General features: G+C 32.7%; 2 protein-coding genes across 3 annotated transcripts in view; both read right to left on the bottom strand.

The window, feature by feature from the left end:
• Positions 1-20,996: 20,996 nt before the first annotated feature.
• LOC108917112 (acyl-CoA Delta(11) desaturase) lies at positions 20,997-30,568 on the bottom strand. 2 transcript variants are annotated; one of them, XM_018723558.2, is made up of 5 exons: positions 30,299-30,568; positions 24,474-24,699; positions 22,418-22,548; positions 21,964-22,352; positions 20,997-21,910 (listed from the first exon to the last, which is right to left on the bottom strand). In XM_018723558.2, the coding sequence occupies exons 2-5, from the start codon at positions 24,685-24,687 to the stop codon at positions 21,595-21,597; spliced, it is 1,050 nt and encodes a 349-aa protein (XP_018579074.1). In that variant the 5' UTR covers positions 24,688-24,699; positions 30,299-30,568; the 3' UTR covers positions 20,997-21,594. The 2 variants fall into 2 exon arrangements, with proteins under 2 accessions (XP_018579074.1, XP_018579075.1); XM_018723559.2 differs by having other exon boundaries at positions 24,474-24,696; positions 30,299-30,567.
• A 30,170-nt stretch (positions 30,569-60,738) lies between these two features.
• The window catches only part of LOC108917094 (acyl-CoA Delta(11) desaturase-like), a 20,995-nt gene continuing 19,217 nt past the window's right edge, over positions 60,739-62,516 (bottom strand). Inside the window, exon 5 of the mRNA XM_018723532.1 lies at positions 60,739-61,208. Within this exon, the coding sequence (XP_018579048.1) occupies positions 60,914-61,208 (295 nt within the window). The 3' untranslated portion in view covers positions 60,739-60,913. The remainder of the gene's footprint in view (positions 61,209-62,516) is intronic.

Genomic DNA, 62,516 nt, shown 5'->3' with positions numbered 1-62,516 from the left:
CCACAAAACATATAATACAAGAAGGTCGTTTTCATAATACCAAAATCGAAACACCACTGACATTAAAAGACAACAACTGGCTCCCTCACTGTGTCTGGCCGCCCAAAAAAATGGAACTAAAGATAGCCGAGACGATAATGATGATTACTTTATTATCTACCGCCGGTAAAACAGATGCCAATTTGCGCGGGCTTCTGAAAATACATTCTAAGGGTCGTATATGACACTATACTAAAATTAGAACTAATTTCAGTAATTAATTAAGAACTTTTTAATCAGGCATAGTATCATCCACAAATTGCAACAAAAATGATGCAGTTTCTGTATGATACTATGCAAGATTAAAAAGTTCTTAGTTAATTACTGAAATTAGTTATAATTTTAGCATAGTGTCATACGACCCTAATACTACTTCCTTTTAATATTTAAAAATATATACAATATTACGATTTATAATGGTAAAATCGTATTTAACTCGTTTAAATAAACGTAAAAAAGATAGGTACTGCAAAATTTATAAAACAGTATTTATTAGCAATTCCAATGTGGTTATTAATCTTATAAAGAGGGATAACCCCCCTCGATCCCAAATCATTGACCATTGGCCAATTTCTAGTCATGGAATAATGGTGCGGTTATTAATGTTGCATACAAACAAACAATTCTATTCACATACTTTATATTTTCTGTTAAACCTGTTTTCTAAACACACAAACAAAATGGAAAGTTGACAGATAAAAAACAATCTTTTAACAATATGAATGTTTAGACATCATAAATAAATAATAAATATTTTTCTTTTGTGTGTAAACAAACATAACACATTTCTCTATATTTAATGGGAAAACTTGCTCAATTTAGTATTTACTTACCTTTTTGCCAAAACTTCCAATATGTTTCTCATACTTACTACAAATACATAATATAACCAAAAAAAACGTCATGCTAAACAAATGTGAGTCGTGAATTTCAGTGTGGAAAAGTTAGTAAAAAATTTATTTTTTTACAACCATAAACCATCATGCTTTTACTAACCGTGAATATGCCGATAGGCATTTTATTTATGGTTTCTGTAATGGAAATAGTCTAGCGGCTCAAAGAGAGTATCGACAACGTTTTCCTGATATAAGGCAACCCTCTGCAAGATTATTTCGGAAAATGCATGCAAGAGCTTTGGAATCAGGAGCCCTAACTCCAAGATATATGATTTAGACGAAGTAATTTTAAGATTTTTTGAACGTAATTCTACTGCGAGTGTAAGAGGAGCGTTTGCTCATGATGATTAATGGTTGTAAAAAAATCGAATGAAATGCAAAGTCAAGCACAAAGATCACAACTAAGAAGATAAAGAAACGTAAGAATTTAAACGATAGCACCCGAAAATATCATTACAACGAAACTGTCACCATGGAAGATGCCTACTATGTCAAAATGTTAAAAAAAGTTACTGTTCTGAGCCATACATTATTTAAAAAATAATTATTTCTGACTAAACTACGCAGAATTCGAAAAAAAATAGAGACAATATTTCTTCAAAAAAGTCTAATTTATTAAAAAATAAGTAGTTAGGTGCAAAACTATCTTTATTTATAACCGATTTTCATGAAACTTATTGTAGTTAAAGACCCTTATGGTATGATTATTACCTACAATTTTCATTCCGTTATCTTAATCAGAAAGAAAGTTATTTTAAAAAATATCCAAATGATAAGACCCCTTTGGTTGGAGGGCCATATCCCAGTAACGGCGCTCCGGAGGACCAATGTTTATAGGAATTCTTTTTACTATTTTAGGACCTACTTTCACCCCTTAAATTGTCTACCTACTAACTTTTCCAAACACCCTGTATACTATAAAAAAAATGTAGATTTGAGACATTATTTTTAGTTAGCAGTAACTCGGATTTGAGTAAAATTCAATCATTTCTGATGTAAGAGTTTCACTCAGTTGTACTCATACTAATATAGCGAAAATTTCACTCAATCGGGTGTGGACAGAAATTGATACAATGTTGAGTAAAATTCAGTGAAATTTGAATGAAATTTTTTGTACACAGACGATATCATTTCTTCGTTTATGGTGGCAACAGTTCCATGAAATTTTTGTTTAAATAAATTAATGTTATCGTCAAAATAGTTTGAATATACTTTTTGCTTTAGGTACCCTCATGAGAAATAATCTAATGGGGACAAGTCGGGTGCCCATGAAGACCAAGGTATTGGTCCATAACGTACGAGCCAGTTGTTCGGGAAGTGAACGTCAAGCCAGTGTCTTGTTGAAATATTAGTTTTCTTCTGAACTTTAAATTTTCGCTATGTAGTTCTGCCAAAACAATATTATTGATAATTTCCAAATATGAATTTTGATTAAGATTTTCTTAACAAAAGTACGGACTAATTATTTTATGATATAATATTATGCCACATCAGACACTTTTTAAAATTTTTCACTATGGGTTATCAATCGAATATTTGGATTATGTTTTCCAGTATCTACAATTTTGAGAGGACACCAACGCCATTAGTTGATTCGTCAGTAAATAAAATCTGGTGATGAAAGAATCTGTTTGCAATAAGTTTCTCGCCCATTGTTAAACAAAAGTCCAAACGACGATTAAACACTGGTTTAATTGGATAGATTTTGTTGTCTACTAAAATTCTTTAAATATGAGACCTGCTAATTTCTATATTTTCTGACCTTTGCCTGAGTGACAACTTTGGATTATCTTGTACAGAGTTCATAACCACAACAGTAGCAGCATCGTTATCATCTGTTCATTTTTATCTTTTTAATATTCTTTACATCATCAGTGGTGCCGAATTTTATAATTAGCTTGCTCTACGAGTTATGGATACTTTTCATAAAAAAATTATATTGCATATCGATATGAAATATTACCGATTCCATAACGTTTCACAAGATAAATTCGTTGCTCCAAGGTTAGCATTATTAATAAAAATTATTCGGCGGATAGTTAATAAAAATAGATATGTTGACTTTGACATTGATAAGGAAATATCCATGATGAGTTCATGTCAAGCTGCCTAGGTTTTTAAAGCCTTCTATCAAATTCGCACTATTTTTATAGTTTGGATTTCGATTTCCTAGAAAATTTTCAATTACTTCCTTAAAATATAACCATGCTGCTTTCTTGTTTCCATTTATTTTAGTAACAAAAATGTGATCCTTTAACATCTTACGGATCTGGGGTCCATCAAAAATCCCTTCTGCAACTTCGCATATATTTAAAACATTGACGCACATAATAATTGAAGTCGAGCTACTATAGTGGTGCAGGTATAAAAATGATACGTAAACAAAACACAACGCACACACGCGACTAGCTGGAAAGCCAGTGTCTTGTTCTCTAAAAACGTTGTAGTTCCACAAACAATTTTCATCTGTTTATGTCAAAATCAAAGTCTTCCTTACATTTTTAACTACTACTAACAAACAGATGATAATGGTGTCACAATTGGGAAATCAGGAGTACCTAAGATGGTCATAAGAAGTTTTAATTTTTTTTGATAGTGTTGCACCCATTTTATATTTATGCACTTTTTGGTAGTAATACTAGACATAGTAAGTTACATTATTTTTTCTGTGATTGTACCTCTGCGTGAACTAAGAATAAAATCTAGAAAAAANCGGCCTAGACCATCACGACAATGCGATTCCTCGATATACAGCATCGCCTTGGTATAGATCGCCTGAATCACGGGATATCTTCTACTGGCCGGCCTCGCTTTCATGGCGGCTTTTCACTCGGTGGCGTGAAAAATAAGATAAAAAGTTTTTATAACATGAGCCCGTCCGTATTTCGTTTTTTAGATATAAGTTAAAGATTTTAACATATTTTGTTTTTTTTCTTGGTGTTCAGATAAATTTACAAAATAATTTTGAAACAATATTGCCGCGAATGTGTTATTTTTTGGAAATTGAATTTTGCAAAATTTACTTCGGATCCGTGATCAGCGACCCGGAAAACCCCCGTATACCAAATTTGGCGCGAATTTGAAAATTCGTGATAACTGATCTTAATTGACTCGTTTTCTTGAGGTTAAAAAAAAACATCGTATCTGACCGCGAATTCACGTTCGGAGGGGCCGTAACCGTATAAATGAACATTTGAATATAGAGAATTTTTTTTGTATTTTTCCTAGCACTGTTTCGCACTTTTGCTATTTTTAACCTGTTTTTTGAGATTAGGAAATTCCTGTAATGTGATAGCTCAATTATGACACCGGATTCGTGATCAGGAGGCAAAAATACTACGGAAAACATATGTCGCATGAAAAGTACAGACATTTTTTTGTGTGGTCACAGCCATTTGTGTTTCTAACAATATACAGGGTGATTCACAAATTATCTAAAAAAAAATTTGGAAATAGGTGCGGCATGAGAAATGGAGTCAATATCGTAAAAAAAAATTGTAAAATCTTTATAGTTTCAGAGAAAAAAATTATTGAAGTCGTAGTACATTCAAACATTACATAGCTGGATAACTGTAGTCTCTAGCGTCATTCGCAAAACGCGGGGAGAGTCACGTGACTCAGCGACTCTGAATACTGAAATCCGATTTTACAATCGTCGTTGCGATAGTGTTTACCTGTTATCTGTGGTGTTTACAATAATTTTCTAGTAGTTAGTGTCAAAAATGGTTTGCGTGTATAGCCACTAGTTCATAGAAACTGAGTGAGACGGACCCAAATGTGTTTACACGTCGGTGAATAAAGTTTTGAACAGTTGTTGTAACATCGGGTATGTCAAATTATTTTATTATTTAAAAACACAAATTAATTTTATTAATTAATAATAACAGTAACGGCAAAAGCAGTTGAATTTGCTGATATAAAATAAGTGCTGTAAAATTCTATTTATTTCTTTCCTTGCAAAAGTGTTTGTCCGTTTTTATCGCACTCTGTCACCATGCCAGTCGCATTGTGCGAGGTCAGGTTTTACAATGGACCAGTTTCCAGTGCCATGCAGAAGTGTATTTTTAAATCATTTTCGAACTGCCATTTTTTATTTTCTCTTTACAAAATTGTATTTGTAAGAGTTCCCTGTACATCCAAAATTTTTTTTGGACAAATTCTGAATCACCCTGTATACAAACATAGGGCCACAAATGCTTCGTTTTCGTGACACAGGGTGTTCAAGATTGCAAAAAATATATTTTTTTATTATCTTGAAAGTGAGTAGAGATACTTACGTAAAACTCGGTGCGGCTTATGATTAAATAGTTTGTCGCAATATGTCTCCCTAATAAGTATTACTAGCCATTAGTGGTGGAGATATGGGTAAGCAGTTTAATTAATTCGACAAATAAAGCACGAAACTGACTGCAGTTTTGAAAGCAGCATGCTTATCTAGGTCTAAAACAGCTGGAAAATCAAAGTTAGCAGAAATTATATTGAAAATTGTTCCCCAGTGTTATTTAAGTTCACCTCATAAACTTAGATTCATTACACAGCCCCACAAAAAAAAGTAGGAGGGCCGAAAGACAAGTATCTATATATTTTTGCTCTCACTGAATCCGAATCTGGTGTCCGTTTGACCGTTACCACCGACCTATCTCGGTGGTAACGGTTTGACCCGATCAGATCTGGGTTAATGTTAGTTCAAGATCAAATGCAAATAATCAATTGCCAATAAAGTACATACCTATACGGTTTTGGGGTCGCTGAATCCGAATCCGGTGTCCGTATGTAACCTACGACTTTATTCTCTTATTCTGGTGCGTCTAGAATTATTTTGATTGTACGAAATTTTCGCGTGAATGTGGCTCAAATAAATATTTAGAAAAATATAAAATGTTATTCACATACAATGTTCTAGTGGCATAGTCTATAGGGTCTTGTAGATTAGCCAATCCCTTCCGTAGACACTAATCAAAATATATAGATCATCCGTTGGTTTTCTCAATTGTGCCATAGTAATTTTGAAACCGGTATAATATCTGGTGGTTCTGCTGAAGAATTATCTTGGCTGTTTACTGGAGATTGTGGTTGTAATTTAATCCTGATCGGATCCGTTGACTATTTATTCCTCACAATATCATTAATTATAATTTTTAATCATAACCGACCTTTAATATTGTTTTGGATTCTTGGACTAATTAGTTCCTCCATCAAAAATGTTACAAAGTACAAACCAATTGCATAAACAATATCAATTTTGTAACATCCTGTTTAAAATTTCTTCTCGATATAACAATAATCTAAATAGACAATAGAAAATAGAAAACAATAATATTTGTGGCAACTAAGAAAATATATTTCTGAAAGGCTTAGTATGAATATCACAGTATTTTTTTTAATTCAAATTATCTTTAAAAAAACTAACTGAAAATGTATACGAAGTGCTAATATATATTTCATCAAAACAATGTATGTGGTTTTTAAGTTTTTTTCCTCGAAATAAATAATATTTTTTTCTGGAAGTATTTTAGAGTATTATGGAATCACAGTCATTATGGAATTATTTGATATTTAGGGTATCAAATTGTGCAAATTTGAATATTGAAATATAATATGAAAAAATGATGGTGTTAAGTAGGTATGTTCTATTATTCTACGAACCTTTATTTTTACTTTCATAAAAACATGAAAGTGTGATATAACCAATGTAGTTTTTACTTTTTTTAAAATAATAACAATACATTTTTAGTTGTGGTTTACTTTTATAAACTACAGAACTCAAAATATTTTTAAAATCTGCACTTCTTTCTTATTTATTGACGAGATACAGAATGCAACTTATATACTGAAAACTATTGCAGAAATTATTATTTTATGCGAAAAGATCGCATTCACCTGTTTTATAAACGGCTTAGTTTTCGAGAAACAGGGTGTTAGTTTTTGAAGAATGTAATGTAACATCTCTTTTATACAATAATAATTATGGAAACCAGGGAAACTGGGACATGCTGCCACTAAGAAATCTAGAATGATGTCACGGGGTATTTTTGACACTCGACAGGTAAATTTGATCCTCCATTGTATTTCAATGAAAAGACGACCCTTCGAAATATCATTTTTTACCATAGAATGGAACAATTCCATAATAACTATAAAATTACTTGTTTTACAGGAAACATTTGTGGGAACTTTGTTTCATAAATTCGATTTTGAATACAATTTCGTTGTCAAAGAATTTGAAAAATCATTAACTTTGAATTTTTAAATTTTCAGCGGGATATTGCTTCAAAAAAGTTTTCTATTCCCATAATTGTTTTGAAAATTTGATGACATATTTAAAATCGTATTTATAACAAACATATTTTTTTTTTAAATTAGTAATATCTAATTGTCTGTAATTATTTACTTGTATATTTTTTATTTAATTAAGTGCCATTTCTTGCAGCAACACCCAATTAAATAAAAATTGTAATTTCAGAGCTACTCTCGATTTATTTAAATATGATAAGTTTATTTCAGGGTTAAAATTAGTAAGTTGAAAATACTTCGTTACCTATCTAAATCTATTGGAACAGATCTTTTTTCTACGAAATACAATTAGGAATTAAATGTTCTAATCGAATTATTAAAATTCTGTCGTCGAATTTTGAGATTTTTAGTGGATACATCCTCTAGTATTTGTGTTGCTATTTGACCTAAGGAAATATTTGCACAGGTAAATGTTATATTTTATTATATTTATTTTTAGTATTTAATTTTTAGTTATTTGTTAATTTGTACTCTCGTATTCGCGACTGGAAATAAGTTACTTATATCTACATATAAGTAATTATACTGGCACCAGTTTGTAGGCACGCCCCTGGCTAGGCTACTAAAATATACGCATATAAAATACATATTCACAACCCAAATTTCATTCAAATTACTAAAATTATTTTGGCTATATTTTGAAAAACGAGAAAATACAAAACTTTCAAACCCTGTATTTCATGAAAAAAAATTTCCATTCCTAGAAAAATTCATCATGAGCGGCGACACATTTTTTTTTAAACATCACGTTTAAATTCAAAATTAATAAAAAAAAATCAAATAAAAACGTAGCATTTGTGAAATCTCTGTGAAGTTGCGTTGTGACAAATTCCAAATGCAAATGTCATTGTGTTGAATCACAATTCATATGATTTAAATAAGTTTAATACAGCGTCATGTCCATAATGCCAAATTATAAATTCACCCGTTATTGTCTTTATTTAATAATACCTATTTATTATTCGAATACATACATATAAAATTTTATTATAGAGAATTACGGATTCTATTAAAAAAATTTAATGTATATGTACTTGGTAGAAAGGTGGATAGTTCCTGTTTTGAAGCCATTTTTTACATAACATAATTAACATAATATTCTTTGTTATTTTTTCATTTGCTAATAATAGTTTTATGAATATTTTATAACCAAAATGTAACTTTTAGAATAAACCAACTATACACAGTGTGGTCACTTTGAAGCTGTACACCATTAGTATCTTCCGAAGTAGGACATATTATAAAGAGTTGGTTCAATTACAAAAAAGTTACAAATTTTCATGCCCAACTTGACTTTCCTTATTTCTTCCATATCATTTTTATTATTGAATGTAGAGTAATGAAAATCGGTATGTATACATAAGTTGATATATTCCATAACATTTTATCAATACGTTTTGAAATAATATAAATGTATACAGGTCGGTATAGGTACTAAAATTGTGTCTATTTCCACTGATTAAATAAGCCACTTCGCTATTTTTCTCATATTTCTACCAAAACTTATATTGTCGTATTTCCAGTTCCTTCGCCTTCAAAATTCGCTTATCTTTCCAATCAGCTCTGCACACCTCAAGAGATGGGGCGGATAGCTCCATCCATGACGTTGTTGAGTACGGTATTCGCCTATGCTTCCAATTTTCTCGCCGCCGCCATCGATTTTACTCGAACCCTCCAACCACACCTCTGCACACAGCAGATGGATGCCCGCCAAGAGTGTATACTCGACATTATTACATCTATGTACGTATCGCATAAATAAATTATTATCTTGTATTGTATAATTCTAAATCTAATATACATGCTCATTATTATTTATCTGCCCAATAAATAATTTTTAAATAAATACATTTTTTTTTATAAAAGTTATTCCGATCCGAGTTAGTCGCATTTTAAAAGCGTCTTGCTCCAGCTTTTCGTCTAGTCTGTCCTACCTACGACGAAGATCAATACGGGTTAACTAGCTCTATAGTTATCACTCACTCGATCTCATACAGGGAACCTATCCTAAAAAACTAGCGCTAGCCATCTCTTAGATAATAGAGTCACAGAACTGCAGTGTTAGGAATAGTGCAAAACATTATACAGGGTAAGTAGAAACCCTCTGCTATAACTTTTAAGGGTCAGTTAAAACCCGGACTTGAACTCACTTCACTGCTTATCCCGATGACTTGGAATAAACTAGAGGGTGGACTATCTTCCAGAGTCCAAAGAAATCCAGTGATGGCAGAAGAACGCTGGCTCAGAGCTACTCTCCGGACTCCATCTTTCTACTGATGTCAACAAAAGGCGCATGAACCAACTGGATATCCCCTTATCAGCGAGTGGGTGCTCACTTTCCCGGCACAAATGATTAAGCGGGTCCTTGATCAATTAGTTTCGTCGCACATAATAGGCCCCATACACGATCAAACAATTTGCGCAAACTTTTGTTGTACAGCATAATGTTGTACAACTTGGTGATGGTACACGATACCACAGTTTGTGCAAATTTATTGGAAATAGGCAATTTTTTATATTTTTAAGCAGTTTGTTCGCGCCCGAATGGCATCGTTAATTTTGTTCTTAAATTAATTTTGTTCTTAAAAATGTCTACAGAAGCAAATAATTTGGACTAAAGACTGGTTGAAAAAGAGGGAATTGCAACATTCATCTCCCTTAGACTATAAAAATTATTTAAGGATGGATTACACTACTTTCTTCGAAATACTGAAACTGATTACACCTCTTATTATCTTATTATTACGTTGTACAACACCTTCAAACATCCATATACACGTTCAAACCTGTTTGAGCAAGTCACGCGTTGCACAAATAATTTCAAACAAGCTCGAATTTACTCAAACTGTTATGTACCTGAAGTTCCAAAATCGTATTTATAATGATTTTACAAACTAAATTATGACTTCTGTGAACGAAAACAATACTTCCCCATCATCGGATATTAACCACCCTTAAAACTTAGTTACATGTATTTTAGAAAATTAGCCCCGTATCACCCTATATTTGACAGGTTGTTAACATTACTTTTATACTGATTTTAAAGAAACATTCGGATCTTTTGTCACTATCGGAGGACACCCTGTCAACAACCCTTAAAACTGTCATTACTTATATTTCCAATCAAGCTTAAAAAGCCACATTAAATTTGATTTAAAAAGTTTAATTTTAATTTATATCCATTTACAAAAACTATTGCCGCCCTTTGTTGCCACCGGAAACTACCCTATCACTATGAACTACCCTGGGAAAGGTCAAGTATTCTATTACAAATATCAAGTCTGCTATCACATTAAACCTGTCTTAAAATTTTACGGTAACATTTATATTGACTTATAAATACTATTATTGCCCTTCGTTGCCATCAGAACCCACCTCGTCAACTACCCTTAAACAGATAATATCTTATATCCCCTGTATAAGGCTGAAAGCCATAATAAATTTTAAGTAAATTGTTAAAATTATATTTGCATTGACTTACAACAACTATCAATACCAATTGTTGCCACCGGAATCCACCCCATCAACAACCCTTAAATCAGTTGTTTATTACTTCCCCGTTATCAAGCTTAAAGCTATAATATATTTTAAGTAAATTGTTAAAATTATATTTATATTGTATTATGACAACTATTAATACCCTTTGTTGCCACCGGAATCCACCCCGTCAACAACCCTTAAATCAGTTGTTTATTACTTCCCCATTAAAAGCTTAAAGTCATAATAGAATATAAGTAAATTGTTAAAATTATATTTATATTGACTTATGACAACTATTAATACCCTTTGTTGCCACCGGAATCCACCCCATCAACAACCCTTAAATTTATCAAGTTTAAAGCCATAATAGATTTTAAGTAAATTGTTAAAATTATATTTATATTGACTTATGACAACTATTAATACCCTTTGTTGCCACCGGAATCCACCCCATCAACAACCCTTAAATCAGTTGTTTATTATTTCCCCGTTATCAAGTTTAAAGCCATAATAGATTTTAAGTAAATTGTTAAAATTATATTTATATTGACTTATGACAACTATTAATACCCTTTGTTACCACCGGAAACCACCCCATCAACAACACTTAAATCAGTTGTTTATTATTTCCCCGTTATCAATCTTAATTCCATAACAGATTTTAAGAAAATTGTTAAATTTATAATTATATTGACTTATAACAACTATTAATACAGTTTGTTGCCACCGGAATCCACCCCGTCAACTACCCCTAAATCAGTTGTGTATTACGCACACGATATCAAGCTTAAAGCCATAACAAATTTTAAGTGAATTGATACACTTGATTACACTTATATTGTCTTATAATAACTATTAATACCCTTTGTTGCCACCGGAATCCATCCCATCAACCACCCTTAAATCAGTTGTGCATTATATATGTTGTTTAGTTATTATAAGACAGTATAAGTTAACAATTCACTTAAAATCTGTTATGGTTTTAAGCTTGATATGGTGTACGTAATACACAACTGATTTAGGGATAGTTGACGGGGTGAATTCCGGTGGTAGCAAAGGGTATCAATAGTTGTTATAAGTCAATATAAATATAATTTTAACAATTTACTTAAAATCCATTATGGCTTTAAGCTTAATACCGGGGAAATAATCCACAACTGATTTAAGGGTCGTTGACGTGGTGGATTCCGGTGGCAACAAAGTGTATTAATAGTTGTTATAAGTCAATATAAATATAATTTTAACAATTTACTTAAAATCTATTATGGCTTTAAGCTTGATACCGGGGAAATAATCCACAACTGATTAAAGGGTCGTTGACGGGGTGGATTCCGGTGGCAACAAAGTGTATCAATAGTTGTTATTAAGTCAATATAAATATAATTTTAACAATTTACTTAAAATCCATTATGGCTTTAAGCTTGATACCGGGGAAATAATCCACAACTGATTTAAAGGTAGTTGACGGGGTGGATTCCGGTGGCAACAAAGTGTATCAATAGTTGTTATAAGTCAATATAAATATAATTTTAACAATTTACTTAAAATCCATTATGGCTTTAAGCTTGATACCGGGGAAATAATCCACAACTGATTTAAGTGTTGTTGACGGGGTGGATTCCGGTGGCAACAGAGTGTATCAATAGTTGTTATAAGTCAATATAAATATAATTTTAACAATTTACTTATAATCTGTTATGGCTTTAAGCTTTTAATGGGGAAGTAATAAACAACTGATTTAAGGGTTGTTGACGGGGTGGATTCCGGTGACAACAAAGGGTATTAATAGTGGTCATAAGTCAATATAAATATAATTTTAACAATTTACTTAAAATCTATTATGGCTTTAAGCTTGATAATGGGGAAGTAATAAACAACTGATTTAAGGGTTGTTGACGGGGTGGATTCCGGTGGCAACAAAGGGTATTAATAGTTGTCATAAGTCAATATAAATATAATTTTAACAATTTACTTAAAATCTATTATGGCTTTAAGCTTGATAATGGGGAAGTAATAAACAACTGATTTAAGGGTTGTTGACGGGGTGGATTCCGGTGACAACGAAGGGTATTAATAGTTGTCACAAGTCAATATAAATATAATTTTAACAATTTACTTAAAATCTATTATTGCTTTAAGCTTGATAACAGGGAAATAATAAACAACTGATTTAAGGGTTGTTGATGGGGTGGATTCCGATGGCAACAAAGGGTATTAATAGTTGTCATAAGTAAATATAAATATAATTTTAACAATTTACTTAAAATCTATTATGGCTTTAAGCTTTTAACGGGGAAGTAATAAACAACCAATTTAAGGGTTGTTGATGGGGTGGAATCCGGTGGCAACAAATGGTATTAATAGTTGTCATAAGTCAATATAAATATAATTTTAACAATTTACTTAAAATCTATTATGGCTTTCAGCTTGATAATGGGGAAGTAATAAACAACTGATTTAAGGGTTGTTGATGGAGTGGATTCCGGTGGCAACAAAGGGTATTAATAGTTGTCATAAGTCAATATAAATATAATTTTAACAATTTACTTAAAAGCTATTATGGCTTTAAGCTTGATAACGGGGAAATAATCCACAACTGTTTTAAGGGTTGTTGATGGGGTGGATTCCGGTGGCAACAATTGGTATTGATAGTTGTTGTAAGTCAATACAAATATAATTTTAACAATTTACTTAAAATTTATTATGGCTTTCAGCCTTATGCAGGGGATATAAGATATTACCTGTTTAAGGGTAGTTGACGAGGTGGGTTCTGATGGCAACGAAGGGCAGTAATAGTATTTATAAGTCAATATAAATGTTATCGCAAAATTTTAAGACATATTTAATGTGATAGCATTCTTGATATTTGGAATAAAATACTGGACCTTTCCGAGGGTAGTTCATAGTGATAGGGTAGTTTCCGGTGGCAACAAAGGACAGCAATAGTTTTTGTAAATGGATATAAATTAAAATTAAACTTTTTAAATCAAATTTAACGTGGCTTTTTAAGCTTGATTGGAGATATAAGTAATGACAGTTTTAAGGGTTGTTGACAGGGTGTCCTCCGATAGTGACAAAAGGTCCGAATGTTTCTTAAAAATCAGTATAAAAGTAATGTTAACAACCTATGTCAAATATAGGGTGATACGGGGCTAATTTTCTAAAATACATGTAACTAAGTTTTAAGGGTGGTTAATATGGGGGGTGGCTTCCGATGATGGGGAAGTAATGTTTTCGTTTACAGAGGTCATAATTTAGTTGGTAAAATCATTTTAAATACGATTAAACGTGATATTACGGTTTTTAATTTTCGTTCAAACGAACGTTCGGAACTTCAGGTACATAAACTATTGCGCAACAGCTCCAATCAAGACATACATGATCAAAATGTTTACACAACATCCTCTGTTGTGCAAATTGTTTGATCGTGTATGGGGCCTATTATAGGACTCGCATGAAGTGGCGCGGCTCAGTATGATGAGTTACTGAGCGTGAACGGAGCGGCAATTCAACCGATGGCGGCGGCCGATATAATTAACCTACGTGGCTTATGTAGTTAACCAGAATCTACATATATTTTATTTTTAAGTCTTAATTAGAATAATTTAATAAGTAATATATTATGTACTTCTTAAAACTCTTATCAAAGGGACCTTTGCACCCAAAATTATAAACATCCTATGTTTTGGAAACCCCTAACAATTATTCAAGAGAAACCTAGAAGGCGTACATAGTCTCCGGCGCAAAATAGGAATATACACCTACAGCGTAGTTCCCGTTAAAATAACAAAATTTCGCAAACTCAATCTTCACCAATCTTTCCCACGAGGCTCCAGCAAGGAAGAAGAGCGATCATCTCCGCGTCTTTCCCTGGCTAACGTTAAAGGGCGTTCATCGGCGAGCGGGCGACTAATGTTCCAGTACCGCATGTGAAAACGGACCCAAACAGAAACGCTCCTTCCATTATGAGGGTTTACGACTATCTAAACATGCTAAGGGGAGATGGTGGTATACAAAATCCGCGACATGGCACCCAACGTGGGGCTGTGTTGCCAAACGAACAGTTGACCTATACAAGCCCGCGACATGGCGCCCAACGTGGGGCTATGATGAGGATACACCGTCGACCTACCAAAATCCGCGATACTAACATAAATTTATGTGGAAGTTTTACCTACACAATGTCAGGTTATATGAATTAGGTTAAAAAAATGTATAATTAACACTCAGGAAAGTACAGGGTTCATTGGAGACATTTGCTGACTGAGAGACCGTAAACCATGAAATTTGAATACCTTGATTGCAAGAACTGAAACATAAACCGGGATGACGCAATCACGTGACGAAGTGGATTTTGTCGATTTAATGCCAAGAAGTATTATAAATATGATAGTAAAATAAATTCATTTTACCTGTCTCCTTGAATTATTAGAACTTTAATTACATATGTGTTAAAATACAGGGTGTTAGAAAAAGAGTGTAAAATAATTAAGGAGGTAATAGTATGAACCAAAATAAGCAGAAAAGTCTCAATAAACATGGGTCCGCAAAGTAACGGTTGCGGAGATATGGAATGTTTTATGTTTTTTAGCCCCTTTTTTTATTTTGCAAAAACGTTGTGTATTTTCTTATAATAGTTGGTTGATGTTTAGTGAAATAAACAGTACGTATTTGACAGTTGTTCTCAGTGCACAAGTTTTCTTTCGCTATGGCTGGTTACTCTAACGCAGAATTAACAGACATGCATTTCATGTATGGTCGTGCTAATGGGAACGGCACCGAAGCGCGACGTCTTTATGTTGACGCTTATCCAAATCGCCAGATTCCTTCACAACGCATGTTTGGAAGAATTCACCAAAGATTGCGTGATACCGGTTCCTTGAGCAAACAGTGCCATTTATCCGGAAGACCAAGGTCGGTATCCACTCCTAGAGCAGAAGAAGAAATTCTAGCACTGGTAGAGCAGAATTCAGGTACGAGTGTGCGGAGAATATCAGCCGAGGTAGGAATTAGTGGCCCTCTTGTTTGGAGAATCCTTCACGAGCAACTGCTTTATCCATACCATGTGCAACGAGTACAGGCCTTAAATCCAATAAATGATCATCAAGCACGTTTGTTTTTTTGCCGCTGGTTTCTACGTCATGATGCTGAAGACCCTCGTTTTCTTGCAAACATTCTTTTTACTGATGAAGCCGGGTTCACAAGAAACGAAGTGTTTAATTTTCACAATACGCATATTTGGGCCGACGAAAATTCTCATGCTCTAATAGAATCTGGCCATCAGGCACGTTTTTCATTAAACATTTGGATGGGTATTGTAGGTGACAGGTTTCTAGGTCCTGTTGTTTTACCAAACCGATTAACAGGCGCTGCTTCCCTCAACTTTCTGCAGAACACACTGTATGAGTTTTTGGAAGACATTCCTTTGAATCAGAGGCAACAAATGTGGTTCCAGCATGATGGTGCTCCAGCTCATTTTTCCATGGCCGTTAGAGAGCATTTACACCAAACTTTTCCACATAGATGGGTAGGAAGGGCCGGACTTATGTTATGGCCTCCAAGATCGCCTGATCTGAACCCTCTAGATTTCTTTATTTGGGGATATTTGAAGACATTAGTGTATGGTACTCCTGTAAATAGCCTGGAAGAGCTGCAGCTACGGATTAATCAAAAGTGTCAAGAAATCCAAACCAAGGAGGGTGTTTTCGAAAAAGTTCGAATATCGTTGAGACGAAGATGTCGTGCCTGCTTGGAAATGGACGGAAGGCACTTTGAACTTCTTCTGTAACTTTGTTTTTTGTTTGTTAAAAGGTTCCTTTGTCGGTTTATTACTAATAAAATAAAATGTTTGAAAAACGAATAGTGGTCCATATCTACGCAACCGTTACTTTGCGGACCCATGTTTATTAGGACTTTTCTGCTTATTTTGGTTCATACTATTACCTCCTGAAATATTTTACACTCTTTTTTTAACACCCTGTATGTATAGACAGTACAATATTGTAAACAGTCGGACTCAAGTCTTGTGTGAAGTGTTCAGGTTAAAATTATGACTTTTTTTCTCAAAATCTAGGTTCGACCGCACAAAAATTACTTCAGATTCAGCATCCTTGAAAATATCTTAACCTGAAACGAACATTCTTAATTTTTCTAAACCTGTGAGTATAAATGGTACATCTGAGTGTGCAACCAATATTTTTGAATAACATTAACTCAAATTCACAGGAAGCTGACCAGGAAACCTGAAAACCTAACCTCAAATCCAAAATAAATAAGTTAAAAATCCACAGAAACGATATATTTTCTTCAACAAAAGAAATTGAGTATGTTCGTTTTAGGTTAAGATTTATAAATTTGAGGTTATGTTTTGGGTCTAGATTCATGATTTAGGAATATGTTTAATCTTTATGATTTTTTTTTGTTTGGCAGCCTTTAGTACATAATTTTCCTTTTTTTTTCATTTTTAGATACCGAATATGTCAAACTTCGTATGATCGAGTTTGAGGCTAGAGATTACTCGGCCATTTTGAAAAAATTCTAGGCATATATTCCAATTACCTCACCGGAACTTTATAGTACAGGTAATTTCGGAAAGAATAAAAAAAAATCAGTACTATTTGATTAGTTTTGACGCGTGACTCCAATTTTTTCCAATATTTCCCACTGTGCGACGTATCCAATTCGCTCGCACGCGTTGTCACATTGCCACGTCCTCTCGAATAGTATTACAAGCTACGTCAATACGATGTCGCCGTTGGTCGATGTAACGAACTTCCATGGAATACACAACACTTTGCACATATCCCCACAAAAAGAAGTCTAAAGGGGTGAGATCCGAGGATCTAACTAGTCTGTCACGACTTATCCAACTATCGGGGAAAGTAATGTTTAGAAAGTCGCGCTCTCTCCAAAAAAAGTGAGCGGGGGCTCCGTCGTGCAGTAATCACATATTTTGCCGAACATTTAATAGCACGTCTTCTAATAACTCCGGCAAGCAATTTTGCTAAAAATCTAGATATGAAGCAGTGTCTAAGCGTCTAGGTAATTCAAAAGGTCCTATTAAAGTGTCATTAACGATACCGTCTCACATGTTTACTGAAAACTATTGCTGAAAGACACCGCGACGTATTTCGTGTGGATTATCGATAGTTCAGTGGTGACTGTTGTTTACGCTACGTACACCATTTCGACTGAAATATGCTTCATCTATAACAAGTATTTGCGCTGTAAATTGAGGATTAATTTGCAAAAAGCTCGACTTACGGAAACACGTTGAACACGTTGAATATGAAACGGGTACAACAGAGCTTCTCGTAATATCACACAACAAAATGTGAAATATTTACTTGCTGTGCGATATTTCTGGTGACAATGCAGATCTTCGAAGAAATCTGAAATCATCTCTTCGACATTTAAGATTCTTATTGGTCGCTCTGGGTCATTGTCGCGACTTCGATGCGGTTGTACTCCACCGGTGTCCAAAACTCTTTGCACTACAGCAACAAATGTTCGCGGTGTGGGGGTACATCGTTCAGGATATCTTGCACGGTACACTCGACAAGCTCTGTGGGCATTTTCGTTTGCTTCGTCATAAATTATAAACATATAATATTCGTGATTGCTAAATAAATGCGCCATTTTCAAAATAAAACTTGGAAATATGGCTATTAAATATACACTTGAAAAACAGCTCTGCAATCACTACAACAATGTATTACAAACTGACTTTCGAATACAGTCCGGCTTCACAAGAAACCTACAATTCGTAAAAAGTGTTACAGAATTGTTTGTAAGTACTCGCCGCGATAAAATACATGTATTTCAGCAGTTCCAAAACAGTTTTAAACACATTTTTAATTAGTTTTTTTTCTCTATGACCGGAGCAATGGGAGGTGGTGACAACTATTACTCCCGAGAGATATTACAGCTTCCTTCATAACAATGTAAAGAAATATGATCAGTTTTCTGACTCCAAAAACAAATTTAAAGTGAATTTTAACCTAATTTCAACATAAAAACAAATTGAAAAACTGAAATGAGTAGAAAATTATAATGCAAATAATTTGCCAAGCTTTGACTTTGAGCGATCTGAATATACAGCGTGGTAAAAAAGTTCTGCATAAAATTAATATTTTCATTAAACAATTTTTTTTCGAAAAACGGTGAGACCCGTCGATTTTTATTTGATCCAGGGCACCTTGTTATGTGGAAATTTTTTTTTTCGATAATCCACTTACGGCAGCGATGACATAATTTTTTTTTAAATGACAACGCATATTTTTTTCGTTCGAAATTGATGACAGTGATAATTATCTAAACAACGGTGTGAAAATTTCGATGTCTTACATAACAATTTTTTTTAGAAAAATGCACCTTAAGTTCTTATAAGTGATAATTGTCTACTTACACTATTAATGGCTCCGAAAAGGACAAAGTTGACAAAATTACATTTCAAACGAGTAAAATTACACTAATGTTTGTGTAAGTCTAGCGAAATTGTTCGAATTGCCCACCCTGTACCATTTGGCATTGTCCTAAGCGTGTGTAAACGCCGTCTACACTTCGTTCAAGCATTCCCGGGTCGATTTGATTTATTTCAAAACGAATACGGTTTTTAAGTTCTTCCAAATCACCTGGTCTGTTTGTGTACACACGCGATTTCAAATAGCCCCACAAAAAAAAGTCTAGAGGTGTTAAATCAGGCGAACGCGGAGGCCACTCGATTGTTCCGCGTCGCCCGATCCACCGGCCAGTAAACGTGTTATTCAAGTACTCCCGTACTTGCACTCCATAATGGGGCGGTGCACCATCCTGCTGAAACCAAATTCTTTCCTCAGGAATATCAGGATCCTCGTTGTTCGGGAATAACTCTGCTAAGCTTGGGACCAAATCGAACCGCAGGAAATCCAAATAGCGAGCAGCAGTTAAATTTTCCTCGAAAAAATACGGGCCTAAAATACGACGCCCTATTATTCCCGCCCAAACGTTCACCTTTCGGGGGTGCTGATGATCTACTTCTTGCACCCAGTGCGGGTTTTCCTGAGACCAATACCGGCAGTTATGTCGATGCACCGATCCATTAAGATAAAAAGTAGCCTCGTCAGAAAAAATTATGTTCTTGAGGAAGTCGGGGTCTCCGTTACATCGATGCATTAAATCTTCACAAAAGTGGAGACGGCGGTCTGGGTCGTCCTCAGTCAATGCATGTATCAAGTGACCCTTATAGGGGTGAAATTTCTCTTTTTTGAGAAAGTTCACCACAGTTACATGTGAAATATCATTGTTCAATGCAATCGACCTTGTACTAGAATGAGGGTTGTCCTGGAGCTCCACCAGGATATTCAATCTAGTTTCATCATCTACTCTAGGACGACCCGCACGAGGAGCATCTTTCACACTACCAGTTTCCTCAAACCTTGCCAGTACCCTACTAACCGTAGATTGCGTAATTGGTGGTCTGTCAGGGTACGTTGCATTAAATAATTGGCAAGCTTCTTGATGGGTTCGTAACTTATCGCCGAAACCAATCATCCTCAAAATATCAATTCTTTCGCGTTCACTAAGTTTTGCCATTTCGAATTAAACGATTTCACCAAAGAATGTTAAATCGGTACTGATTTTTAGTCTTCAATATTTCAGGTAATCTACTCCTTTCAAGTAAACATTTCTTTGGATCTTTTTTTTTTGGGGAATTTATCGGCAAACTCGAAGACAAAAAGTCGACCTTAATTTGCTACATACTATTTGGATTTTGTGCGGTTGAACTTGGTTCTAAATTTTGCAGTTTAATCAGGATCCTGACAATATCTGATGAATAATTCCGCAAATATTACATAACACCAGTTGCAACTTAAGTTATCTGAAATGCTTTCTGCCGAATAAATTTTTTTCTAAGGCATTTGATCCGTAAACAGCAAATTATTGCATTCAAGAACTTAAGGTGCATTTTTCTAAAAAAAATTGTTATGTAAGACATCGAAATTTTCACACCGTTGTTTAGATAATTATCACTGTCATCAATTTCGAACGAAAAAAATATGCGTTGTCATTTAAAAAAAAATTATGTCATCGCTGCCGTAAGTGGATTATCTAAAAAAAAATTATTTTCCACATAACAAGGTGCCCTGGATCAAATAAAAGTCGACGGGTCTCACCATTTTTCGAAAAAAAAATTGTTTAACGAAAATATGAATTTTATGCAGAACTTTTTTACCACGCTGTATATTTGAACACATTATAACATTTAAATCGAGATTGTCATAGCACAGTTGTAAATAAAGCGATCCATTATCAGAATATTTTTATTATAAATTATTATTTAATAGATTTTGGTTGACCTAAATATGTAATTGAGAATAACTTAGCCACCATAGTCGTTATAAGAAATAACTACAATAGTAATTCTAACTAAATTCGTACTATTTCGCACAAAAGTAATGAAACAAGGAGAATTTTCTAAACGATCCACTCTTACATTTCATCAGTTTGAAACACATCATTGCCAAATTAAATTTGATTTTATCAAACTAAATCAAAAGATTTGTTTCATTACAAATGTGTTCATTGCACATTTACAAACTAAATATCACTGATCATAAAAATATATGTTTTCGAAGTGATGCAGACTTTTATAAACCAAATAATAACAGACTTATTAATAAAAAATAAGTTTTAGTGAGATTGATATATTAAAATAAATAGAGGCATAATCTCAATCTATATTTTCAATAAAACATATATTTTCAGTTATTTTATCAAAGTTAGGTAGTTTCGTTTTACAGCCAAAATATTAAGTAAAAAAAAGTCCAATTCTGTATTCAGTCTCTCAAGTAGCACTTATCAACTATATGTACATAATGAAGCTACACTTTCCTGGAACCACTGTTTAATATTTTTTGTGAGTTATAAGCGCATCGTTGTAATCTTCCTTGGGTTGGTCTTTGTCACCCCATCCCCAAATTTCATGGGTGCCATCTCCTGTCCTTAGAACACGCTTCTTAACCATATCCTCTGAGACCGTTTTAAGGTCATAGGCCCAACCTATTTTAGCAAAGAAGTCAATGAAGGCAGCAGAGAAGTTTACACTGTATTTTCCCAACTCAGAAGTTTTATAGTCCCATGGGAAGGTGTGATGGTAATTGTGCCATCCTTCACCCAGAGCAAGGAGAGAAACTGTCAGGTTTTCAGCTGGGTTAATATACCTATAATTGAGTTCAATTAATTTAAAGAATTCATTAATTTCGGATTATCTTACCTATCATAGGGTTTATGTCCATAAAGATGAGCAGCTGAGTTGACTAACCAGGTGGCGTTTAAAGTAAGAATGTATCTGAAGATATTGATACAGAAGGCATTGACAAAAGTTTCGTTCCAGAGATACATTGGAACCATTGTTGGAAGAATGAAGCATGCAAAGGGCATCAGAATCAAGTAGTAGCGGTCTTGGAAAGCAAGAATAGGGTCTTCATACAAATCAGACATATCAATACCCTTTCCTTTGTTCTTGACATCGGGATGTTTGCGACAAAGGAGCCATCCGACATGAGAAAAGAAGAATCCGCGTTTGGCATTGTGAGGATCAGCATCGGTTTCGCTGAATTTGTGGTGGACTCTGTGATCCCTTGACCATTCTATTACAGAATTCTGTAACAATAAATAATTATAATTGGAGATTTAAAGATAAATTACGCAGCAGTGACTTAACGTACCTCAAAAGCCATTGTGTTAAATACAGTCAAAATAATTCTTAGAGGCACATTCGCTTTGTAAGAACGATGGGCCCAGAGTCTGTGAGCCCCAGCAGTGACACCCAATCCACCAAGTTGGTATAGAATAATAGCTAAAAACAAAAAAAGAAAAAACAAACATTTAAAAAATGTATAAAACGAGAAGCATCTGTTTCGAAAATTTCCAGATCTGTTCTTAATAGCAAAAAATAGAATTTGTAAAAAATTAAATTGATCACAATTATGGTATTACGTTATATGTCAAGTTGAGTTAGGTTAGGATTAATGATATAGAAATTAAGAAAAAAAGTACATAATAAGCTTTGTTCCCAGTGAATTAAAAAGTGTTTCCAAAAGTCAATCGCATTTAATTCGAATCAATGAATTTCAAACCTTCTCTATTACATCCGAATATTTTGCATTACTCTAGAAATAAAGCTGTATAAACATGGGTCGTAAAACGCTTCAGTTTTAAGATACAAATCGTTCACAATTATTTTGTTTTTTGTAGCGATGTAAATATTCTTTAATTATCTACTTTTGACATTTTCCAATTTTGACTTTTGACCACGTTATTTTAGTCAAGAACGATGTGTTCCTTGATGAAACTTTTTTATACGAATTATTGAAGTTTCAAATTGCAAATCTTATCTGCAAAAGTAGAACATTATACGTTTATTTGTAACTAAAATACAAAACAAAAATGGTAAAAATCTATTTTAAAAACCTATGTCTACTTGAACTTTTTTTAGAATGAGTGCTAATGTTGCTAAAGCTCAAAAACCCAGTTCATTCTGTATATGTACATCTTGATGAAAGTGAATGCACTCTTTAAAATTACCCATAACCTAACAATTTAAAGCGTTTATCTACCACCCTCCATATCTCCCGCATTTTTCCCGCAAAGGAGTTAACATAACACATTTTCAAAAAGTTCAAGCTTTAGAAGCAGCTGATTTCCCCAATCATCTTGAATTTTGCAATTGGTTTCTAAGTGCAGCAGAACTTTATTAACAAAGTGCTCTGGACGGATGAATGCTATTTTACTCGAGCTAGCATTTTAAACAGGTAAAAAACATAAGTATTGCTTTCTCAAAAACAATAAGTGCCTACCTAGGTTACACCAAAGTTTAGATTTATACTAAAGTTTACATTTATTATGTAAACTTTGGATATACGCAACTGCATATAGATTAAGAATTTAAATTCTAATAAATACTGCGTCCAATTTATAAGTAAAATATTAGTGTCCAGTTTATCTCAATTTCATTAAAATATTGCGGTATTTTGCCAAGGAGTATATTAACTATTAACGGTAATTTTTTTCCATTCGCTTCTACTCAAAATTATTGTCATGTTTTCAAGAAATACCAACATTTTATTTAAATAATTTGTTCCAAAGGTAAAGCATAAATGTCCGCGTGATACGGATTGATCCAATTTCAGTCAACTTATCTGCTTTAGGTAATTAAAAATTATAAACAAACACTAAATAATCACTAGACTAACCGGCGCTGTATGACCTCGCATGAATCTCTCATGTTCATGAACTTGGCTCGACCCAAACGACTTGCACGTAGTATCTCAATGAAGTAATCAATGGAATTTAAAATTATGCAATATTGACAGATACACCATCAGTACTGGAAATTGGGACCTTCCCGCGATATTTTGATGTACGTAACTATTTATATTACAAATAAAATACATTTTAAAACAGAGAACTACCGATTTATCAAATGAAGCTTAAGTACTATTTAACTAAATTTAACCTGATATGTCACTAATTCTTTATTTTTATTGGCAATATTGGAAAATACATAAGTATTCTAACTTTTGGTAAATGGTCTATTGGAACAAATGCTGAAAGACGATTAGTTGTTTCATATATTTGAATAAAATGTTAAACGGATATATTCCTTAAACTTGACTTTCAAAATGGTGAATTTGATTTGTAAAAGATTGAATTTATTGTATTAACTATAATACAAAGTTTATTTATTTGAATTATATTCCATAGTATGAATTATCAACTTACCATATATGGATGTAGCTATCTTGGCAGAAGTAAACATTAAATAAAGCCCGTATACAGCCACAGCATGAAGATAGGCAAAAAGGATGATATTCCTCCAAACCAGTTTAAGTTTGCGGTCACTTGGTTTGACCACCTCTGGTGGAATAACTTTTGCAACTACCTCCTCGTCGTGCTCGTGGAGAACGCCAGTAGGCATAGAAATATTTGGCGCCATTTTGATAATCTGCTAAACAAAAAGAAAAAATGTTTACACAAAAAATATTCCAAAACATTTTCGGAGAAATTTTTTATAACAAAATATAAATTTGCAAAATTATAATACCAAAATCCAAGAAACCCAGGAATACTTCAGATTAGAGCTAATTTATTTTTATATGCAAATTCATGCGAATTCGTAGAATAATACCAATGGGTTGTCAAATCACCATGTCATATGCTACTGTATTACATAAATATCATCGCCACATTTGAAAAACAAGTCGGGAAAATATTTTAGATTTTCAAAATCACAACAAGTTTCATAAGAATCTTCCAGTTAACAAAATAACATCACAGTTCATTATCTCTATATTTTAAGAATACAAGTATGAGCAATGTAGGTATTGCAAAAGCATTTCAAATTTAAATAATTTATTACAAAAATTAAACAGTGACATTTTAAGTACCTACTGCGTTTTATTGCGGTTCTATATCTTAAAAACAAAGTTTATTAACCTAAACCTAAGCAAAAGCAACGCCGTCAATATATATGTTTATATAAAATTCTAAATAAAGTTTTTCCTTGTGTAGTTCGCTTTAAATCTTCCGAGATATAAAATGTGTAGATATAATTTGCACTACCTATTTTTAATATATGGGGCATTCCATGCCAAATCACAGGTCGTGAACGGACCATTTTTAATTTTCCTGATTTTTTGGTATTGTTTGGCACCCATTTAGAGTTGATTTCATGAATTTTTTTAAATTTTTATTTTAACCCTTCAAGAAGTTATGGCCATTTGAATATTTTGGGTAAAGAATTGTCAAATAGTGGGATCTTTCTTATTCTATTATTTTCGCATCATAACTTTTTTTTAATTCTGTTTGAGATGCAGTTTTATAAAAAAAAATATAAAAATACATAATACATTTTTAGTTTTCTCAGGCGCTTTTTTTCTTCAAAAAATCGTCTTTCAGTATACAAATTTATGGGACAGGTTCTAGTGGGATCTTTCTTATTCTATTATTTTCGCATTAAAAAAAATTATTTTGGTACCTACCTACTTTAATTTTTTACAGATAATGTACGCCATTAAAACAAATTTTATTATAGAAGTAAATCGCGATGACTATTAAAAATTCCATATTTTTAGAACCACCTCTACTAATATTGTCATTATTAAATATCTAAATTTGTATGGACACATTTTTTTACAAATAAGTGAATTAACAACTAGAGGAGTCAAATCCTTCGAAGTAGCGTTTGAAACACGCACTAACAATGACACATTCATTTTAATTTTACTTTTATAATATAGGAGTAGGTACTAGTTCTCAGTTATAAAATATCTTTCAAGATTTAATCAATCAAAGCCCAACGAATTCTGTCCAAGAGCAATTCCTACAGAAACCTTCAGCATTTATTTATCGCTAATTAATTAGTCAGGTTTCCCAATCATTTCTACTAATTACAAAATGGAACACAATCGCGCTTCTGCTTTCTGGTACTTTTATCGACTGTTATAAAATATTGCTGGAGAATTTCACAAAGGTCACGTCACGGGTCATTGTGTTATAGAATCATCCGATTTGCGAATGTCGTTGATCAGCAAACGTGTGTTCAAAACGTGAATGCCCGAAAGTTGCACACGCAGTGACCCAAAATTAATATTCGATTAACCTTCACAGGCTGATATAAGCCGTCTAAAAATAATCTCCTTTAAATGAACGACATATAAGTATTTATAACACATTAAAACGTGGTATTTGTAACTGGAAATTAACTTTTATTCTCCAAATTTTACCGATTTTTAAGTAAGAATAAAGCTAACCACACACCGAAAGTGTTACGTTTTTATGGTAGACCAGTCACCATCAGCAGACCGGTGCAAATTTGGAAAACTATATTTTGCCGACATTTTATTCGTGATAACAATAAAAAAATATAACTTATAAAGACTTTATAAATAAATATACAATATACCTAAGCTATAAATTGCATCCACAACAATCAGATAACTCACAAGATGAACAACGGCTTATTAATGATTTGTTTTCCCTATGAATTATTTATTTTTTCCACAGATTTAAAAGTTATCTAAATGAAAGAATTGAAGTTAATCGTTTTTATACGTGTCCATTGAAAACAAACGAAATAGGATAGAAACATCATTCATTTTACACAAATATTTGGAAAAAATTACAAATGCAACATGAAAGATGACTATTTTTTCCTTGCAAGGCACAGTGTCGGGTCAAACAAGTTTTCATAAACTTAGCATAGCACAAGTACGGTTGGCTGAACAATTAGAATAATAAATAAGATATTACGATATTTTTGCGTAGAAAAACTAGGTATATGCAGTCCTGATCGAGTCAAACGGACATCGGATTGAGCAACTCCAAAAACGTATAACCATGTAGATTTACTTTGTTGGCAATTGATTCTCTACATTTGACTTTGAACTGACCTTAACCCAGACCTGCGCGGGTCAAACAGACACAGCATTCGGAATCACCGACCCCAAAAAGATATAGATACCATGGTCTTGTCTTTCGGACCTCCCACTCTTTTGTGGGGTTGTAGATATAAACTAATTCAGAAAAATTCTATTTTATTTCTAAAAATTCTATCAAATTGAGTCACACAATACTTCAATGCCAAAAATCTAGGTACGAAAAAGGTAGCCTAAGCTCAGGAAATAGCCCTAACTGCTGATATTGCGGGAAACAACTAATCTATGCTCCAACTAGCACTGAATTAGATTAGCATTATTTAATAAACAGTTATTTATTAGTTAATAATTATCTAAAATAAAAAGTGAAACGAATAGCCTAAATACTATTAATACAAAAAGACATAGCTGACATACTGAAATTGTGAAATAGTGTAAGTAAGCTCTTAAATGAAATAGCTTGTTTTCCTGTTTTAATATCACTCTTGACAAACATCAACTCGTAAAAATAGCCATGACAGAAAGATACTACCATTTCTACATTTTACTTAGGATTGCGTTTTCAAGTGGCCTCTTTGTAAATGGATTAATGAACACCAATAGAACAAAGTAAAAAAAATTGAAACATCAGTGTCGAAAGTGTTGACAATATGATCGTTAAATTTGGATACATTACTGAAGGCACGTACTAAGGACAATTATTGTTTTAAATAATATCTATTTATAAATATAACAACATCGCTTAAGGCAGAGTGTGAAATATATCTATCAGATAGGTACTTATAGATAATATTACTGTAACTGAAGAGGAATATTCAGGATGCAAAACAAAAACATTAGTACAAAGATGTTATTGATTTGTCCGATGAAAATTGATGACGTCGAAACTGAAATGAGTCTGTACATCGAAATAAAGTACTACGTAATTGATTTCCTTTATCTTTATTCAATTATCATTGAGGGAGTTTTATGAAAATATATTACTCGTAAAATGAATACAATAACAAATTAGGATATTTAAAAGATGTCAGCATATATCATTTAAAATTGAAATAGGCTGAATAATTAATAACTTAATTTATTACAAACGAATAAACTAAAAAACAAATACCACTTAATAATTTAACAATTTTCTTATTGTTCTGAAGAATTGTATTTAAATCGTTAGCTTTGCACACAATGAAAGTACCTGGTATAAAATGTTACAATTACTTTTAAAAATATTTTTAAAAATACAGTAGCGAAAAATGGTCAATAATATTCGTTTTATAAATCAACAATTATAATTATTCGTACATATTAAAGAACAGTGTATACACAAACGTATTTCAAAAAGTGAAGGATTTTTCTAATTAATATATTTATCAGGAAGAACTAAAAAAAATCCTATCAAATTTTGACATGTCTTTTTTTTCTCACAATGTTCATCGATCTTTTAATATTATATTCTTGAAGTAGAATTTCCTGTAAATTTCATAGAGAATCCTGTCAGTAAAATCTTTATATGACAGCAAATGTTAAAGAGAAATTTGTTATACATTCAATTTAGATAATACGTATCCATAAATTGAATAGAAATAAATTGCGTCTATAGATCCTACGTTTTTCGAAATTTGATGTAAACTGAACATAATAAGCATTTAGGGTTCGTTGAAACTATACAGTACATCTACGTAAAAAGAATTTGAGGGTGCTAAATATGTCAGTGTTGTTACTTTTTGACCATCTTCTAGAGGTGGCACAAAAAATAAACTAAAAAAGAATATTTGATTTCTACTCATTTCATATGATTGGTGAATGTCGGGTGCGTAGTGACAAAGAGGAAGAAGAATCCGCAGCGCTCATTTTATTTTGGCACTAAAAGTTAAGTTAGTGCCAAAAACTTATTCTTACAAAAAGTAGAGAAGTTAAAAACTTGGACAAAGCTGAAAAGTAGTAGTTAATAAAATAATGAATAAATAAATTTATCTTTATGTAAAATTGTGTTTTTTTTTCTTTTTCTCCCGATTATACGTACTTTATATTATACCTACTTTAGATTTATTTTCATCCAAGGCCCATTCGCTACTGGACACATTGTATAATAAGGCATCAAGAGCTACATGACTTTGGGGCAATCAATTGCGCTTTTTCTCACAAAAAAACGGTACATTTTCGATTTTAACAAGAGTAGGTACATTTTGTGTAAAATGAAAAATTATATAGGTACAATATACATATATTTTAACTTTTAACTAACCTAACATAAAACAAGGTTTGTTATAAAATGCCATTGGGAGATATTGTAGATAGCGACCTCTAACAGACGGTCAAAAACTAACAAGTGACTTGTTTGGAACTCACAAAAAAATACCAAATTTCAATGTCATAGTGTTTTCTGGAAAATATAAGGTTAAAATTTAACGCCCAATACCTCCAAAAAAGACAACAGACCTATGATTTATACAGAAAAATTGTCTTACTTTTTTATACTTTACCAAACCCTAAATTTATGTGTTATTCTGAAACACCCTGTACATGTTCTTAATTAAATTTTGATAATAAAACTAGAAATCGGTTTTCCATTTATGAATATATGTATAATTCTATACAGGTATGTTTTGTCGCTTTTGTAACTCGATCGATACAGGTCTGTATTCACATACTTCCACCTATTTAATTACTAAAAATACTGTACAGAGAATTTAGGTACCTACCTTAATGCGTTTTAAAACTAATTTACACTATTTACATGATACCCATTAAGTAACTATTTCATATGTGAATGCACATCTAAAAATTGTTAATTAATTAATGTGAAAATATGTATAGCAAAACATAACAATTAATTTAAGTTTAAAAATACAATGAATACATAGGTATATTGTATATTACAAATTGGCCTCGTATATGAAAGCAACTGTGTACCAATCAATCTTTTCCTTACATAATACTCTGTTTTACTTGGTAATTACTGTTTCGCTTGAAATATTAAACTAGTAGAAAAATTATATTACGAGTACCTACTAGGACCTACACATATTTTGATAGGTGTAAACCTACCTATGTAAAAACTATAAGTTAACATTACAACAAAAGTTATCTGGAATATCTATGTATGAAGGTTGAAATGTCCCTGTTATGTGCAAAAAAATGCAATTTCAAAAAGAAAAATTATAACCAGAAACTTACCCTTTTGATGTGAAGTAAAAATAATCCAAAAGCAGAAATCCTCCTTACACGTCAAATAAAAAATGAACCGGCCTAATGTTCAAAGTAGAACTAGACCATAAATTACAAACGAAAGATGTAAATAAACTAACAACAAATTTGAGAAAATTTCTTTTATATAGTACGAAGACGTAGGTATCCTCTGCGCATGAAAAGTGAGTAATTGCGATAAGATTACGTTTCAGCGGACAACACGACGCGAAATGCACTAGGTCCACGTGGGGAGTCCTAAAGTCTACTCCGTTTGGCCTAGACCATCACGACAACGCGATTCCTCGACATACAGCATCGCCTTGGTATAGATCGCCTGAATCACGCGATATCTTCCACTAGCGGGCCTCGCTTTCATTTGGCAACTCGGTGGCGTGATGTCGGTCGCACCCCCTCTCTACGCTATTCGTTCTGAGTTCTGGCGTGGTGTTCTCAGCTCAGGTTAGGTAATTGTCTGCGGTATTGTTACCTATTTGAATACCTATATTGGCGGAGAAATGTCTATATGATAAAAAGTGTAGAGGAAGGTTAGTTACGCATACGTTGCTGAAAATTTAAACGTAAAATAGCCCGTGCTCAAATGTGATTGTCACATTATTATTTCTTAAACTTAACAATACATGGGCGTTCACAGAAAAAATTGCAAGGGGCGAGGGAAAATTCGTTGTTTGAAATACCGTGTGCCATCGCACGAAGTGAGATTTTTCATCGAAAATAAGATAAAAAGTTCCTATCAACAGTATCAACGTTGAGACTGTCCGTATTTTGTTTCTTATTATTGAAACTTATGTCGCCTATATCGTCTTCCTGCAACGGCATCGTTGCGTTGCGTACCGTTACATTCAAGTTTTGGCAGCATAAGTACACTCATTTTTAAAACTGAAAGACACAAAAGTGGGGGTTGACCTTTATTTGATCAAAATTTAAGTTTGTCAACCAAATAAAAACATACTCTTTCACAAATATTTAATTAGTGGTATTTTTAAAATGTCTCCCTTTTTAAAAACAAGCTTGTGCTCGTATAATAATAGATGAAGTGAAAATTTTTATTTCACAGCAGTAGCGGCTCGTGGTGGGTTTATATTTGAAGGTGAAATGTAGATTGATACCATATTGAATTTTTGCCTCATTAGAAGAAAAGGGAAATTCTCTTCATAAGTATTTATAATTCATGGGATTTTCATAAATAAATACCCAATACCGAAGATATTGAACATAATTATAATTTTGTTAAAAAAATCAAGTAGCCATGTGAAACAATTTTTCTATAAATTAATTTAGTATTTCTTATTTTTAATACCTACTTTTTAACACAGCAAACTTTTACATAACAATAGCAAGAGCAATGGACGAAACAATATAGATAAATCAAAACGAAAGTAAATAGTAAATTTAAATTTTATCACAAATGTTCGAAGTGCATACCATTACTATTTATACACATCTGCACTCGTTCATAAATGCTCTGAGTAGCAGATTGGATCATGTCATGAGCTATTGAGTTTCTCTTCAAATATTTATTCTCAATTCTTCCTCATTGTCATATCGCCTTGTGTATCGTTAACATAACCATAAAAGAAAAGTTGATGCTGGTCACATCACGACTTTTCGGCGGCCAAGTAACTGGACCACCAAGTAATGGTATGACAATTTTGGGAGGAAACTACACCATTGGTGGTAAATGTAGCCTCGTCAGTAAACATAATGTTATTGAAAAAACTGCGATCACTCAGTATTTCTTCTTGAATCTAGAAACAATATTCTAACCGCCTTATGTTGTCGCCCTCTTCCAGAGTGTGAAGAAATCTGGGCTTAAAAGGGATTCTTTTATTTCTACAAAGACATCTTCAAATTTTAATACGAGATAAATTTAAATTGAGATACATTTCTCTTACACTTGCCCTGGGATTCCTGGACTAAAGCTAAAATAAAGGAAACAAAAGGAATTATTTGGAAAAAGTGAATAATTGCTAACTAATTAGAATATATAATTATCACTTAAATATGTTAATAAGGGTATTTATTTCTACACAAACACTTTAAGTACACACTAGTCTCTAGATGTAGACGCCAGTTTATGTTATCGAAAATATTTAAACAGTGTACATTAGTGATATCAAACAATTGTAATTTATTGTCAATTGCATGTCACCGATTTTTGGTACTAACCTGAGATAATATTTTACTTGGCAAAAGCATAATATATTTTTTGTTATATCGATTTAAAGACTAGTTAATTCTTTCAAGAATCATTTAGACTAAGGTTTCGAATGTGTTTAACAAATAAAATCAGCTGATTTTATCATACAAAAATAGATCAACTAAACAAATTCAAGGCTACAAAATAAGCAACAGTTTTACTTATTGATCAATTATCAAGTCGTTTTCGAGAATCAAAAATCCCTTTTACCTTAAGAATTGTTATTTTTTAATATTAAGTAGTATACAGTAGTTAGGTTAGGTTAGTATACTCAAATTTAATTAATTTTCATTGTTTTTTAAACAAAAAACGATCAAATTTTGATCATAAAAATAAGGTGTATCATTCCAGTTTAATCATCAAACGGTTTTTAAAGTAATCAGAAATGTAATATTATTTTTGTTAACACCTTGTAGATGAAAAACAGAAACATTTACTTAAGGTACATTTGGTTCAATTAGTCTATTTTGATCTCGGCAATCTTAAGCTAAGGTATAATCCATTCCTCATGAAAATCTTCCTCAGTGTACTCCTGAAAGGAATAAGATTTAAATCAACTTTTACCTATGTATGAAATAAAGTCATTGAACCACCAAACAACATTTGTTAACATTATTCTAAAATTGTTTTATTTAGTTAGACACTTCTTATTTGGTGCTTGTATTTGTTTATTTGAGTGTAACGTGTTTCTAGAATGTTATAAAATAATATACGTGGAGTTATTTTTTTGTGATCGTCATCCCCTTGAATATGCCATAACTTTTTGTTTGTACGCACAAGTATCTAATTTTCGAATATAAAGTTGTTTTTTTGAATATTTCTCATATTTGGAGGAACTATCTATTATACACATTTAAATAAGAAAATGGATGTATGGATGTACTTCCTAAAACTCGTTCTAAGGGTAGTAAGGTCGTATAAAAAGAAAACATCTTTGGGAACATTGGTTTAAATAGATATACTCTTAAGAAATATTTTACAAACTATGTTTGTTCTACGCAACTTTTATGCAATTTTGGAATATTTTACACAAGTATCTTCTAATATTGCATAATATATTCGAAGTGATTAACATATTGTTTTCGTCATCCTAATGTTCTGTTTTACAATTAGTAATAGTAGGTATAATTTTTTTCAAATCGGACGATTCTTATTATTCTGACTAACTGTCCATAGTCCTCCACGTACGTACAATGTTTGTAAACCTTCGTGGTTCATCCGTTCACTATAATTTAATGAAATACAGCGGCGGCTCGCCAAAAATTGAAGTGATAATATTTTTACAATGAAGCCTGGAACCCATATCGTTTTAGTAATTGTTATTATTTACAAAACATGTTTTATCAGAATCAATAAAATAAACAAAAACAGGTCATTTTTTCACATCGTTATGAAGTTGAAAAATGGAATGTTAATATCAAATTGCAAAAAAGCACTTGAATGTATCTATTATTATACATATTTTGCAAATATATCTAGGGATCGGCCACCCCTAATTGTATTTTGCAAACTTCATTCGAAATTATTTCATCACTATAGTACTCGTAGTAGCGTAGAAATAATCTCCTAAAAAAAGATAAGTGTCCCATTCTTCATTATCAAAACACGACTGCTTTAATTTTTGCGAGCTGTCACTGGTGAAATACTTAACCTTTAGTATGGGAAAATTTGACATGCAACGATCTTGTGGCAGACACTTCAAATATTTATTAATAAGTAGGCTTGACCTTTGGAAGCTGACCATACGAAACGTGAGCGGTTCTGTTATCTTAAAATTAACGAGCACTTTTTAATCTGAATACCTACCTAACGAACTTGAAAGTGATAAATTTGATGCAAAATTTCTTTGATACAGTAAATAAATGGCATACATTTATTTGTTTGAACGTTTGAGTTAAAAGATAAATGTATTCCAATAGTAGAAATATTTATAGAACTTGGCTACTTTTCAGATTTACTTGATAAATGTTATCTCTGTAAAAAATTTTATTATTTATTTTGAACAATATTCTAAGTACGAATTCTTGTTGACATCTGCAGTATTGTAGTAAATTAAATTTTAAGATCCTCTTAAAATTCTCGGAAATATTAAAGCAAGAAATCTTTTTTACTATAAGCAAATTTTGATTTAAAATTAAGTAAAATTTTCAGTTTCAAAAAAGCTCATTAACACATAATACAATATGAATGTCAAGAATTACAGAAATATGAATTCCCAGTACTATTTTGTCTACAGTTTTTCCTTATTTCGAAGGCCAAGATCTACAGGAAAAGTAAGCTTTCAAAGTCAGCTACAGTTAGACTTCTTGACGTTTGATAGACATATTATAGTGTTGTAATGGTATCAACAGACGACCCTTTCGCTCAATTGGAAAAAATGCACTGACTTTGTAGAATTATTTATTTGACTTAAGTTACATAAATGTTACACTTAAGACGACTGCGACGTTGATTAACTGGTGGTTGTAATGTTAATTTTTCTCTGTTGGTCCAGATTAGGGTTTTATATATTTACATCTATTAGTGAAATAATTACTTAAACAGTCTAATGTTCGAACAAACAGATAAGGTACAAAAATAATTCTATTAGACGTGAATGACCATCCTTTGTGCTGGGGTAGTCACGGAAGTTTACTAATAATATCATGTGAATACAAATTAATTGCTTATTTACTAAATCTTTGAACTATCAGTATAGTTAAGAGGAAACAACTTATAATTAGGTAAATATGTAATGAGATAACTGTCTTAGAAATGGAATATGGGAAAATACGAGTACTTCATATGACTTGATTGATTAATAATTAATATATATAGATTTTATATCTTATAACCTAGGTAATGGTTAGGTAGGCTGGTACATTACACCTCCCTCCTTAAGAAAAAGTTAGGGTAACTTTTTGTGCCACCTTACATAATCAGGACCTTTTATAGTAAATACAATATACATAGATGGTACAATACAATAATACGATAATTATACTACAATTTATCTTTAAGTTTGGCTATTCGCATACTTCGCCTTAATGAAGTTGATTCTCCTGCATTATCATGGCTTTCATCAGGTTCTAATTCAATTCCTACATTTAGATCTCTAGAAGATTGTTTCTTACAAATATTTAAAGTAAGACAATTGGATTCTGGGTTACATCTTAAATTTGGAAGGGATTTTCTTAGGCGTACACAAGTTTTATAAATTACATAACAAAATATTAATTTAACAATTGTCAAGAATATGTAAACAAAATAAGTATTGTTGGTTAATTTAGAGGTAAATGGTTCGTGAACCAATTGTTCAGCTGCAGTTTCTAAATGTTCCAGTTTGCTGCTAGCTATAATTTTAAAGATTCTGTATCTAAATTTTTAATTATATGCGATAAATCCAAATTATCGAGAGTATTGTTCTTGGGCTTTACATAACAATCGTCATCAAAAAATTAAACTCAGGTGTGATTGATTGTCGAATGCTTTGATTTATAAATGGTTCTGATGTGAGGATTGTTGAACTTGTATAAAGGTTACAATTTTCAGTGATAGTGAGAACACAAAAGAAAATTTTTATTTTCACAGTTTAATGTTACGTCGATTGGTCTCGGTAGGATATAAATCCATGAGTTTGGGGATATAAGTTTATGCCAAATTTCTAGGTTACTTTTAAGAATTCGAGTATCGCAATTCCTTGGAATATCGGTGAGTGTCGAAAGAAGTTCTGTTTCGCAAATAGGACGAGACGTTGTAAAATAAAATGGTTCGTTATATTCGCATATTATATTAGTTTCGTCCAGACTTGTACAATGGTCTAAGGAATCAAAAAAGGTATAAACATTACGCGTTTCGGATAATACTAAGAACTTTATTGTAGGTAATATAAATACTAATGCATTTAAGTTTGGTTGAAATACTGGCAGTGAAATTAGATTATATAATGTGTATCGCATTTGACTTACTAGGGGTAGTTTTATAATGAAAATTACTCTGGCTTCTGAGAGATAATATCTTATACTAGCGATTTGAAGAATCATGTGACTATTTTTAAATCTAACGGTAAAGGATATGTGCAAGAATTTGGTAAAGAGGGTAACGTTTTGATTAATTCCCTAATTAATTGCTCGGGGGAGATTATACTAGGATGAATGGAATTCCCTTTTGCGAAAAGTACTGCTTTAATTATTGTGGATATTTCGGTTTGTAGTTCATTTATCAAAATTGCAAAATGTTCTTCGACGTTTTGATTTGACTCTAAGTCAAAGATTTTGTTATTCGTACTTCGAGAAAAGTTCATTATTTTTTCAGTTTTCATTAAAAATTTTCCTATTTTGATCTAAATTAGTTATAGTGTTATTAAAGTTACAAATAGCGCTTTTTACGACTTGAATTTGTTGTTTTAGTAATTCTGAAATATGTTTTTCGTTTGTTTCAATGTTATTTATAGCCGCGTTGTAGTATTTACCGTCATTATGATCTAAAGTGCCAAATACAGTTTTGAATGCATCTCCTACTAAATTTAACCATGCTCTTTTCTGACGTGAGATTTTTTAATGATTCCTGTTTTTGGAAAAGTTGTGATATGCTTTGCTGTAAAGTATTTAAGGGGGTTTTACATAACTTTAAATCCTTGAGCATAGGAGTAGTTAAACATAGATTTTCTGTTTCATGGTATACGGATTCTGCTAAACGCATCTTATCAGTGAAAAGGTTTAAATTAACGTACGTAACTAAGTTTCAGTGTCGTTCGTGATCTTGACATTTTTGACTTGTTCGTAGTAAATTCCAGATGGTTTAATAATTGGTTTATTTACATATTGTGATGAGGAAGTATACACAAACCAAAGGATTATGTACCTGAACATGAACCTTGCAATTTTTGTTTTTAACTTTTATGGTACAATTAACCGGTGAGTGTATTTCGATAATTTCGTATGGTCCTACGTAATGTTGTGTGAGTTTCTTTGATTTTCTGGGCTTGGTTTTTTCATTTAATAAATAAACAAAATCGCCAATATTGAATTTTACGTCTTTAATTTTCCTATTATAGTATTTTTTATTTACTACCTTGCTTTGGTTCGCGTTGTTCTTTGCGTATTGGTGGGTTTCCTGTAATCGTAGTTTTAACTCATCTAAGTAATCGTTATAAGTATATTTAAATTCAGGAGCTCTGGTGATTGAGCTAGGTAAATTTGGTTTAGTGCCGAAAATTAGTTCGTGTAGAGAAAATTTCGTTGTGGTATGAGGGGTTGTGTTATATGAGAACATTGCACAGTCTAACCATTGGTCCCAATCAGATTGTTCTTTATTGATATAATGTTTGAGGTAATCGGCTAAAGTAGCATGACTACGTTCTAATGCTCCGTTGCTTTGCGGATGATACGCTGTACAATTTATTTGCTTAATTTTGAAACATTACTTGACCAAATAATTTAGATGTGAAATCTTTCCTTGATCTGTCAAAATACTTTTAGGTATTCCGAATTTGCAAATAAAATTTGGAATAAAATAGGCCATTTATAATAGATCTGTTATATATTAACGTTATGTTATATATCTTATAACCTAGGTAATAGTTACGTAGGCTGGTACATTACAGTGTTTTCAGTTCCGAATTTCACCTATCTTTCGAATCGGGACTGGAAAACAGGAGAAACCCATTTTTCTGATTCCACCACACAGAGGGTCCATGGTGAGAACATCTGGACCAGGAGTGTATGTAGGACCAAGCTCACTCACCTCACTTTTGAAAATCTTTTAAAATACATTTTTTTAATTTATTCGAGCGAAATCGCTCCAAAAGCTTGCGAGCTGATCCATCTAGGTAACCACTCTTACGACGTTGAAATATTGTCGGGGTAACCACTCCTGCGACGAAGGTGTCCGTCTAGGTAACTACTCCTAGGACGTAGAGATTCCGTCAAGGTAACCATTCCGAAGACGAAGATCCCAAGGGATAGAATTAGCTTGAGAGCTAGCTATATACCCGCTACACTTGATATCCCATGAGACGTAGTACCCGAACAACAGTTTGCAGGTCCTAACCAGTGACCCTAGACTAATATAAAAAACTAGTGCTAGCCACACTTGGAGACATTTGAGAATCGCAGAACTCAGAATCAGTGAAAAGACTGTATACAGGATAAGTTTAAACCCTTTGAAGTCTAGGATCTATTAAAATCTTAATAGAACTAACCAGTGCTCGTCTTGTTGACTTGGATAGAAGAAATTAGATCGTGCGATACCTTTCTGAAGCAGTGGAACTTAGCGATGGAAGACAAACGAAGGTCTCAGAGCCATTCATCTCGATCTACCATTTTGGGGATAGTGAAGATGGAGGCGCACGAGCCTATTGGTTATCATTTGGTCAGCGAGGGAGAGAGCTCCCTTTCCCTACGCCTAGTATCAAGCTGAACCCAGATCATGTCGTGATGTCAACCCCCAACCTTATGCTAAAGAAAGAGACTGAGAAGCTACTGCTGTGCTCCAGAGTCAAGCGAAGTAACGCGGTAACCTCAAATGCGCTACCGAGCGTAGATAACGCGGCAGCCAATCAAGTCGTTCCGCGACAATATACACTAAAACCGTTTGCTTGCCGTTAAGATTACCATTACGTCACGAGTGCCTCCTAATATCAAAGATGCGGACATAAATTCATTATTTATTAAACGCGTCAAAAAGAGATACAATGTTGGTATACATCTTCACAGTCTCAATCTGTCACAGACAATCGTTCCAATATTTTATATGTATTAGAGTGAAAGAAAATGGGTGATACATTTGTTGGGTATTAGTTTAGACTGTAGTTTGACTACTGCCAGTTAAAACAAAACAGAGCTGACATTCAGATTAAAAATTTGACAGTTCTGATCGCGTCTAAATACTAACTGTTGTGTATATTTTCTGAGCTTAGAAATATCGATTTTTTGGGATATTTTCATAATCAGTAATGTCAGTATTAAAATTTGACTAGGATTTTTCGTTTTAGTTCATACGAATATCGCTTGTGATGCAATGGAAAAGATACAACGGTTTTAGTGTAGCTCTCTTCTAACTTCTTTAGTAGAAGAAATCAACTGCCGGCCGGCGTGTCAACAAGTCCGGAAATTGTTCAGCCAAACTCAATGGTTATAGTGTAGTGTAATAGTGAAATGTAATAGTGTAATAGTGAATCTACTTTATCTGTGATTTTTTTAACGCAAAAGTTTATTTATTTATTTTTTTCACTATAACAGAAACGCCTAATTAAATTTAAAAAATCATTATTACGTCGTAACGTAGATAAGTTAATAATCTGTATCGATTTTTTCCTTTTGTTTACTGTACAGCAACTTCTCTAAATAGCATCAATTGTCAACAAAATTGTTTATCAGAAAGCACTTTAATTATTATAAGAGATGGCAAATATCAATTATAAATAGCTGTACGTCATAACCTGTGGTAATACCGTACCTATATTCGAGAGTTTTTTATTGCAACCAAATGATTGATGACGTTAGAGCTAGTTCTGTTTAGTAACAGAAAAAGAGGATTGATTGTTAATGTTGAGACCAGCAAATAATATAATTAAATACATTGAAATGTCAGTAGACGAGCGTGCATGCATAATACATTCTGAATTTAATGACAAAATTTTTACGCAATACCAAACTGAAAGTAAGTATATCAACTATGTAGAAACAGTGGACAATAATTACAAAAATAATAAACAGTGGACAATAATTACAAAAATAATATTAGAAAAATGAGCCAAATATCATCAAGATTAACGTTCAGCAAGCAATAATTTCTGTAATTTCTTTTTAAAGTTAATTAAAGAAAAATTATTAAACTCGACCAGCAAATTGTGGTATTCCTTAGGTGCAATATAAGAGAAACTCCTAGTGTACAGATCAGTGGCGTGGCGAGGAATTTCGAGCAAATGGGCATAACGGGAATCAAAATTCGAAGCATTTTTGTGAAGTTTGTGTAGTTTATTAAATAAATATGGCGGGTACTGAGTACTTAAGACTTTATGAATATTACACAATAAGTGTAATTTACGAAGTTTATCAAGCTTCAAATGATTAGAGTTGTGAATCAAGTTAGTGATACCACTATCAAATTTTTTTATGCCAAAAGCGAATCTGAAGCAACAATTCTGAATTCTCTGTAAACGTAAATCAGTCTTTAAAAGTGCGGGTCCATAGACAGTATCGCAGTTTGAGATTTTTGATATTATTAGGTTTCGATTTGGGTACAGCTGTTTTAAAATACTATAAGATACTTGACATAAATAATTTATATGCCTGGAAAACATCAAACTTTCATCAAACCACAGACCTAAGTTTTTACATTCATTAGCAATTTTTATAGACTCATTTGCTCTTTTAATGTCTAGAGATTATTTTATTAAATTTCTTTTAATTTTGGGGCCAAAAAAGATGATATTAGATTTCTTAGGATTTAATTTAATTATAGAGAATTTAAATCGTTGTTGATTGCTTCGTTAGCGAACTGTAAGTCTTCAATAAAAAAGTTGAAGTATACTTGAGAATCATCAGCGTGATGATGAATATTACATATATTTAAAACCTGATTGAAGTCCGAGATGTATATAGAAAATAATAAGGGGCTAAGTATGGAACCTTGGTTCTGTGGCACATCTCCCAGTGTGGTCAGGCGGGCTCTGGGCAAATGGACTGAGACAGAACACAGGAAATACTGGACTTCAAGGCCAGGACATAGCCATTCTAAGGAGCTCATGGAGTACCCTTCGAAGGAAAAAGCAAACGATTTACTGAGCTTGAACAAAATCCGACTCAGGAGAGTGACAGGACTCATAACGGGATACTGTCACTTTAGGAAACATCTACATAAGCTAAAGCTTGGAGACAATCCGGTCGGTCGAGGATGTGAATCGGCGGATGAAACTTCTCTGCATATCCTGGGCGAGTGCCCGGGATTTGCACGTAGTAGAATGGCGCTCCTGGGGAGACCTTATTTTTAACTGAGAGAAGTGTCAGCAAGGAAGCTTTTGGACTTTATCAAAAGAACAAATCTACTTGCTGAATAGGACTAGTAGTGGGACGTACAATAGGCATAATTAGGCCGCGGTGCTATGGGACTTATTATTAGGACTCACCACTAGGAAGAAGAAGAAGAAGATGGAACCTTGAGGTACGCCAAAATGTATTGGCGTCAGACACCTTTGAGTCAGAAATTACATACTTTTTGATTACGATCATGCAAGAAACTGTTCATTAAAGACGCGAATGAATCATCAAATCCATAAAATTGTTTAACTTACTGATGAGAATATCGTGATCCAAGGTATCAAACGTCTTACTATAATCCAACAAAACAAGACAAGCCACTCTTCCCTCATCAGTAGCCTTCACAATATCGTTTGTTATAAATGTAATAATGCAGTAGTAGTAATACTATATTGTGACCTAAAGCCAGGCTGTCAACCTGGAATAATCTGATTTTTCAAAACTAACTCAAATTTTATGGTAATAGGGTGAAGATGATCTAACTCATTCGGATTACTATTTTTTGGTAATGGAATGATGTTAGCAGGCTTCCAAGCAATAGGAAAAGTAGACGTATGTATAGATGTGTTAATTATATGCGTAATATGTTTTAATAAAAAATCACTAATCAACTTTATCATAGTAATTGATATCATATCAGAACCGATTGAGTGACTTTTAATCGATTTTATGTATTTCGAGACATGTTGCGAGGAAACTGAAGTGAAGGAAAAAGTTAAAGGTGGACTCTGTGCATTTATTAAGTAATGAAGTTTGTTCTGTAGTGGGAGTTGGTGGTGAAATATCATTAAAATAGATATTTATAGCATTTGCATCTTTCAAGTTTTCCGGTAGATCCTGTGCTTGAGAATTACAAATTACATCTGAGGATCTTAGCGAATTCCATAAGGATTTGCTGTTCTTATTTTATAAAGTATAATTAAGAAATGCTTTTTTTTCATTACGCACTGCAATAGTGATATAATTTCTCAAATCTTTATAGTAAGTACTCCCAATCTGTGTTCGAGCGAGTACTTTTATATTTCAGAAACGCTTTTATCACGTATCTTCATCATTTCTTTTAGGGTATCTGTGGTGAGCCACGGGGCACGTTTTTTTTTGTACTTTTAACTGTGCGCAAAGTGGCATGAGTATTAAATAGCTGCCGTAAATTCAAATTAAAAAAATTAATCATGTCATCCACATTTTGCAAAGTAAAGATATAATCCCAATTGATAAAATATAAATCATTATAAAGTAAATATTCCTCGAAATTTCTAAAGTCACGAAATGTTAACAATTTTTCGCGAGTTTTAAGTTTTATAGAAGTTACAACACATGAAACAGGAAAATGGTCTGAAACACCAAAAACATCCCTAACATTCAAGGAACCTATGATATCTAAATGTGAAGTAACCAATATGTCTAATAAGGAAGATGAGTAGGGAGTAACTCTTGTAGGTTCATTAACAAGCTGTTCCAAATTGTAAGATTCTAAAAGATTATGAAAATAATTGATACCAGAGCTATTCGGTACTAAAAGATTAAGTTTAAAATCTCCCGCGAAAATTATGTTTTTAGCTTGAGGTAACAAAAAGGATAAAGAATTATCTAATGAATCTAAACTAAGTAGTAATTTAGCTTTAGGTGATCTATAGATAACATTTTATGATTTTAAGTTAGGGAAATAGGAGAAAGTCACAGGGGTCATGTCGCGGGAATAGGGTGGTTGCGGCATCACAACGGTGTTGTGTTTCGTCAAGAACTGTTGGACAAGCAAAGCGGTATGTGCTGGTGCGTTGTCGTGGTGCAAAATCAACGATTTGTGTCTCGTTTTCTTGTCGTGTTCTCATGATGACGCAAATTGGGCAAAAGTTGTTAACTGTAAAACCGGCCAGTAAAAATTCATGATGAATTATTCCATTGTAGAACGAAATAAACGGTTAGAAAGATCTTCATATTTGACCAGATCTCGCCTCATCTTCGATGTCTTCTTGGTCTTCCTGAAAACATTTGTACCATTGGCCACTCGTGACTGTGACATTCGAACGCAGCGGGTCAAAATATGATATGATATGAGAATGAGAGTAATAAATGTCTTTATTTAAAAGTATTTGATTGCAAGGCAAAGTCTAGCCTATGGCTACTCTACTTAACCTTGATGAGATTAAAACAAAATTTGTATATATAAGCTAACCTTTGAATAAAATATGTTAAAAAATATATAGATACATTTTAAAATAAAAAATAAAATAAAATTTTGATTTTCCGAAAACTATTTACAGGTATGGATTTAAAGTCATTTAAGTTGTAATATATGATTACAGCATTGAATGAGTAAGACCTCTGAAATCTTGGCAATTGAAGAAAATGATCATGTCTTAGATTAAGATTATGCCTGTCACCACGATAAGAAAGTTTATTTCGTAAATACGGTGGCAAATTATTCTTGAGTATTTTTTTCACAAAAATATCCAAATGAAATTTTTACAAATTGCTAATCTTAAGCCAACCGAGTTCTTTGTATTTTTGAGTAACCTGATCAAATTTTTTCATACCGTAAACAAATCTGCAGCAGACATTTAAATATTTTAGTAACCGATTTTGGATAAATACATACTGTCAAAAAAGTATTCGGAATTTCTTTTTTGATGGAAAGTTGGTAGCACTGTCCTCCACTCTGACTCGAAGTTAGAGCGCAATCTGTTATAGTCTTTAGAAATGAAAGAGAGTAATAAAAGCTTATTATGTATGCAAATCGTAAATATAAATGTAGTACTTCAATATTTTTATATTATGTATTATCGGTGTAGATGAGGTGTACTTTTAAAAAAACTTTGTGTGACCGGATTATACTAAATTGTAGCAGGTAGCTAAAATTTAATCCCCGACAATCCGTCTTTGTCTATGCCGCTTCAATTTCTCGGTCCATTTCTCTTATAAGTAAACAATATAAAAACAGCATTTCAAAACATGAGGCTACTTTAAGCATCATAACCGGGTTAAGAGGGTTTTTAGTAATTCAAATAAAATTATTCAATATTATTATCAAAATATTTATTTAAATTTAATGAATAGACTTTTATTCCACACAAAAATATATGTATTTTGAAAATTCAAATTATGGTGAGTAAATGTAGTGTTGTATAAATGTACAATAAAGAAAATAAAAAAGTAGGTATATTAAAATTCATCCTCTGAATATTCTGATGAATTATCTTCGTCTCCTAGATTGATAACGATAGGTTCCACAGTAACGTCAATTAAATTATCGAGTTCCCACATTTTCTCCTCTTCTTTTTGTACATGATGTATACATCTTTGCCAGTTATCTGCAGTTACTCGTTCCAAGGAATTTTTTAACAAAATTTTCACGTCACTTAATTTAAACGTCGTATTATTTCGCGCTACATCTCCTTTTACCTGCGCCCAGACTAATTCGATTGGGTTAAGTTCACAGTGATAAGGTGGTAACCGTAGTACCGTTATTTGGCGATTTGTTGCCATTTCATCGATAACATATTTTTTCTGATCTTTATTAAGATTGACAAGTGTCAAAAGTTCCTTTTTCACCATATTTGTTTCAAAAGAAATGTTTTTTCCGGATAACCATTGAATTATATCGGCTTTCCTCCAAGCAGTCGTAGGCGTCCGCTCGGTCTGCCGTGAATGGTAACTGGCATTATCCATGACAATTACAGACCCCGGAGGAATAAGATCCAACATCTGTGTAAAATACTCTTCGAAAACATCTGCGTTCATGTCTTCGTGATAGTCACCTGTATTTTTAGATTCAAATAAAAGTAAACCGCCATCTACAAAACCACTGGCACTACCTATATGTGTCACTATTAATCTTCGCCCTTTACCTGAAGGTGCCTTGAACCCTGTTGAAAGTCCATCCAAAAATGCTTGTCGAAAACTTTTTACATTTTTATCTTGCCATACTTTTGTTACAGTATATCCCTCGTTGACCCAAGTTTCGTCTAGATAATAAATATTCCTCCCTTCGTCACGGAATTTTCTAATTGATCTTAAGTAGGATCTTCGCCAACAAATAATTTCATCTTTATCGATAAGAACTGACTTCCTGTTCTGCTTTTCCCAGCAAAAATTCAACTCTCGTAAGACGGCCCATAATTTGCTTCTACTGATTTTTGGCAAATCGTTGTCCTCTGAAAGTTCACTTAAAATTTTGTTTAGCGTTGGTATTTCTTTTTTAAAATAAAATGAGTGTACTTTTCTGCGAATGACATTTTTGAAGAAATCATCTATAACGACTTTTGACCTCCCTGTAGATGATTTTGGGGGATTTACAGTATCTTGTTCATTTTTTGTTTCCTTTAAAAGTCTGTAGATAGTCGATTTTCCAATCCCTGTCATTTTGGAACACTTTTCCACGATGTCGTCAACACTGTTGGTAGGATTTTGGTGTTTCAATGCATTAAATACATTTAATATAATAATCTTCTCATTCTGAGACAGCGCACATCTTTTCACGCGTTTAGCAGGTACGTAATCTGATAAGCTCGACATTTTACCCAAACAATATTATATCCACTGGCACAATAGTCACTAAACACAAGTCGAATTTTACTCTACTGCACTAGCACGTCTTCGTATATTCAGCTCTAAGACTGGATTGATCTGTCACAATACACTGGCTCCTGCCCTATGATGTATCCAGTAAAATATACTAATGTACACCCATTACCTGTTAGCATTAGTGTTACCCGATAATTACCTGAAACGAAATATTACCACGCCCATGGCCGGTTCTTATCTCGGGGTTTTATTACTCTCTTTCATTTCCAAACAGACTATAAGTGGTTTATTTACAGCCGTTAACATTGTTAGTCTACCTGAAGTGTATTCCGCGATTTTTACTATGGATAATGTTATTGAACAAAGAGTTTGTCTAAAATTTTGTACAACCAACGGAATTTCTTGTGCTGAATCATTGAAAATGTTCGGAAAGACGTATGGTAATTCAGTTCCATCGAAAACTCAAGCATATGTATGGTACAAAACATTCAAACATGATCGAAAAGTGGTTGATGATTTGTCACGTTCTGATCGTCCTTCAACGTCTTCAACTGAAGAAAACATCGATAAAGTGAATTATAGTTTGAGAGTTTGCACCATTTTAGTTGATGTTTTGGGTAAGAAATACGTCGCAACACGGCTGGTTTAAAAAGAGCATCGCGAATAAGTTGCTGAGGACATGCTTGAACGAGATAATTCTATTCATGCAACGCATCATAACGGGTGACAAGACATGGGTTTACGAGTTTGACATGCAAACGAGCCAACAAGCTTCGGAACGGCGCTATTCTAATGAATTCAAACCAAAAAAAAACACAAACACATCAAAGTTAATCAAAAATCAAAGCCATGTTGACTGTTTTATTTGACTATAGTGGTGTTGTCCATACAGAATTCTTTCCGGATGGAGAAACAGTCAACAAAGAATATTATTTGGGCGTTATGAAGCGTTTGAGAAAGATTATCTGCAGTAAAAGACCAGATTTATGGAAGGATAATTCTTGGATTTTGCATCACAATATTGCACCATCACACAAAGCGATAATTGCGAATGAATTGTGTACCAAAAATTCAACGAATGTTCGTGGAACAAGTTTAGAGTCGATAAAACAAAAATCGTTGAAGGAGTTGTAGTCCATACCGGAATAGAATATATTATGTTTTATTGATAAATTCTGAATACTTTTTTCACAGAATGTATATCTAAACAGGAAAAATAAACTATAAATCATAATTATGAAATAAAAGAAGGATAAGATACATTCGTCTGGTCCACAGTTCCATTTTTTTAATGATTGATTTTTTCGGTGGAACAGTATTTTTTCAGTGCAGATACAAAAAGAAAAAAGTCCGGGTGCCTTTGTAAGACAAAGCTGTTTGCCTCTGATCATGGGTTTACGAGAGCTTGCATGCTACAACAGAACTACGGACTCAATTAGTGTTTAAACATCCTAACACACCCAGTGTCATAGGGTTACAGGACTATTGGGTTAAGGAGTATAGAGCTTCAAGGTTCAACACTCTGATCCAAGAATTCTGACTTTAAATTCGGACACAGTGGGTCAAAGTTCTATAAGAAACACTGATCTGGTCCACAGAACAACTTTTTTTTATTTTGTATTACTATTATCCAATAATATTGTCAAATATTAGCATTGTAGCATTGTTAGTATATATCTAAGTGGAAAATTTTGCAAGGCTATAAATAATGTATTAATTTTTAAATGAATATATGCTATATTAATACTAATCCTACAAAGAGTAATTGTAAGCTGTCTGTCCGTTAGATAATAAGAACATAATCTGGGAAGTTTTTTCTTATCTAGTTTCCCAAGGTGTACCAAATCAATTAACACTGACTGTCTAAAAAACGTGCCTAAATTAACAAAAAGTATTAGATACTGTTAAGATACGATTACAACTATGTCATTACGTTTCCGTACCTTTTGTTTTGATTTAAATGAAATTTTAATGACGTTTTTTTCATTTGGTTAGTGGAATTAATAAAAGCAGCTACTAATATCTGCTTTTAAAAGCAATGTTTTAAAACATCACTTTCTATTTCCTCTCAAATTGATAATGGTGAAAATAAAATATTGTAAACGTTGTAGGTAGTTGTATGTTGAAATGTGACAACATTTTTTCAAGATTTTCCAAACACTAAACAATGATTATTTATATCTACCGCTTTTTTGTTTTATTTATTTTTTTAATTTGAACAATTCGTTTCATTTTAGGCGTGATAAAATTATATAAGATTATATAGACAGACGTAGATAAATACGATCAGACATTGAAACTAGACAAGGTTAAATGTATTACGTCCCTTTCATTTTGCTCTTTTTTATGTATCAGTTAATATAAGCATAATAAATAATTCATGATAATGATGGTTTAATCCAATTATGCTTAATGATGTAAATCATAAATTGTAGCGTATTTCTAAAGCTTATGTGATACGATTAAAAAACTTATTTGAATTCGATACAACAAATTTTCTATGAAAATGCTATTTATGTCACAATTTTACAAAAACTTCTGTAATTTGATTTGATAATTGAACGTTTCACGTTCTTTAACTCAACTGCGCATGCTAGATCTATCGGTAGCTTTACAGCTTTCTAATAATAGTCAAATTATAGATAAATATATTGTTAACAAACAATACATAACATTAAATCTCATCTTAATGCTCGATACTTTTGGTGATAGTTATTAAAGGGCAGCATACACGTTCCGGAGAGTATGTGGTAGACAACTGCGCAGATTTGGAGGACTGTTCAGACAGCCTGATAATAAAGGAAAAACAATTCTCAATAACTGTACAGTTGTGTACTATACAGGACGAACGAGGTGCAGTTGAGGTCATTCATTTCAGTGAACATGAGTCGGAAAGATATTTTGAAAATTTACTGTAATTATGCCAATCTCTAGACACAGCCTTCAACCCTGAAAGCAAGTTTACGTGGGAAAACTTTTTCTTTTTTTTTGCAGCCACTCTTTTGTCAATATTTTTTGACACGTTTTTTCTTACGTCTTCTTTTAATAATGCACTGTCTCGAAAATAAAAAACCGACAAGAGCCAAAATATCGTCCGTCGCGTCCATTGACCACCAGCGAACTGAGAGGTATTCTGGAGCGTATGTGACGAAGGGTGCATTCAGGTATTCCCGAGGGCCAGGATTGAACAGTTTTTCCTCAGAGGTTTTCCGAAATGTAAATAAGGCCTATAAGGCCAGATTAATTAAATTAGACTGAATATATTCAAACATTTTATGTCGTTTACTCAAAATATAATTGAAGTTTACCTAAGCAATATCAAAAGTATATATTATTAGTCGTTAATTTTTCGTGGAGCATGTTTTTTTATTTCATTTTCTGATTGTGTATCAAAATTAGGATACTTTTCGTAGATAAGGGTACAGAAAGTCATCAGTTATTTCGATAGAAACGGCTTTCTGCACATTATGCAATTAGTTGACTAAGTGACCAATTGTAAAAATCTTAATTATTTTAAAAATAACAAAATATCGTATTTTTTATCGGTCGTTTCTAAAACGCCTAGACAATTTATAAAAATATTTTGCTTATTTTACTCTTGCTAGCCATTTTGTAAAATGACTGGGATTTATAAAACGACGACCAACGCTCGGTCAGATTACCAAATGTTAAAAATTCATTTTACAAGACTTCCAACCTCAGTTTCTCAAAACTGTAGAACGTGGTTGAATGACTTGTTGTTCACCTAATTTGATTAATTGTATTAATTTACCCGTCTGACAAACAATTGTTACGATTTATTATTATTATTATTATTATTGATAGACATAATTGATATGATACCTAGAAAATTGAGAAATATGTTATAATAAACAAGAACACATTTATTCCCTTTGTTTAAAAAACTACTTGTTTTACGGCTGAATAATTTTCGGATTTATTGACGTTTCGAGAGACATATCGCTTTCTTATTCAGAAGAAACTCTGAAAGTGGATATTAACTCTTTTGGTTGGTATTTATATCGACTGTATGTATTGGGTGTTCCAGTATATGACTTGTAGTTATTTTCCGTGTCGTTCTGGTGCTTGACTTCTGCGGATCAGTCGTTTCCAAATTCCAGATAGTTTCAATTTATCGTTTCAATTGAGATTATTTCGATTTTTCTGGATTTATACCACCTGCCTGTAGAGTCTTGGAGAAAATCTTCTTTCTCTCTCTCTCGCTAAGATTGTTGCGATAGTTGTGCCTGCAAAAGCTGAATTATTTCACGTTGGTAGTATTCAAGTGACACTTGAACTCTTAACCTCGTACTAACTTGTCTTTCCTCTTGTCCGTCTATACACGAAATGTTGTAGATATACCTTGGGGCTTTGAAGTAGGTTCTTCTGGATGTACAGAAGACTCTTACAAATACAATTTTGTAAAGAAAAAATCAAAAAGGGCAGTTCGAAAATGATTTAAAAATACACTACTGCACGGCACTGGAAACTGGTCCACTGTAAAAATTGACCTGGCACAATGCCACGGCAGCAGTGATAAAAACGGACAAAAACTTGAAAGAATTTCGCAATGAAAGGAATAAATAGAATTTTCTAGCACCTATTTTATATCAGCAAATTCAACTGATTTTGCCGCTATTGTTATTATTAATATATTAATTAATAAAATTAATTTGTGGTAATAAATAAAAAACTAATTTGACATACCTGATGTTACAACAATTGTTCAAAATTTTGTCCACCGACACATTTGGGTCCGTCTTACTCAGTTTTTACGAACTAACACAAATACTCTCTTGTTTCACCATAACACAAATGTTTCACCATAATACAAATGTTTTCTTGCTTCACCATAAATTAAAACGATATCTATCAACTCCGAATTGCTATACATGTAAGCCATTTTTGACTAACTACTAAAAAACTATTGTAAACACTATGGCAACGACGACTGTAAAATCCGATTTCAGTATTCGGAGTTGCTGAGGCCACGTGGCTCTCCATGCGTATTACGAATGACGCTAGAGACTACAGTTGTCCAGCTATGTAATGGTTGAAAGTACTACAAATTCAATAATTTTTTTCTCGGAAACTATAAGGATTTTACAAAAAAAAAAATTACGATATTGACTCCATTTCTCATGCCGCATCTATTCCCAATTTTTTTTTGGAAAAGTTGTGATTCACCCTATATACAGCAGATGCCTTTTTTCTTTATAATTCGATGTTTTTCTGATCCGTTCGATCAGTGTTCCTATTCGTATATCCATTTTCTCCAAGAGCAGATCGTAAGTAATGTTCTTCGTCTAATGGCTGATTTACATTTTGTGAAGTAACAAGTGCAGGTGAGAAGTGATTAGTTATCATGTTTTTATGGTGTTAAGTGTTAAGTGTAAACAAAATGTTCACACAGTGGTAAGTGCTTCTTACAAGTCCAAAGTGTCGGAACAGAATGGAGGACGAACAACGATTAGAATTATTGCGAAACATTTTAAAAAAGACAGTCGCAGTCATCGCATCAGAAATCGAACATGAATTGTTAGTTGAAATCGAAAAACCTAAGAGATTATAGCAAAGAAAATGGATAAGCAGAATACTTCAATATGGCGCTAGTAATAAGCTTTTCGAGGAACTCATTAATGAGGATCCAACTGAATTTTGTAATTCAATATGAATGACGGAAGATAAATTTAATGAGTTACTGACTATTGTAGGACCAACTATAACAAAATCGGATACATTTATTAGAAGTGCATTATCTTCAAAAATTAAACTACAAATATTTCTGTATTTGATTAATACTGGATGCAGCTTACGCACTCTTTCGCATCTATTTAGAGTATCCAAAGCAGCTATATCGTTGATGATTCCTAAAATCTGTGATGCTGTATATAGTTCTTCAGTCCATTTCATGATAGGAATATCGTCTGTACTTATGTACTAGTCAAAAATAACGGCTTGTCAAACAGTTAAATAGTGTAGTTTGGACGAGCCACGTTTGGGCGGCGCTACGATTGCTAGGAGTATGCGGGTGTGCGGGGTTAGCTACTTAACAGAGAAAATAGACCGTGCTTCTATTCACTTTACTTTGCACTCGCACTTCGCACTTGCACTAATCACTTAACAGCGTGAGCGTTTACACTTTGATTTTACTTATCACTTAACACCTGCACTTCTTACCTGCACTTGCTACTTAACAAAATGTAAATCAGCCATTAGNATATTATTAGTCGTTAATTTTTCGTGGAGCATGTTTTTTTATTTCATTTTCTGATTGTGTATCAAAATTAGGATACTTTTCGTAGATAAGGGTACAGAAAGTCATCAGTTATTTCGATAGAAACGGCTTTCTGTACATTATGCAATTAGTTGACTAAGTGACCAATTGTAAAAATCTTAATTATTTTAAAAATAACAAAATATCGTATTTTTTATCGGTCGTTTCTAAAACGCCTAGACAATTTATAAAAATATTTTGCTTATTTTACTCTTGCTAGCCATTTTGTAAAATGACTGGGATTTATAAAACGACGACCAACACTCGGTCAGATTACCAAATGTTAAAAATTCATTTTACAAGACTTCCAACCTCAGTTTCTCAAAACTGTAGAACGTGGTTGAATGACTTGTTGTTCACCTAATTTGATTAATTGTATTAATTTACCCGTCTGACAAACAATTGTTACGATTTTTTATTATTATTATTATTGATAGACATAATTGATATGATACCTAGAAAATTGAGAAATATGTTATAATAAACAAGAACACATTTATTCCCTTTGTTTAAAAAACTACTTGTTTTACGGCTGAATAATTTTCGGATTTATTGACGTTTCGAGAGACATATCGCTTTCTTCTTCAGAAGAAACTCTGAAAGTGGATATTAACTCTTTTGGTTGGTATTTATATCGACTGTATGTATTGGGTGTTCCAGTATATGACTTGTAGTTATTTTCCGTGTCGTTCTGGTGTTTGACTTCTGCGGATCAGTCGTTTCCAAATTCCAGATAGTTTCAATTTATCGTTTCAATTGAGATTATTTCGATTTTTCTGGATTTATACCACCTGCCTGTAGAGTCTTGGAGAAAATCTTCTTTCTCTCTCTCTCGCTAAGATTGTTGCGATAGTTGTGCTTGCAAAAGCTGAATTATTTCACGTTGGTAGTATTCAAGTGACACTTGAACTCTTAACCTCGTACTAACTTGTCTTTCCTCTTGTCCGTCTATACACGAAATGTTGTAGATATACCTTGGGGCTTTGAAGTAGGTTCTTCTGGATGTACAGAAGACTCTTACAAATACAATTGTGTAAAGAAAAAATCAAAAAGGGCAGTTCGAAAATGATTTAACTGCACGGCACTGGAAACTGGTCCACTGTAAAAATTGACCTGGCACAATGCCACGGCAGCAGTGATAAAAACGGACAAAAACTTGAAAGAATTTCGCAATGAAAGGAATAAATAGAATTTTCTAGCACCTATTTTATATCAGCAAATTCAACTGATTTTGCCGCTATTGTTATTATTAATATATTAATTAATAAAATAAAAAAATTTAATTAATAAAATTAATTTGTGGTTTTAAATAATAAAATAATTTGACATACCTGATGTTACAACAATTGTTCAAAATTTTGTCCACCGACGTGTAAACACATTTGGGTCCGTCTTACTTAGTTTCTACAAACTAACACAAATACTGTCTTGTTTCACCATAATACAAATGTTTTATTGCTTCACCATAAATTAAAACGATATCCATCAATTCCGAATTGCTATACATGTAAGCCATTTTTGACTCTAACCACGAAAAAACTATTGTAAACACTATGGCAACGACGACTGTAACATCGGATTTCAGTATTCGGAGTTGCTGAGGCCACGTGGCTGTCCACGCGTATTACGAATGATGCTAGGGACTACAGTTGTCCAGCTATGTAATGGTTGAAAGTACTACAAATTCAATAATTTTTTTTTCTGGGAAACTAAAAGGATTTTACAAAAAAATTTTTTACGATACTGACTCCATTTCTCATGCCGCATCTATTCCCAATTTTTTTTTGGAAAAGTTGTTATTCACCCTGTATACAGCAGATACTTTTTTCTTTATGCTTAGATGTTTTCCTGATCAGTTCGATCAGTGTTCCTATTCATATATCCATTTTCTCCAAGAGCAGATCGTAAGTGACGTTGTTCTTCGTCTAAGTCTCTGGCTCATATATGACCCCAGGCTTCCCTCTGTTTTCTCTTCACAAGAAGATCTGGCATGCATGCTGAAGTTGATGTCCATTGATGTACAGTTCAGGAATCTTTCTGTGTTGTAATATGCATGGGGCCAGACATATCTGAACCAATACTTTGCCTCTAGAGCTGCTGATTTCAGAGCTTTCTTCTTGAAGGTGTCCATGTAGATATTTGCCAAAGCTGAGGACAAGGGAGAACCAACAGCTGCTCCTTCAGTTTGGTTCTAAAAATAATCTTTTAAGGAGAATATATTTGTAACTGTCGATTATTTTGCATGGGTTTAAAAATAGAAATTGTGTATAATTAAGTATTTTTTATAATTTAATTAGAGCAATTTCTTTCCTTGTGTTCTAATGTTATTGTCTAATATTCATTACATTACATAGTTCTTCAGTCCATTTCATGATAGGAATATCGTCTGTACTTATGTACTAGTCAAAAATAACGGCTTGTCAAACAGTTAAATAGTGTAGTTTGGNGGTTGAAGATTTTGGTATGCTTTTTGAGCCAAAAATTGTCCCCCTTAGAAACAAATTTGACCTGTTTTTGGATTTTGCCGAAAAGTTCTTTACTACCCTGTAATGCCTTGCGGTACGTTTTCGATGAGCTATCCTGTATATGCATGGGGCCAGACATATCTGAACCAATACTTTGCCTCTAGAGTTGCTGATTTCAGGGCTTTCTTCTTGAAGGTGTCCATGTAGATATTTGCCAAAGCTGAGGACAAGGGAGAACCAACAGTTGCTCCTTCAGTTTGGTCCTAAAAATAATCTTAAGAGAACATATTTGTAACTGTCGATTATTTTGCATGGGTTTAAAAATATAAATTGTGTATAATTAAGTATTTTTTATAATTTAATTAGAGCAATTTCTTTCCATGTGTTCTAATGTTATTGTCTAATATTCATTACATTACAACGACCTTGAGCAATTGCTGTTATTTTTACTTTTATCAAGCTGCAAATGTTCTATAAATATTTACGCATTTCTGGAATTGACGAAAAGTGTCTTTTGATTCTATTGTTCGTTTTTCTTTTTGCATCACGCTAAACAATGTGATATGATTTATTGATTTACATTTATTAAACTATTCAGTATGTCGAAATAGGACACAAATTAAAGTCGAACAACATATATTTAATAAATGAATAAATGACGGCAGGTGTATGACATGCGAAACTATGCCATCCGTAAGCAGACATTGCATTGGACACATTTTATTCCATATCCGTTTATGCATTATTTAGATTATCTAGATAACTGAATGAACCTTGAAACTTTCAAGAATTTTTTTTCATCGATCCCAGTAGTTGTGCATTATTAATATACAGAAAAAGTTTCCCCACGGTGTAGACTTTGTACCTTACATTTATATACAAAATTGAAACTTAATCTTTATATGCAATCATTTTGTCATTCGATATATTTTACATTTATTATTCAATACAAGAAAAATATAGCTTAAAAGTAAATTAGTATAAACTTCCATCCTTTTTAGATAGTTATATTTAATTATAATTAAAGTACCTAATTATTATGTATATCTAAAGTAAATAAAAAACAAATTGTTACATAGTATCACAATTAAAGGAATAATAATTTTTGAGGTCAACTTTTTTTTTAAATAATATATATGTTAATCAGGATGTAAAAACAGGTCACCGTGCAACTTAAAATTAATGAGTGACCTTCTTGAAGTATTATGTCGGAAAGTTAAATGAAACATATTTCTGTATTATAAACAAATAATGAACATGTAAATTTCGTGAAAGCCCCTTTATACCATTTACAACATAATATTTTTTCCTTTTTTTACAGCACCTGCTTTTGCCTGATTGCAAATCATTTAAATTGGCTTCCCAAATAAAGATTTACAAGTCTCGAAACAGTTTTCTCTATTAAACAGGGTGTATCCTAAGTCTCTGTCAGAAATTAAGGGGTTGATTCCTTGGGTCATTTTAGGCCCAAAAATAATTCGGTATATTTCTATATAAATCTGTCAATCAGGGGCGGAGATTCAGGAGAGCTTTGTCATTAAAACCCTCAGAAAAACTACGTCATTGGATATTCAGAAATACTAATAGACGCGTTTAATTTATTGTCATATTTTTAATAAAAAAAGTCTTGCATTTTCTTCACGCAATAACCCATTTTCGAGTAATATTTTTTTGATCATATTTAATTTTAAAATAATTTCTAATAGGTATTTCATGGTGTAAAAAAATACCTAACAGTAAACTATAAAAGTCAACTATATGTTAATTATCAGAAAAAAATCAAAACAAAAAAAATATTTACAGAAGGTGCTGAAAATGTCCACCACTGGCAGCAATACAAGCGACGAGCCTTCGCCTCAACGACTGTCGCACATTTTCAGAAATTTCTGGCGTTTGTCCGAGTTGCTGACATCTATTTATGATTCGTTTTCCTAAATCTGCTTCGTCTTCTACTAGTGTTTAATAAACAGTGGATTTGACAGGGCCCCATAAAAACAATTCTATACAAGGGTAAGGTCCATTTCGTTCAATCCATCGGTTGAAAAATTTTTCGTTCAACCAGTTACTGGCAACTTTACTGAAATGAGCTGGTGTTCCGTTGTGCATAAACATCATTCATGTAATTTTGTAAAAATTCTTTGTTTTATGAAGTCTCAATGACAGAAAAGCATAATTCTATTCGGCGGGGAAAATCAGGAGGAATAAGTACTTATACACACTGTATGTGATAGGGTGTGATATAGTAATTGATCTTTCAAAATTCTCCATATTGTTGTATGACACTTGAACATCGCGTGCAATGATTCTTGTGCTAGTCTGAGGATTATTTTCAATCTAATACAGCCTCTTCCACTTTTGATGTTCTGGTGGTAATGACATGCATGTCTATCTGGAACTTTTCGGTTTGGAAATGTTTCTTAATATAAATTTGTAGCTCTATTTGCATTTTCATTTACTTTACCATAAATAAAATGCATATATGCCATTTCTAAATTGGTATACTAATTTGAAACTTTTTACAGTTACACTGCGACACAAAAAAGTAAATTGAACTCCTTAACTGAGTAATTTAACTACATGTCAATTTAATATGACGTTTATTAAATAACGAGAACAGCCCACTATTCAAAACCATGAAATATTAGAAATTATTTTAAAATTAAAAATGAACAATAGGCCCATTCAGTGATATATAATTTTAAACTTTTTCTTTCATTTTCTGATAGTATTTAACCACCTAATTATATCTTAAAAAAATTAGGTCAATAGGATTAATAATAAGTGATATATTTAATTCTGAATTTGTAAGACCCTTAAAAAGGTCAACACTGCGAGAGAACAGCTAATGACGTCACGATACCGGCCACTCGGCGATCAAGTCGCGAGCAGACGGAGAGATGTGTAGATATTTGCTATACTTTTACCTATATTATATATCTATATTTTTAAGTGTATAAATAGAAAGTGTATAAGAGATATACATCAAGTCTTGTTGAAATGCATTTTTCACACAACATATTTATTATAAACATAGAATGTCTTGGAATATCTAAATACATTTTCGGATTTTTCTCAATGACGTAATTTTGCCTTCCATTTTGTGTACAAATGTACCCAACGTACTAGACTCGGTACTTGTGGATGTATGCGACGACGTGTATGTGCGAGCAACTCAGAACCACCCTCGTTTTTCTTTGATTGCCCGTCTATATTATTATTTAAATAAATTACTTATAGGTGCCTCTCGCAACGTATTTCGAAATTTTTGTGGACGGGAACGTTTAGATGGGGTAGAATTTATTTTTTCGACATAAATTTGAAAATTCTGCTCTAAATGTTTAAATAATAATATTTATAACCTCTTAGACGGGCAACCAAAGAAAAACGAGGGTGGTTCTGAGTTGCTTATAGGTCCCTCTCGCCGACGTATTTCGAAATTTTTGTGAACGGGTACGTTTAGATGGGGCAGAAATTTTTTCCAGCATAAATTTTATAATTCTGCTCTAAATGTTCAAATAATAATATTTAAAACCCTCTAGATGGAAAACCAAAGAAAAACTAGAGTGGTTCTTAACTGCTTATAGGTCCCTGTCGCCGTCGTATTTCGAATTTTTTGTGAACACGAACATTTAGATGGGGCAGAATTTATTTCCGGCATAAAGTTGAGAATTGTGCTCTAAATGTTCAAATAATAATATTTTACAACACCCTAGACGTGCATCCAAAGAAAAACGAAGGTGGTTTTGAGTTGCATACCGTGGCTGGGGAAACCGTGGATAACATCACACAAACTTTTCATTTTTCGGTAATGAAATAAATATTTTATTCGGAGTCGATCCTGAGGTACTTTTGCAGCCTGGAACTATACAATATTTGTACAATCCTCGGTTTCGACCCATTTAGACATAAAAACAATAATTAACGAAACTGCGAATCGATCCACATATCGTATGTATTAACACAGAATGGGATGAGAGCGAGCGGAGTGCACTGCCAGTCGCCCGTGCCGGTTTAATGACGTCAGCAATGGTTGCTCAACGTTTTTCCGCGTTCTGTTTTCATTAATTTATTTCACACATTTCTCGTTGAAACAAAAAATAGATTTTTGGCATACTAACTAATTAAAGGGTAAACTTTTGAAATATGCAATAAAAAAATTTTACTGAATGGGCCCATTAAAATTATAATTCGAAAATCGTTTATTCTGTGAAGAAAATACAGGAGACCTTTTTTATTAAAAATATAACAGTAAATTAAACGCGCCTAAAAATTTTTCTGAAAATCCAGTAGTTTTTCTGGTGGTTTTAATGATAAAGCTCCCCTGAATATCCGCTGGTTGACAGATTTATATAGAAATATACTGAATTATTACCTTCAATTAGTTACATCATTTTCCCAAGTTTCGTCAATCTACGTCAACCAACTTCAGAGAAAATTTAGAAAATGTGATATTTTCAAAATTTTTAACGCTTTCTATCTTGGAAACCGCTAACATTAGAGCCCTGGTTTATTAAGGCTCTTGGGCCTAAAATGACCCATGGAATCACCTCCTTAATTTATGACATAGGCTTAGGATATACCCTGTAGATAAGTATCATATTGTAAAGAATAAGTAATGCTACTATAGATAGTGTTTATTAGTGATGCCAAAGGCAGATCTGTGCACTAAAAACATAAAAATCCCATTCGTTTGTACCAGACAAATGCCAGAAAATTTTAAGTTAAGCCTCATTTACAATAAGTTCTCCTAATTTACTAAAAATACATCCAAGCAAAACAGCAGATCAACTCTTGAACAAATATTTTTATAGGACGTAGTTTTAATTTATTTCGATTTACTTAACTTTAAGGTAATTATTTACTATAGCATCACCCACAACAACTAACATTGTTTATGAAACACATTTTCGCAAATTTCAAGTAAAAAAATATGTATTTAATAAATACAAATTTTGTAGCTTGAATCCGCCATTTACAATTCGTGATGACATTGAGTTCTCCCACTCTCATTCATCTCTGTTCATCCCACATAAAGTTACTATAATTTTATTTATTAAATAAATATTTTTTTAATTCATATTTCGGAAAATGTGTTTCTTAAACATTGTTGATTGTTTATTACAGATGTTCTGGAAGCTACATAAAATATACAGAGTTCTGCATAGTGTTATACAGGGTAGGAAAGTACCGATGGTCTATCTGAAGTTACGTGAGAGCGATAAAGTAAGCCATAGAAATCCATGCGATAGAGAAGGATGGCTATAATGAAGGCCTCTCATAGTCACCGCCCGTTTCGCCCTTCCACAAATAAGATCCACTTCTTATTTGTGGAAGGGCGAAATGGGCGTTGACTATTAGACGCCTTCATTATAGCCATCCTTGTCTATCAAATGGATTTCTATGGCTTACTTTATCGCTCTCACGTAACTTCTGATAGACCATCGGTACTTTCCTACACTGTATGAAATATCCATGTTAGAATTTTGAAAAAAATTTTTCTCGGAAACTGGGTTCGACCGCACAAAAATAGGGATATAGACAAAATTCTATGAAGATTTGGAAGGGTGATGGTATTAGTAAATAATTACCAACTTTAATATATCTACTTAACAAAAAACAGACCTCTAGTACGGCTCATTTTTCGAACAAAATGAAAGAGACCTATCTTCTTACAAATTCCATTCGTAATAAAAAGCACCAATCGAATTAACAGAATGCTCATGTGGTATTAATTTCTCATATTTTCGCCACAGAAAATGTGACATTTTTGTATAATTTCAACACCTTATATCCTGAAAATGACTCAAACTATGGTTCACTTCACAGGACTTTTCGGCTCAAAATAATTTGTTCTATTACCGATAAAGTTTCCGACTTAAAACCTGAGCTATCTTGTATAGGATGGATACTTTTAGAAAAAAAAATACGTTTTTAAATTTTGGGACATCGTACTCCCTTAGTATTTTAATAACATTTACAACAAGTACCGTTTGCTTCAATATATATAAAAGTATATAAAAATTACACGAAAAAGAACCAACACTTAATAACCATTTATTTTAATAACATTTATAGTGGACGTGGAAGTTTGGCGAGTCTCTACAACTCCTTCATTAAAACTTTCGCTTTGTCTTGCGTTATCTCATGTCCCCATTTGTAGTGACTTCCGTCTCCATTATTTTCCACCATCTTTCTGATGAGTTCTTGAGGCGTCGATTTCATGTCATAAGCCCAGCCAATTTTTTCGAAAAGATTTAGGACAAGTGTAGTCACGTTAAGATATGAACCCACTTCTGCTGCTCGGTAGTCCCAAGGGAACGTGTGATGGTAATTATGATACCCTTCTCCCATGCTCACGAATGAAACTGCCAAATTTTCCGATGGGCAAATCTTGCTAAAAATAGGAACATTACATTAGTATAGTGATAGGAAAAAAGAAAATTTGTATTTCCAAATATTGATCAATTTAGCAATCATTAGAAGCTCAAAAAACAATAGTCGGAGAAATAAGAAAAATTAAAACAATATTGCAAAAGTTAAATTATATAATCTCAAAGCTCAAAGTTGTTTAGAACTTAAATCTGTTTTTATTACGTACTATTTTTGAAGAAAATGAACTATAATTTTTTATATTATCTTGTTTATGTTTTGTTGCTGACAATTAGATTAAAATAAATTGTTTAAAAAAGTTTAGCTTATTTATTTTACAAAACAATTTACATTCAACTGCTTCATAGGAAGTTAGCTACTGGGGCATATTATTTAAACAATTTAACACTGTTGAGCTTATTTTTCGAAACATTATAAAAAAAACTTACTTTACATTCAACTGCTTGATAGGAGGCTAATAGGGATTTTCTACTCTTACAATTCTAGATTTACTTAATACAATTAAAAACTAATGAATAACAAATCAGTTTTTGTCAAAACATAATAATATGTAAACTGTTATAAATTAATTAAGAACGTGGTTTTTAGATTTAAGTTTACATTTTCGCCAAATGTATGTCGTATTATTCTAAAAACTTGTTATTGTGTGTTATTCATGTTAATATAATTAGTACACAAAATATATCAGGCCTGGTAGTAAAAAAAAATGGTGGATAATACAAGTAAGTGACTCTTTTGTCCTATGATATCCTAAAGAGCGTCCCTTCCAAGCTACAGCCTTTTAAAGTTTTAAAAAATGTGTACATTCTTGATTACTCGTTAATAACGATAAATCAAAATGAACCAAAATTTGTGAGTTTATGTTTTCAGCATGCATTACTTAATTCTGAAAGAGAGAAAAATCTAAAGAGTTAGGGATGGTTTTACAGGAAATTGCTGGCATCGCTGTTGATCACTTAATATGGATTTTTCTTCTTCTCTTATATTATGCCAAGAAAATTACAGTAGCATGGCTATCTGGATCTCCGAGTATAATCTGCTTGGTTGTTATTTTTCGTGTCACTTATTTACTCACAACAAATACAAACAGTTGAACTACGACAAATATTTTTTAATGATTTTGAAACGATATAAATTTCGCCAGTGTTTTTAAGGTTCATTTCCAACAACTACAAATAGATAAGTAGAAAAACAATCTTTCGTCTTCAATTCAATGCAACAGAAGAAAGTAAATTTGTCTAATCGAAATTGCTTCATCGTAGATCCTGTAATAATGTCAATCAGGAAGAGAAAGGTCAATTATTATACCCTG

The sequence above is a fragment of the Anoplophora glabripennis genome, unplaced genomic scaffold, assembly GCF_000390285.2.
Source record: "Anoplophora glabripennis isolate ALB-LARVAE unplaced genomic scaffold, Agla_2.0 scaffold45, whole genome shotgun sequence".
Classification (NCBI taxonomy): Eukaryota; Metazoa; Arthropoda; class Insecta; order Coleoptera; family Cerambycidae; genus Anoplophora; species Anoplophora glabripennis.
The sequence above is the reverse complement of the archived record's forward strand: the minus strand, read 5'-3'. Positions and strand labels throughout refer to the sequence as shown.

What these genes read in the sequence shown, in the direction of transcription:
- LOC108917112 (XM_018723558.2), bottom strand. Translation starts at nt 24,687, where the DNA reads ATGGCGCCAAATATTTCTATGCCTACTGGCGTTCTCCACGAGCACGAC. An exon ending in TTAACACAATGGCTTTTGAG is followed by an intron (nt 22,353 to 22,417) that starts GTACGTTAAGTC and finishes TTATTGTTACAG; the next exon opens with AATTCTGTAATAGAATGGTC. An exon ending in GGACATAAACCCTATGATAG is followed by an intron (nt 21,911 to 21,963) that starts GTAAGATAATCC and finishes ACTCAATTATAG; the next exon opens with GTATATTAACCCAGCTGAAA.